At 39.2% G+C, this 72,089-nt stretch overlaps 2 protein-coding genes across 2 annotated transcripts; one reads left to right on the forward strand and one right to left on the reverse strand.

Annotated features, from left to right (window-relative positions):
• Positions 1 to 4,032: 4,032 nt before the first annotated feature.
• Positions 4,033 to 33,191, reverse strand: LOC104214013 (uncharacterized). Its single transcript, XM_009763606.2, has 23 exons — positions 32,888 to 33,191; positions 32,084 to 32,381; positions 31,912 to 31,980; positions 31,017 to 31,154; positions 30,759 to 30,876; positions 29,622 to 29,704; positions 29,083 to 29,178; positions 22,861 to 23,029; positions 22,635 to 22,777; positions 22,475 to 22,561; positions 22,140 to 22,325; positions 20,359 to 20,526; positions 19,104 to 19,224; positions 18,370 to 18,439; positions 17,329 to 17,416; positions 17,106 to 17,226; positions 15,963 to 16,156; positions 15,748 to 15,856; positions 14,590 to 14,745; positions 12,715 to 12,817; positions 11,353 to 11,526; positions 9,685 to 9,830; positions 4,033 to 4,383 (listed from the first exon to the last, which is right to left on the reverse strand). The coding sequence occupies exons 1-23, from the start codon at positions 33,070 to 33,072 to the stop codon at positions 4,190 to 4,192; spliced, it is 3,216 nt and encodes a 1,071-aa protein (XP_009761908.1). The 5' UTR covers positions 33,073 to 33,191; the 3' UTR covers positions 4,033 to 4,189.
• Positions 33,192 to 39,027: 5,836 nt separating this feature from the next.
• LOC138875536 (uncharacterized) lies at positions 39,028 to 42,440 on the forward strand. Its single transcript, XM_070154372.1, has 6 exons — positions 39,028 to 39,226; positions 39,319 to 39,595; positions 39,680 to 40,378; positions 40,465 to 40,717; positions 41,227 to 41,569; positions 42,100 to 42,440. Exons 1-6 carry the CDS (start codon positions 39,028 to 39,030, stop codon positions 42,438 to 42,440), a joined length of 2,112 nt encoding a protein of 703 aa, XP_070010473.1.
• The last annotated feature ends 29,649 nt before the right edge of the window (positions 42,441 to 72,089 follow it).

Here is a 72,089-nt window from a genome sequence, read left to right on the forward strand (position 1 = left end):
AAAAGGTATTCAAGATGTTCATAAAAAAGGGTGGGTTCATTGTGATATTAAACCAGGGGCGGCCAAGGTCAAGCCACTAAAGCAAAGGCTTTAGGCCCCAAATTTTTAAGGCCCCAAATTTTTCTTTTTGTTTTCTACTCATATTTGTATTGAGCCCCCAACTAATCTAGATTCGTATTGCATAAGGCCTAGTAAAAGAGAGAACACGTTTTAACAAGATTTATTTCAACCACATGATTCAAACCTAATATAAGGTAAGTTGGATCATATATATCTCACAACAATCTTTAGAGGTAGGGTCTAAATATATTAGGTATGTTAAAATTGAAAAAAAATAAATTATTTCATAAAAAGTAAATATAACTTTTAATTTAGTATTGATGTAACCGTTTAAGCAAAAATAGGAGAAAGAGAATCACTCCCCCAAAACTGTTGTCGCGAATATAAAACTTTTCATTATTTAAATTTGACGATTGACATCATTAGTGAGGTACCTATATTATTATTCTCCTTTTACATTTCTCATTAAAAACGTGCAATTAATAGTCCAAGTCTTATTTTTTATCTTTCTCATCAAAAAACGGGTACTACATTCTTATATTCTCTTCTTGATTTCTACAAAAAAACTTAAGTTCTCGATAAGTTATATTGTTCTCTGTAGAAAAAAAAGAGTTTTATTTTTTCTATAAAAAAACAAGAGTTGAAGAGTACCGTTGAATAAAAATATAATGCGCATTTTTTTTCCTTTTTTTCCCCTCAGGTTTCAAGCATTTCAACAAGTATATTAGAACATCCAAAATTATTTTGATATCAAGTTATAAACTTCTTGAATTTAGTTCAATTATCTAAGATCAATAATATCTTAGGAGAGATTAAATTATTTATAAAAGAAACTATTAACAACTTTACATCTTAAAAACATAGAAAAATAGACTTCCATTAAAAATATAGATGAATTTTTTGTTTCCTTCTTATAGGCCCCACATTAAAAATTGGCTTTAGGCCACCAATCTTTTTGGATACACGGGCGGCCCAAAAAGATTGGTGGCCTAAAGCCAATTTTTAATGTGGGACTGTTAGAAGGGAAAAAAATTCATCTATATTTTGGTTTTCAATGCTAATGAACACGACATGCACAAGTTGAAGTTGGCTGACTTTGGATTGTCATTGAGAGTTGGTGATGGAATGGCATATATGACTGGAGCTCCGTTGAGCAATAGGGGAACCCTACTGTATGCACCCCCAGAGTCTTTGACGTATGGTCATTAGGATGCACTGTGGCAGAGATGATGACTGGGAGTCGCGTTTGGCTTTGTCGCGACACTAAAGATTTGCAATGGCAGATTATGAATGAAGACCCTATAATTCCGAGTAATGTTTCTGAGATATTGCTAGAGATTTTCTATACAAGTGTTTCATAAAGGATCCTCGAAGAAGATGGACAACCCAACAGCTACTCCAGCATTCTTTTATTCAGCAAGCTTTATGTACTTGTTAAACTCAAGGGATGATAGCAAGGGTTAATCCTCTTTTAGTTGCAAGCTTCCAATTCCAGTAAGTGAGAAGGACTTCATCAATTCACTCTTTGAAACTAGTTTAAGGATAGAATGAAGCGACTAAGACTGCAAAATCACTTAGATGGCTAGCTGCCGATAGTGTAATATTATTTTGCAGAACCCAAATTTTGTATAATACGTACTTGCCAAAATGAGTAATCTCCATTCTATACATTAGCAGAAACTCCTGGGACATGATGTTGTATTTCTTTCTATTAATATGATATGAAATCAACGGTTATGTTCAAATATAACATGGTGTAATAGTTGCTTGTTCCTTTTGAATATATTATGTTAACTAGATTCAATTATCTTATATTTTTGTGAATAGCTACGTACATTCAGTTATGCTGGGAAAACGAGTCTATTTGAAGAGATCTTCTCAGCAAAATGAGTAAATAGATAATGGATCTTCTTATTCATATGTATAATAAGTTTGATAAATATTTTTTCTATAGATGCAACCATCCAAAAGAAAAGAAGAAACCATCCAGAGAAAATCATGTTTGATAATTTTTTTGACTAAAGTTTCTTGAGTTTTACAGATTAGGAGTATAAGGCAAATGAGGTTAGATTTATGAAGACTATTCATAGACCAATTACCAAAAATCCTTGAAACAAGGGAGAAAGAAAGTCTCCCGAGAATTAAGATGAAAATTGCCGGTCAATTTTGTTTCCTGGATATGCAAGTTCACAGCTTAATTAGCTTTATGGTCGATAGCTTTAAAAAAACACAGGCAGAAAAGCTTAACGATCTTAAAATGTAAATTTTGCCCTTTTTGGTCAATCAGCCAATCATTTTCCCAAAAAAAATGAAGGGAAAAAAGAGTACAACATGGTATATTTTACACATCACCTTCATTCCTTCATCTCCAAAAATCCTTTTCCAAGACTGAGAAAACAATGATGTAGTTGACTGATCAACAACTATGGAGAAACCTTTGAATATTTGTATTTCTGATCGATCATTTTTTTGTTATTCTCAGAAAATATAAATATCAACTACATTACTACTACATAAACGTGACTTTTAGTCACTACAAAAGTTTTCTTTCTTTTTTTCGTTTTTTATAACTGTTTTGTCAATTTACGCAGCTCGACTATTCACTACTTTCCACCAGCACAAGTATCGAATAACTCTATATATCCACCGGGACTTAGTCAGTAGAGTAGTTAAATAAGAAGACAATAAGCAAAGCAAGCATGGCGAGTCCCCATTCATTACCTTCTGCTACGGAAAGCATCACTTGAAAAGCCAAGAAGACCAAAATAAGAAACAACAATCCCCATTTCCTAAACTCATGATCTCCGTCTCTCATCCGATTGTAAGCTCGGCTCGGCTGGTAATTGTAACCTTGAAGAGAAGGTGCATAAATAATTGCCATACATAGCAATACCACCAGTAAAAGAGGACCAAGAAGGATTTTGAAGAGAGAGTAAGTTAGTAGAATAACAGCAACAGATACTATGATTGATTGAGTAGTACAGTATACAAAGAAAATGGCTAGAAGAGGGACAAATAAATAAAAAGTAAAGTTTATATCTTCTGTATCAAGGGCTAATGAGAATCTGTCAGTTATGCTTTGGCCATGGAGGAGTACTCCTAGACTGAGTACAAGAAGCAGAGGGACTAATGGAGAGGGCCCTTTAACCATATTCTCTACAAAGGAAACTGGCTGTTTTTGGCAGTGTCATATAGTATAAGTTACACTTGTTTTTGTGATAAAATATATGGAAATGGACTTGAGTGTACAATTCAAGAACTGGATTGAAGTAATGGGGTTGGAGTAGGGTGGTTATGAATGCAAAAGGGAATTAATAGGCTTTTATTAGTTGCTTAACTTTTTGGTTCAGTTCACCAACTTGACTTGTTTGGTATTGCTACTTTCACCTAGGTTATGACTTTATTAGCACACGTTGTATATACAATGAGGGAAAAATATAAATAACATATGTTATTAACAGAAGCTTTAGGAGAAAAAGACATGATCTTGGACTTTGTTAACTGCTACATTTACACCTGAATTCTGCTTATTTTTCTTTGAGACCTTGTTTCGCAACTTAATCATTTAATGTGGGAACGTTCTTCACTTCAAGCCTTGCTTCAATAGCATCAAGAGTAATTAATTTCTATTTTCCAGAAGGATAAGAGCAACAAGAAAAAAGAAGTAGAAACTAATGGTTTGGTCCCCTTTCCAGAAGTAGCATCAAGATTGGAATTTTCGCTTCATACCCTCCACGATTGAATGCAAAGTAGGAGGCTTTTAATTGTCTTTATGACATTTACGTAGCTAGTGAAATTGTCAACTGTAGCGAGAGGCTTGCATTACTGTAATTATTTGGTCCACATACCGAAACTAATGACATTCCAGGATTATATACGTCCTTTTTTGGCTCTCTCTGTCTTTTATTCCTAGGAGGTGACTAGCGTTATTTAGGAAAACTCTATTTAGTCGTGTTTAGTTGGATCATTGAGTTCGAAACCCTAAACAGACTGCCAATGAATTTTACTGTCTTTATTCCATCTACATAGCTAGTGAAAATGTCAACTGTTCTTCAAGCCCAGAAAATGCAGAACGAACACATTGAACTACTCAGTCGTGTCTGACAAGTTCTAAATGCAGGTGAGAGCTTTAGGCTATCTTTTGCACTTCGTACTCGTGAGATATTTTAAGAGGCGATTCCTTTGAGACGGGCCTCTCTTCAGACCAGAGCTCTAAATTCACTGTTCCTGTACCCCAATGCACCATACATTTGTATACTTGATCAATATTAAACCGGTTGACCAATCCCATACCAAGACATCTATCAACAAGCATCCATTCACCTGAAAAAGAATTCACAAGTATAAGACATCAACATGGACACCGAATAGATTACTGTTAGACCCCTGACAAAGCTGATCGGCAAGCGGCACGGCAGTGGCGAGGATTTTGGCATGATGGCCTTGCCATTGGCCTACGTGCGAGGGAAAATCAACATGCAAGACAATGCGGGGGTGTTGTCAATGGCAACAAACTGTTGCTCAGACAAGTGAGACGGACTACACTTGTATTTGAGGGCTAAGTGTTAACCCCCTGACAAAGGTCCTCGGCAGGTGTGGGTTGTGGCAAGGATTTTCATGATGGCCTTGGCACACAACCTGAAAAATGGGGTAACATCATGAAGGGCTGCTCGGCATGACGGACAATGCGGGGTTGGACAAACACACCTTGAACGGAAGCAAGGGGCATTTTACTTAGATGTGCGGGTTGGCAAAACAATGGCAAGGCAATGCCATGTCAAGCAGGGGCAAAGACATGGCAAGGCAAGGCAATGCCATGTCAAGCAGGGGCAAAGACAAGGCAAGGCAAGGCAAGGCAAGGCGGGACAAGCAAAGGCAAATGATACGGACAGATTTGATCAAGTCGGGGGCGACTTGACATGGGCGGGCAGCTTTGACAATGAACGTGTGCGGCTAAGTCAGTGGATGGCGAGCTGTGACAATGACATTGGCGCGGAGCAGTGTCAAAGACAAGGTTGGGCGCAATGCCAGCCTTGGCACAAAGCAGCTGGGCGAAATCGGACCAAGCTGTGCACAAGCAGCAATTGGAAAAACATGTGCCAAGCACATGGGAAGCAGTTGGCGGTTGCAACCTCTTCTAAGACATGCTGATCATGGCCTAAAAGTGTGCCCACGTTTTTGTCCAATGTCTTAACTTGTTGCCCATCAGTTGGGGCTTTGTCAACTGATTTGTTGCCTTTAAATATTTGCCTAGGCTGTCCAAAACGGGGCAGAAACTTAGTCTAAGGCATTGTTAGCCAAAAATCGTCTAAGTCATTTTCCTAAGGGTAGGAAAACTATTTTGGGCAGGGAATTGGGGAATTCTTTGTCTTGGCCATAGGGTTGGCTTTTGTGTTCTTGTATTCACTCATTAATACAAGTTGGGAAGAAATTCCTGTATATCGTGTGCCTTTATTTACATATTTTGCTGCCTATTTTCATTTCAAGTTCAAACGTCCCTAAAAATAAAGCTAAGCGTTGGAAAGGCTGAAGTCAAGGCTGGGCTTGACTGCCGCACGGAGGTGAACCTCGGACTGTTTTCGAGTGGCACAAATCACCCCTGTGACAAGTGGTATCAGAGCGTGGCTGGATCGGGGCGAAGACACAACGTTCATTGGTTGAATTTTGTGAAGAATGGCTGGTGGCAACGCAGAACTAAGGGAAAAGGTTGCTGCATTAGAGGCACTTGTCGGAACTATTGATGGGGATCAATTTCTGACTATCTTAACTCGTCTCGCCTATCTTGAGGCCGAGATGAACAGACTGAGCGAGGAGTGCACAGATCTGAAAACGGAAAATGGGTTGCTGCGTCGTGCTGTTGGCAATGAAGAAGCACAGCGTGGGGCAGATCGTACCAAGGTCAGAATTCCGGAGCCTAAAGAGTTCAATGGCACAAGGAGTGCCAAGAAACTTGAAAACTTCCTGTGGGATATGGAACAGTACTTCCATGCTGCCAAAGTGCAAGATGAAGACAAAGTCCCCATTACGACTATGTACTTGGTGGATGATGCGAAGCTATGGTGGCGTACGCGCGTGGCAGATGATGTAAGTGCTGGTAGGCCGAAGATTGACTCTTGGGAAGGGCTGAAGAAAGAATTGAAGGATCAATTCTTTCCTAGCAATGCGGGCTGGATTGCTAGAGATCGTTTGAAGAAGTTGAAACAAACTGGAACGGTCAGGGATTACGTCAAGGATTTTAGTTCTTTGATGCTGGATATTAGCAACATGTCTGAGGAGGACAAGTTGCATAATTTCCTTTACGGGTTGCAGTCGTGGGCGCAAATGGAACTCCGAAGGCAAAATGTGAAAGATCTTCCTAGTGCCATTGCTACTGCGGATGCGTTGGGTGATTTCCGGTTGGGACAAGATGGTTCTGATTTCTCTACTACTTTAAAGTCCAAAAACGGGAACAAGGACAAGGGAAAAGAGTGGAGGAAAAACGGAAATGAAAAGGGAAATGCTATTGAGGGCAATGGCAATGAGAAGGGAAAGCAATGTGCTGGACCTTCAACAAATAAGGGACAAAACAGCAAATTTGATGGCTGTTTTATTTGCAAAGGACCACACATGGCGAGGGATTGTCCGAGAATTGAAAAGCTTTCAGCGTTGTTTGAAGAAGAAAAGAGTGAAGATGAACAAAACGAAGAAGATCATGTTCAAGCAACAGCATATTTGGGACCTATGGTGGTGCTGAAAAATGCGGAAGCTACTTCGTCGAGGACGACGAATTCTTCTGGTGGGGGTGGTTTGTTAACCCCCTGACAAAGGTCCTCGGCAGGTGTGGGTTGTGGCAAGGATTTTCATGATGGCCTTGGCACACAACCTGAAAAATGGGGCAACATCATGAAGGGCTGCTCGGCATGACGGACAATGCGGGGTTGGACAAACGCACCTTGAACGGAAGCAAGGGGCATTTTACTTAGATGTGCGGGTTGGCAAAACAATGGCAAGGCAATGCCATGTCAAGCAGGGGCAAAGACATGGCAAGGCAAGGCAATGCCATGTCAAGCAGGGGCAAAGACAAGGCAAGGCAAGGCGGGACAAGCAAAGGCAAAGGCAAATGATACGGACAGATTTGATCAAGTCGGGGGCGACTTGACATGGGCGGGCAGCTTTGACAATGAACGTGTGCGGCTAAGTCAGTGGATGGCGAGCTGTGACAATGACATTGGCGCGGAGCAGTGTCAAAGACAAGGTTGGGCGCAATGCCAGCCTTGGCACAAAGCAGCTGGGCGAAATCGGACCAAGCTGTGCACAAGCAGCAATTGGAAAAACATGTGCCAAGCACATGGGAAGCAGTTGGCGGTTGCAACCTCTTCTAAGACATGCTGATCATGGCCTAAAAGTGTGCCCACGTTTTTGTCCAATGTCTTAACTTGTTGCCCATCAGTTGGGGCTTTGTCAACTGATTTGTTGCCTTTAAATATTTGCCTAGGCTGTCCAAAACGGGGCAGAAACTTAGTCTAAGGCATTGTTAGCCAAAAATCGTCTAAGTCATTTTCCTAAGGGTAGGAAAACTATTTTGGGCAGGGAATTGGGGAATTCTTTGTCTTGGCCATAGGGTTGGCTTTTGTGTTCTTGTATTCACTCATTAATACAAGTTGGGAAGAAATTCCTGTATATCGTGTGCCTTTATTTACAGATTTTGCTGCCTATTTTCATTTCAAGTTCAAACGTCCCTAAAAATAAAACTAAGTGTTGGAAAGGCTGAAGTCAAGGCTGGGCTTGACTGCCGCACGGAGGTGAACCTCGGACTGTTTTCGAGTGGCACAAATCACCCCTGTGACACTAAGGCGTGACGGACTACACCAAAGCAAGAGTGGGCTGCGTACAAGCAAGGCCAAGACCTTGACGGAACTAGGCGGGCTGAATGGGAGCTTGACAAGGCTAAACGGGAAAGACCTCGGCGCTACAGTGAGACAGCTTAGTGCCAAGGCAGTGGCATTGGCAATGTGATGTTGCCATGACTTAGGTGAGCGGGCTGGCACCTAAGTTATTTGTGGGCAAACGACTTGGCAAAGGGAAGGGCATCAAGGCTTGGTGACTTGATGCTAAAATCAGCATTGACAACGGGCAGACTTGATCAAGTAGGGGCGACTTGACAAGAACAATCAACTGTGACAGCAGGCGGCGTGCGGCAAACAAGTTCGTGGCGATGTCAAGGAAATTTATAGCACAACGCAGCTGGATATAATGGCGTTGAGCTTGGCGCAATGCAGCTGGATATAATGGCATTGGGCCGGTCCAAGACTAGACACGAAATTGGGCAGCAGCTGGCCAAGGAAATGCGCACATGTGGTGCACATGATGCAGTTGGGCGGTTACAACCCATGTCCAGGAGTTGCTGATTAAATGGCTGAGTCTTTGCACGTTTTTGGGGCATGATCTATCATGTTCCCCACGTTTTGATCATGGGGATCATTTCCTATCAGTTGGGGGATGTCAACTGAACATAGGAAACACTTTTGGGGCTGACTACATTATATATATGTGTGCTAGCAGCCTTAAAAACGGGCTAAGTACCAACTGGTTGGGAAATGTCTGAAAGATAGGCATAGGGTTGTCTATTTTATGGCTTGAGCATGGCAAAATATGTGCCATTGCCTTGCCAAACGAGTGGCAGCACGAGTAGCCTTAGGCAGGGGCTTTTATAGGGCTGATTCGTGCAAGAGTAGGCCATTTTTGTGAGTTGGTGCCTGCCAAGGGTGGCAGCACCTTGCCTAACTCGAGATTTTCCTTTGTAATTGATTTATTATAAAAGGTTGGGAAAGTGTTCCCGTAAATCTGTGTTGCTTTTGTTTATTCCTGTTGCCTTAAATTTATTCTAAGTGTTGAACCTCGAAAGCGAACGAAAATTGGGTAAGGCTGAGGTCAAGTGGGGACTTGACTGCCGCACATCGGGCAGCATTTTCGGCGGACAGAAAACGCCCCTGTGACAATTACCACCATGGCAGCACCCAAGGGTGTCTTTTCTATTCTTCCAGTCCCATCTTACTACTATTCCCCTAAGAAGCAATGCCAGCTGAATTTACTAGTCTTACTAAGAGAGGTGGATCTAGGATTTCTAATACATGCGTGCACTAATAAAAAAAGAATGAAAAATGTATTAAGTGGGAATTGATCCCTATTCCTCTTGGTAAATAACTCAACCTTCAACCAAGTGCACCATTCAACCTTCTTGGAGCGTGGGCGCCAACAATTAATATTATACCAATTTTAGAAAATATGAACATAAAATATCTAATTTTGCGGCAAGGCCATGGGTTCACGTGCCCCATAATTTTGCCTATAAATCCGCCCCTACTTTCTAAGGTATCTTACTAATACAAAACTCACTCCAGTCTCATGGAAATTTACATATACTGACATGCATAGATCACAACCTAGTTCTGGCAGTACACTATAATCTACTTTTACTTCCTGCTGTGCTTTTAAAAGATGATATGGTTTGGCGCAGAAAATGTATCCTCTAGTCGGGCAACACCAGTTCTTTTAGAGAGATATAAACACTACAAATATGTGTGTGATAAAAATAAAAAATAAAAAAAGCTGTCCAGGTGAGCAAAAGAAAAGAGTAAAACGTACCCTTTGGGCGAAGATCTCCTTCAAACACTTGTTCTCCGGCTTCTGGCCAAAGTTCATGCTTGGACCCATTGATGGAGGTAAAGGACACATATGATTCCGTTGGGTGCAACAACGAGAACATTGGATGCACACGCAAGCACACAAGCCTATCAAAGCAAAAAACAAAGTATTGAGATGCCAAAAGCCATCAGAAATAAGAGAAGAGGGAATGAATTAAACCGAGGCTCTACACCATATAAAGCAGGGAGAGAGAGAGAGAGAGTGCGAGCACCTTTCAACCAGCTATTATAAACATGACCATCCAGAAACAAGAAAATTAACCGACAAAATAATTATTTTTGGACAGAATGAATGTTAAGACCTCTTATATATACAGCTTGTAACCAGGCTTTCCTGATTAGATAAATTATACGGATGCAAAAAATGCACAACATGATAACAATGATATCTCAATACTGTATTAGTTGGCATGCCTAAAATGACTCTGTGGAGGAAGACTAGATAAAATTGGTGTATCTGCAGAAAAAAAGCTTTCGATGACTTGATATCCCAAACAAAAGGTCAAATAGCTTCACCTAAGGCACAAAAGATGTGATCTTGGTAGAATTGCATATTAGGTTTTTAAACAAGAGTATTTCGATCCAGGCACCGGCTGTGCCCCCATATGACGTAATACGTAGCACAACCTGAACTCAGCAGGTTCTTATCAAGGCTAAATGGGTAGAGATAGTTTTAACAGGCACAAAGTTAAATGAGACTGGTAATAGTACAGTTCAATCAGCTTGATAACGGAAAAACTTTAATTTGCAATTCTTTTTATACAAAAACTGAGATAAAGTAAGAATCTTTTGCAAAGGTCACGATATATAAAACACGTTTATAGAATATTATTGAGTTTAGGAAAATGATGAAGGTCTCACAACAAGTTGGAAACAATCATAGAGAAACACATTACTTCACCAGCATTCAGAACGAGAGTAGTTTCTATGCATCTATTTTGTAAATAAAGCTATGTTCTCTCTACATATTTTATGTTCTTAATGTTTAATTAAATTCCACTATTTTAAAATTCTAAGAGTAGAGATGCTATATTTATGAATATTATGTTGTTACATCTGAATTATGCTTATTCAGTCACAAATTATTTACATTAACACCAGTACAGCATGTATACCAAATATCCTATTGCATGATAGTCAAGAATGTAATTATTTAACACCTTAGTATTGAATAAGACATCAGTACACAATTTACTCTCTCTATTTCTATATTTTTAGAATAGAATGGGAAAAGGTTGTACAAAGAAGGTAAAATCAGGTTTTCGCTATAAAACTAGGCATCACTTTGGGACGTTGCACAAAGAAAAAGTAAGCTCAATTTTGGATATACCAATGCAGATTTCATTTTAGTTTGTAATAGGCAAATATTTTAAACAATCATTCGAATTTTATCTAAATGGACTGTTAACAAACTAAAACTGATATCAGGGCTCCCCATGGATTGACCCAGCCCATATTGGGTGATAAATAAGTCACCTGACAACAGTAAAAGTTGTGATCTACGATGTTTGGAACTATGCAGCAACAGTAAGAAAATCAATATTTCAACAGGTGGGTTTAAGAGATCCTACAAGTAGTTTTCAGTAATAAGATGTAGGACAGAGCAAACCTAGAAAATCCTCCAGAACCAGCACCAACTCCGCGAGCTACAATTGCAGAATCAATGCGGAAAACCTTGGAGTTGTCTTTTGGCAAAGATATGTATCGTTCCATAACTACTCCTCCACCTATATCACCTTCCAGCCTAAGAGACTCCAACTCCCCTTCCTGTTCCAGATCCCGTCTATGAAACAGGAAGAATTTGGACAGTGAATAACGGAGAAGAAAAAGTCCCCTTACGGGTAGAATAGACAATAGTGTAATCAAAATTCTAAATTTACTATTAAGCAAATCAGGAAAGAAAATCTCCATAAATGAAGAATTACCATAAAAGACCAAATTGAACTGCATTATGAGTTGGAACAGAAATGAAGAAGGTTCTAACATGCATCGGGTACAATTTTGAGAAATATATGCCCCCCTCTCTACGTGAAAAACATAATCAATTTTTCCAAGTATGTTTTCCATATTAAAAGCTAGAAACTACCACTGCTACCCAACATTACCCAATTCAAATCCATATTTTCACCTTAAGATGATTAACATATCAGAAGCCAAACACTTGACCCTTCTTGATATTTAAAACAGTACACCAATTCTCTAAAAATGAGACCAAGGAAAATCACTACCAGGATATTTAAAAAAATTGTTGTAATATCTCCTGGATTTGAGTCGAGAACAATCCAGCAAAATTTCATTACCTAATATAAGACACTCTCTGATGATTGATTCCATACATAGCCGGTTGAGAAGTTTAACGATCAAAAGAATTCGTTCACAGATTAATGTACTATGTATAAAACTATAGCTGAATTTTCTTTTCCTGTTTCCACATCAGAAATCCATTTCTACTTATATCCACATAAAATTCAATTTTCAAACCTAGTTTCACTATGAGATGAGTAAACCATTCCAGGATATACAAAAAGAAGTTGACCCTACAAGGCTGCTGGTTTTTCTCTTTTACGTTTCAAATGGGAAGTATAAGAGAAAACTTCACCTTACCCAGATTTCAGGTCAATTTATCTCATGCTTTTCGTTGCTTTCACATTTTGGAGCTGTTAATTTTGAAGTTCAGCTACACTTAATTTTCTTTCCTTCGGACCGCAGAGACATGCACAACTTTCTATCAGGCGAGGAGATAAAGTCTCCCTTATAATTGAATTGCAAAAGATTTAAGTACCATTTTCTTCAATGAAAATAGGAAAGTTGAATTCACACACGCATCATTTTCAGTTTTCCATTTTTGATCAGTGAAGAATAAAATCATCGTCAATACTAGAACTTGACTAATACTAATTTCTTTTCTCTATGTAGCAAATAGAAACTATTTGAAACATATGCTAGAGTGAGGAACTTCTTATTTACTTACTCAATAACTGAATACTCCTCAGTACATCCAGGTGATCTGTATTCACGGCCACTATATTCTTCGTACCCATTTTTTTCCACTCGGCTATGAAGCCATTGAGTTCCTGTTACAGGGAAAATAGATGAATAAGACAGTATATATATTCGACATTTCTGCTGCTATCAGTACTTTACCGAAGCCTATAGGTTTCCAAAAGATGGGCAGAACAGGGGAGCAATTTAGTTGGACAGAGATGCAAAGTACAGAGCAGAGAAACAGATAAGAGCTCAGACAGCAATGCTCCCTATAGCAACACAAAGGATAAAAAATATTTAACAGATAAAGGCTCTTTTATTAGATCAGAAGATGGAAACACCATTCATTTATCTAGACTCTTTTCAACAACTGACACTTAAGGATATGGAGAACTATAAGGAATCTGTGGCCAAACCTTGCTGTCAAACTTCAACTCAAAGTAAGAGATGGAAGGAAAACTCTCTTTTGGGAAGATAACTGGTTAGGTATTGGTTGTCTTATGAACCTTTTTCCTGACATTTATGCTCTGAATCAACAACACAGACCACAGTACACCATCTTAGAGGGACAAATGCTTGGAACCTCACCCTCAGAAGACCTTTACATGACTGGGAGCTTCCCAGAATTACAGATTTTTTCAATACTCTGGAGCTATGCAATGGATTACAGGAGGGAGATGACACACTTAGATGGTGCCAAAACAGCAGCGGAGTGTACACGTCAGCTCAGCCTACAAATACCTAAACCAAGATGGTGGACAAGTCAACCTATGGCCTTGGAAACACATCTGGAGGGTCAAAATACCATACAAAGTGGCATGTTTTGTCTGGGAGGTGTGAAATCACGTGCTTACAGCTGGTAGCTAGAGAAACAGTTTTAACAGATGATAACTTGAGGAAAAGGGGAATACAAATCTGTTCGAGATGTTACTTATGTGGTCAAGAGGTAGAACCAATCAGCCATCTGTTTCTACATTGTAGAGTGACTAGTCAGTTGTGGGACTTATTCGTCAACCTCAGAGGCATTAGATGGTCAATGCCAGGAAGAACATCTGAACTATTGTCAAGCTGGAATGAAGGGGGGAAGTGCACTGCCTCCAACAAAGACAGATGGAAAATTGTCCCTGCAACTATTTGGTGGACAATATGGAAGGAGAGGAACGCAAGATGTTTTGAGGATTCAACTAGTTCTATTCAGAAAATTAAGATGAATTGTATTCTTCGTTTTTGCTTTTTGTGTAAAGCAGAATACAGTGTTGACTTAAGAGTCAATTCTACAGGTCCTAGACTCCTTGTAAGATGAGCAAGGATTAGAATAGGGAGCTCTGTAGGCTTTTGTAAACTTTTTTTGGCTTCCAGCACAACCTTTGTGCTGAAGATTGATTAATACAAACATACCTGTTACATTGTCAAAAAAAAAAGATGGAAACACCATTTCTCTATTCAAACTTTGTCGAATGAATAACTGAAGGACCCACTGTTCAGATAAGTGAAAGATTATATGTTGATTAAACTGAACCAGTTTACAATGACAATCAAAATCCTTTAGTGTCAGTTGTTGAAAAGAGTCTAGATAAATGAATGGTTGGTAGTATCAAGAGACAATAAGTGAGCATGTTTAGCTTAGATTCTGATTAAACGGTCATTTGGGACGACTAAAAGAACCTTCCCAAGATACCTAACATCACCCATTTAAGCAGTGTCCAGCATTTGTCAGGTTACAGATCCACCGATGTTTCAAATAAAGGGACACTTACAATAAATGCACATGAATAAGCTTGACGAATACCAGCGAAAATGCAAAGAAAGTGAAAGTTTATCGAATTACTGAAGGAAAAAATAACTATGGAGCTCACAATACCTGAAGGAATATGGTCCATAGAAAGGATTCTACCACCTATCCAAGGGACCACTTGTAGCTCCCAATCACCACTCTTCAGAACAACGGGGGTCCTTGAAAGTTCTACTCCCTTGTGTCCAGAGACAGTCTCCACTTCTGGTATACGTTTAGCACTTTCTGCAATTAATTTTCAGCAAGGAACCAACACTTTCTGTAAATTTTGAAACAAAAAAAAACTACTTGCATGGGAAGAAGTTGAAGTAAAAAGGATAAGATGGCATAGAATTGGTAGACATATAAAACAGACATCAAAAGTAAGAAACCCAATTCCTCTGCAAATCTGTAAGGCATGATAATTGTAAAAACCAGCTATTTAGTTCTCGTCGATACAGAACACACTACATCCAACAGCTGATAACGAGGTCCCATGTAGTGTTTTCAAAAAAATCATCACATAATTCTAACCTCACTGCCCTGAAAAACATGAAAAATGGCAGACCTGCAAAGGATTTTCCCTTCTATCCTCCTCCGAGACTCCATGTTTTCAAGATTTACTCATTAAAGGCTGGCCCAATCACTAAATCTATTTGATTACAAACAGCGGCAGCCAGAAGAAATGTAGAATTTTCGATCAGAAATTAAAATACGTGTTTTTCAATAAGAGAGATATTAAATAACCTTTAAGTTGGTAGCTGTTTCAGGCATCTATGGGTGATACATTAAAAGAATTTGGAAAACATTTTACCAAATCATGCTTTTTAATTGAAATGGATCCTAATGATTCTCTCTAAAATTCAGAATCTTTTATCTTTATACGTAAATAAGAATTTTAATAAAAGTAGAAATACTGTAGCATTCTCTAAGCATCTGCATCCAGCACAGACGAAGCACCAAAAATGGTTGATGCCAGTGTTGTCGTTAAAGAATTAAATAGAAGTTTTAAGACATGCTGGGCTGCGTTGAACATGAACCACAGGGAGTTTCCAGCGGGTGTAGGTGTCTGACTTGAGTACTTCTTTTAAACATACCTAAGATTGGATATTGTGAAATACGTTCTGCACATATGTCATTTAATTTGATGAGATATCCACGTGTGATGCAAATCCAAGAAAGAGTTATGCAGTAAGTTAGAGAAAGAACTAAATAAGCAAAGCAGGACATGTGGAAGAGCAGGTTTACCCAGACGATTTCTGTACTTCTCTTCACTTGCAGAAACCAAATTGGATACATCAGTTTCTGATGGCATTGCTACTTGTACAATCTCTCCATCAGAACCCCAAGCTTCAAGCTGGATAAGGGGAACCATAGCAAACAATCACCAATTAAACATGTCTGTCTTAAATGGTCTCTCCTTTTCCCTAAAGCTAATATATGTGAGGCAGGAGGAAACATACCATAGCACCTTTACCAAGCAATATCCTGACATGCAACCGGCGGTTTGGCCTACTCCATTTTCCTTCTGTTTTGGAGATTCGCACAGTAACAACAGAAGACTGAAGCTCAGCAACATATGTTGTCAAAAGGTATCCACCTTCACTATATTCATATCCATCACCATCATCTTCGAATAGAAGACCTTCAGCTTTACCTGAAATTGCAAAAGTATGAGTGATGCTGAGTGCTATAGCTGCCAAAGAACTCTTTTCCCTTTCACTGCCTCTTGTCACCGTTGTTGTACAATGCGCCAATGATCCCACGATCAAGAGAAAGTACTAAATAAACTACCATTAAACTTGTAAAAGAATAGATGCATAGAGCAGCAAACAAAAACATTCAGGAGAAAGCAAAAGAGTCACTGAGAAGTCTAAAGTCTTTCTCTTTGCTTGATTACACAAATTCCAATGTCAGTGCACTCTTCCCTTTATCCCCCAAGTTCCACCAGTGTCCTAGCTCTGTCATTCTTATTCGGGATAACATATCCTAGAATGTACCACAAAAAAATTCATTCTTCCTAGCCCTACTAGCCTATCTTTATTAACCTTTACTGAATTAAGACCCGCCATCTCATGATAACTTCATGAATCCTTTCCTTTTATCAAGGACATATTGGTGCATCAGCCCAATTCACTACACTATCAATGTTGCATACCTGTTTTAACAAGATAAAGTTAATATAGGTACATGCATGTGTGCTACCCAGATGATAGCATTTTTTATTTCCTGTATCATTGGAAGCAATCTTCACTGGCACACACGGAATTCCTCATATCAGCGAATTATCTTACGATCAAGAAACAGGAAGAAAAGGGAAGAAAGAAATAAATACTCCATACCACACTATACACTATACACTCTACAGTGACCACAACTAATTCTAGAACATGTGCCAAAATCAGATTAAAGTAGGCATCTATTATGGAAAAGTTGTCCCGTTTCGCTCTTAAATTCAAATAAAATAATTTCTTATTGATCCCTGATAATTGCTAAACCAACTAAAGCTAGTTAACCATAATCCACCCCACCCCACCCCCCACCCCCCCAAAAAAAAAAAAATGGGAGTCAACTTCACTAGTATAACCAAAAAGATAGAAATTTACCATTTTCATCCAAGGCGACGAGTAATGTTAAATCATCACTCGGATTAGCTTGACCCACATGCTGATAAAGTGGACCGACAGGGATGATCGATCCACCAAGCAAATATAATGCAGGCAAATCCTAAAATTTTGGGAGGAACAAGAACAAAGATAATAAAAAGCAAATTAAAGTACTGATAATCCATAAAGTGGTACTATGTGTCCAGTTCCCAAGAATAAATACCGGATGTGAATCTTCAAAGTCAAAACTCAACCATGTGCCTTTTGGTAGCTTGTGCTGAATTGTACCCAATTCCTCACCACGCTGAGTGCTGCTCAAGTACAACATACATTAGTATATGCATGCACAGGACAGATTAAACCATCCACACTGATCCAGAAATATGAAGATTGATAAATGGACCTTGGGCCTAACTCAACCCCAAAAGCTAGCTCAAGAGGTGAGGATTTCCCAAATCCATATAAGGAGACCACACATCCCCTTCATTGTCGATGTGGGACTCAACAAAGATAAGGACGTAAACGTGGATCAGGTTAAGGCTAAATGAAGCAAATCTCTCCATCTATCTCAACTGCATCATAAAGGATCATCAGTTAGCAATATCGCGTTCACACTTCTCTGTCAGTCACCTCTATGCATGCCAATTGCCTCATGAATGTGGAGGTGCTTGAGGGAGGTCATTTGGGAAGTGAAAACGAAGATTAATCCATCAGATTATTGGATGATACGCAAATCTATGAAATCAATTTTCACAAATAGATAACAGACTATGTTGCATGAAAGAAAGAGGTTTTGCATGATAATGTTAGTATTGTCTCTAAAACCTGCTACCAAACACTTGGCAAATGGTAAAAGAAATTGCCTTTTAGGCTTACAGTTATTAGAGCAAAATTTAAACCACAATAGCCTGTATTATTTATTTACTACAGAGCCGAATATATAATATCTTAACTGTTTTCTGACCATAATATAAACTGCCCTTTTTTCTCCTTTGACTAGTAACTAAGTTTACATAGCCACCTAGTGGAACCAGCAAAACATTTTGTTTTGCCCCCTTAATCTACTTTTTTGGATTAAAATGATAAAACCAAAAGATGTGCTTAATCTTTTCTCATCTCATGAGAAAGACAGTTAGCTACAAAGTTGATTGATGGACATTAGGAATCTTAACAATGCGTATATTGTAGAATGCAAACGAAGAAACCACCTACACAGAGTTCTACAATCACCTACTAATGCATCTGTGAAGAAAAAGAATTAAACCTTGCATATATAAGAATCGGTCCCAGCAAAAACGAGTTCTCGTGTTTCCTTAACTCAGGGTCTTTTGGATCTGCAAGAGTAAGCGACTAATTACCACGAAATTGATGTTGTTCAATTTAAGCAGTGTTTAAGACATAATTAAGTAAATAAAAGTGAGTTCTCTCTAATAGCTTAAGTTTGTAGATAAGATGGTTACACACTTCAACATGGTATCAGAGCAGGCAGAGGTCCTAGGTTCGAGGCTCACCGCCACCCAATATCAAAAAAAAATTCCACGTACTTGGCTCATCAAAAAGAATCAACTCCGCACGTGAGGGGGCATATTGAAGACATAATTAAGTAAATAAAAGTGTGTTTTTTCTAATAGCTTAAGCTTTTAGATGGGATGGACACACACTTCAACAAACAGTAATAGATTAGATACTATCGATAGGGAAAGGAACTCGTAAAGAAACCAAATCCTTAATTAGAAATGTCTAAGTTGTTCTCGGATTAAGTGACTTGCACAAAGTCTGCAACCATAGACCAGATTTTCCTTTTTGGGCTTTACAGAAAGTAAACAAGAAATTTCTAAACTGATGACAACTCAACATTTGAAAATTCTGTTCAAATGATTATCCAGCCAAAACTGCATAAATCCTGTACAATTTGACTATCTTGTCCACTATCAGCCATGCTTTCATGCACATATATTGTGGACCTAAAAATATTTTGATCGGTGATGAGAAATTTACCAGCAAAAAAGATAGGTGTGGCCACTGGTGTACCCCTCGTGTGTGCCAAATAAAAGAGGGTGTAAATGTGTGGCAAAAGACGGTAGCGCCGCTCCAATGCTATGCGACAAACTTCCTCACACTGTTAGAGATGTAAGGTCCCAAGTCAAATCAGATGTCTTATACCAAAATCAAATAAGAAGTTTTACATACAGAAAAGACATGAAAAAAGTATACTATTATTCTGGTTAATTATCTTGAATACGCTTAAGAAACTAGATTAATCCAGTCTGCACAATTTAGCCATATCCAAGTGTATTCATCTTCATAAATTTCCAAGAGTAAATATGAAAAGAGGGAGATCAGCAACAAGACCGCAAGGGAATGTCAACAGAAAAGAATGCTATAGCACAACTAGGACAATCATCAACCCAGAATTCAGGAAATGAGGTAACCAGAAACTGAAGTTTATCAGAAGAAGAGGGTATGTCCGCAACTCCTCGTTCTTTTTTTGTTTAAGATACCATTCAACTAGACGAAGCAATGGAATTCTTGAACAAAGCTATCTAGAAAGCAATGGTTAACAATTCAAATGTACATGCAGTTATAAAATCCACTTTTCTCCAAGAACCAACATACTAAGCTTGCATCAAAATTGTAAGAATTAATGCAAATAAAATGGATATATTACATTGCTATAGAAAGTCAAATCCGTTAGAGTGATTGTACAGATTTGTATCTCCGGAGTTAATAACAGGGATTTGTACCTCTAGAATGATTGCAGTTTTTTGTATATTTAATTAGTTAGAGATATTCTAGAAAAGAATTTGATATAAATAGAGAAGATTTGTAATCATCCATGCAATCAAAGTGCGATATAGAATCACATTTTTGGTATCCCGATTCCTGAGCATACATGCCAACTATTATTGTATCAGTGTCATGAACCTGGTACTATAATCTACATGTTTGAAGTTTCAGAATAAGGATCAGGAGTATTTGAGACAGTTATTGCTTAGGAACTTGGTTAGCCATTGAAACTATAACAGGCATTGAGAGTGCACGCGCTTGAAGAAATGAATGAGTCTAACTTGAAAACTCAAACTCCCGTCAGGGACCAGTTCACACTCTGAAACATATGCAAAACTTTCATGCTTGACATAATCAGATGGGATCTTTCAGACCAAGCCACAGGATATGACACAGTTAAATAAGTCATTTGACAAAATAGAACTTTCAAATAGTTGACTACTCATTGCTACAGAAAAGAGCAAACCTCTTCCCCAAATGACCAAGGCTCATGATCATTTGTGTCAGCCTCCGAATGCGCACGGCAAAAGGGAAACAGGGAACTAACACCCATCCACCTTCCAAACATCCGAGGAGTTGCATTTCCAGCAAAGCCACCTATATCTGGTCCAGTAAGTGGTTGGCCACTGAGCCCCTGAACATAAAATTTCCCTCATCGGAAGAGTACAATGCGCCAAACCATTACAATGCTAAATGAAACTGCTACTGTTACTTATGAAGCATGCATACTTAATATGTATGTACAACACACACACACACACACGGCATGGAGATTAATTGTGCGAAATTTGACTATACTAAAGAGCAAAAGAGATTTTTTGTATCACGTGAAAATAAATGCCATGATCCATATAGGTGATATCTACTAGTGGGAATAGGATTTAGTCTTTCTAGAGAACTTATAATAATAATATTATTATTATTATCACTATTATTTATAAATATTTAACTTATTTTTCACTTTAATTTTATTTGATATAATGAGGACATGATTTGAGCTTAAATGAGAGAAGTAAGGATTAATATAGCCGACCCCAACTTGTTTGGAACCGAGGTGTAGTTGTTGTTCTTGTGTGATAGGGCAATATGGCATCTACCATCTTTGCATTGAAATAACCATGTCCTAAGTAGCACAGGCATGGAACCAAGACAGGAATTAAATACTAATATCTGCAACATTTTTTGTAGCCATAATCTACTATAGCATAACACATCAAGGACATGTCTCATGGATACTTTATCAACTTTAAAGTTCAGTCGACAAAAGCGAGCAGTTCATTAACTAAAAGATCATCAAAACACATTATCAATTGTCCTACTCTCTTAGCAGACTTCACCATTTTTGTAATTGATATAGGCGAGGTCAAACAAAAACTATTGAAGACTCCATTTTAGTAGATCCTTCATAATGCAACAACCACGTTTGTTCTTAAAATTTTAGTTGAAGCATACCTAAGAAGCAAGAAGCAGTGCCCTGTTGGAGTCTGCTTAATTGAAATGAAACATATTAACAAATTAAATAACAACAACAAAGAGACACGGTTGGATTAGTGTCGGACACGGGTACAAGCGGTGGCAGGCGGTGAGGGACGAACTCGTATACAACACATTTGATTGGTAGTGCTTGCCATTCCATGTCAAATAGGACGCAATCATGCTTACCATGTGTGGGTTTCTCTAATTGATAGAAAACCTGAATTTTTAAACAGATACCTGTACCCAGTGCTTGGACCTGAGAGCTGTAACAAAGCCTCAAGAACCACAACACTAGAGTATGTTTCAACATTGTGGCAGGGATGGAACTGTTGCTAATCAAAAAAATTGCCTTGTGCATCCTAAGGATTATGTTGATACTTTTTACTAGTAGTAAGCATTAACCTTGAATCATAATGATCGAACCTCTATAGATCAGACATCTTTTATTGGAACAAATTGAAGCTTTACAGATAGACATTCTATAGATTTTCTGGAAGCGAAGGTATTGGTTATCCATGAGGACTAATAAAGGAAACAGGTAACTACAACTTTTGAATTTCTAATATGGTGAATCATATGAATGCACCTCACAAGTTGCAAAGATAACCACTAAATTACTAACCTGCTAGAACAAAACCTCCAACTGTATTCCCCAGATTTTGAGTTCAAAAGTTAAGTTACCTTTCAGGAACTTCCCAAAATAAAATCAAACGTAAAAGCCTGCATCTGATATAAACTTAAAAGCATAAGTGATCATACTTAGCTACTAACCAGTTGAAGAACCATCGGGATACTCATATGCAAGTGCTCCCATGTAGAAAGGTTATCCCCTGTCCATGTAGCAGCGTACTTTTGGCTACCCACGAACCCAGCACGTGTGAGAACAAAAGGGCGTTTATTTCCATTAGCTAGCTTCATTCCTTCATAGGTTGATCTTGCCATGAGCATGCCATAAACCTTAAAATGCAGTCAAGCCAACTATAAGCATATTGCATTACAAAAGGCAAAGGAGCAGGGGTATCATCAGCAAGCACATCAAGTACAACTCTCCTCGAAGCTGTTCAAGTATAAACTTCACCTATGTATAACACGGAAAATGGGCTCACATTGTGATAGTATGAATGACTCTGGCAGCCTCCAAATTCAGGATCTCCCCTGTGAATATTGCTCTCAGGCATTGTCTTTGTTACTGTCTGCAACAGAAAAGACTCAATGAACGAAAACAGTGCAGCATAATAAGTGTTCTGAAGTTGTACAGTAGGCCACCTTAAAAATAGCTGGTTCATTCATGTCATTCCATATACCATCCACACCATTTGAGATGAAATCTTTAACTAGGTTAGCCCACCATGATCGGGCTTTCGATTGAGTGAAATCGGGAAACACACAAGGCCCAGGCCACACCTCCCCTAAAGATGAATGCAAAAAGATGACAAATCTGAAAATGTATACAAACAATAATAAAAGTTTAAACTGCAGGATAAAGACATACCAATAAAAGGGCTCCCATCTGCTGTTTGAACCCATACGTCTGCTTCAGAACCACTATCATAAACAAAAAATCCCTTTTCATACTTAATCCCTGGATCAAGCATCCAGATTGCTTTGAAACCTGATTGATGAAGTTCTTCCACAAGGGACTTTGGATCTGGAAAACTCTCCTGACAACAATGTCCAGAAAAAATTTTAGGATGTCAATTTTGACATTAGTAAACAAAGGCGATTCACCTAAGTTAACATAACTAAATGATAAAGAAAAGACAAATTTAATGCTTGTGAGAAAGCACGGGAGAAAAATATATTATAATGTTAATTGTAATACAATGAGTTCTATTTATAACTATACATAATACATATCCTACTCCTATTCAATGTGGGACTCGGACTAAATACATACTAATTACATAATTATCTCACTCTCCCCCAAGCCGGTGCATACAAATCATATGTACCGAGCTTGTTACATATGTAACTAATACGAGGACCAGTGAGGGACTTGGTGAAAATATCTGCAAGCTGATCATTCGACTTCACAAACTTTGTAGCAATATCTCCTGAGAGTATCTTTTCTCTTACGAAATGAGAGTCAATCTCAGTGTGTTTAGTTCCCATGGAACACCGAATTCGATGCAATATGAAGGGCAGCTTGATTATCACACAAAAATTCCATCTGGCTAATCTCACCAAATTTCAACTCCTTGAGCAACTGTTTGATCCAAACTAGCTCACATGTTGCCATACCCATTGCCCGATATTCTGCTTCTGCACTAGACCGAGATATGACATTCTGTTTCTTGCTTTTTCAAGACACCAAATTACCTTCTACTAAAACACAATATTCAGACGTAGAACGTCGATCAGAAGGTGATCCTGCCCAATCAGCATCCGAGTATCCAACGATCTTCTCATGGCCTCGATCCTCAAACAATAGTCCTTTGCCTAGAGCTAATTTTATATACCGAAGAATGCGGACAACCGCATCCCAATAACTATCACAAGGAGAATCCATAAATTGACTTACAATACTCACAGAAAAGGAAATGTCAGGTCTAGTCACTGTAAGATAATTTAATTTACCAACTAGCCGCCTATATCTTACGGGATCGCTAAGCGACTCCCCCCTGTCCTGGTAGAAGTTTAGAATTCGGATCCGTATGAGTGTCAACAGGTCTACATCCTGTCATTCCTGTCTCCTCAAGAATGTCTAAGACATACTTCCGTTGTGAGATCACAATACCTGAGCGACCTCAATACCCAAAAAATACTTTAATCTGCCTAGATCCTTAGTCTAAAAGTACTGAAAGAGATGTTGATCCAACTTAGTAATACCATCCTGATCATTGCCGGTAATAATAATATCGTCAACATAAACTACCAAATAAATTCATAGATTTGAAGTAGAATGCCGATAAAACAAAGAGTGATCAGCTCTACGAGTTATGCCAAACTCCTGAATAACTGTGTTGAACTTACCAAACCAGGCTCGAGGAGACTGCTTTAGACCATAGAGCGATCGACGCAACCAACATATAAGGCCACTAAACTCCCCTGAGCAACAAAATCAGGTGGTTGCTCCATATAAACTTCATCCTCAAGGTAACCGTGAAGAAAACTATTTTTAATGTCCATAATGGCGAACAACAACCATGGATAGAAAGAGTAGGACTGGTGCTATTTTAGCCACGGGAGAGAAAGTATCATTCTAATCGAGCTCAAATATCTGAGTATACCCTTTGGCAACAAGACGAGCCTTAAGTCGATCATCCTGGCCATCTGGGCCAACTTTGACTGCATACACCCAATGAAAACCAACAGTAGATTTACCTGAAGAAAGAGGAACAAGCTCCCAAGTATCACTCGTATGTAAAGCAGCCATCTCGTCAATCATAGCTTGTCGCCATCCTGGATGAAACAATGTTTCACCTATAAACTTAGGGATGGAAATAGAGGACAAAGATAATAAAAACACATAATGGGGTGATGACAGACGATGATAACTTAAACCGACATAATAGGGATTAGGATTAAGTGCGGACCGTATACCTTTTCGAAGTGCATGTGGTGGACTATGAGGAGACAAGCCCACACTAGAAGCAGGGTCAGGTGCCGGACGTGAAACAGCTGGGCCTGATGCTGGGCATGGACGATGACAATAAGTCAAGAGAGGTGTTCCTATGGCTGGAGATCTAGGAGGAGCAACAGTAGATTCCTCAATCATTTGTATGGATAAGACTTCTATGGTTGAGGATGTAGAAGGAGCTATAGGTGACGGAGCTGGAGCTAGAGTTGGAGGTGATGGAGCCGTGGAGGAAGGTGAAGGGGAAATAGTGACTGAATCTCCAAAAGATGGAACTGGTAGCACCTCAGAAATGTCTAAGTGATCACCTGGGCCTGTGAAGTACGGCTGAATTTCAAAGAAGGTAACATCAGCAGACGCACTACTGGATGTCAGGTGAGTAGCATCAATACCCCTTTTGCATTCTCGAGTAACCTAGAAATACACACTTAAGAGCACTGGGAGCTAACTTATCTCTTCCTGGAGTAAGGTTATGAACAAAACATGTGCTCCCAAAAACACGAGGTGGAAGAGAGAACAAGGGTGAGTGAGAAAACAACACAGAGAATGGAACTTGATTCTGGAGAGTTGAGGATGGCATACGATTAATAAGATAACAAGATGTGAGAACTACATCCCCAAAAACGCAACAGAACATGAGATTGTATGAGTAGGGTACGAGTAGTCTTAATGAGATGCCTATTCCTCCTTTTCGCTACCCCATTTTGTTGAGATGTGTATGGAAGAGAAGTTTGATGAAATGATCCCATGAGAGTTCATAAATTACTAAAATGGAGAAGGCAAATACTCTGGGGCATTATCACTACGAAATGTGCGAATAGAAATCCCAAATTGATTTTGGATTTCAGCGTGGAAAGTCTGAAAATAAAAAACAACTCAGATCGATTTTTCATCAAGAATATCCAAGTGCACCTAGAATAATCATCAATGAAACTAACAAAGTAGCGGAATCCCAAGGTAGAACTGACTCGACTAAAACCTCAAACATCTGAGTGGACTAAAGTGAAAGGTGACTCTGCTCGATTATCAGGACGCCGAGTAAAATGGGAGCGAGTATGCTTACCGAGCTGACACGACTTACACTCTAGAATAGAGTGGACAAGTGAGATAAACCAGGTAATATTTTCTGAAGTTTTGATAAACTGGGATGTCCCAACCGTTTATGTAATAAATCTGGTGAATCAATAACATAACAAGTTGTTGAAGGAAGACAAGATTTAAGTCCATGTGATTTAGCAAGGAGGTAATAAAGTCCATTTGACTCACGTCAGGTACCAATGATCCGGTACTGCGTTCCTGTATAAAAACAAGGTCATCAAGAAATAAAACAGACCATTTAAGTGATTTGGCTAAGCGACTAATGGATATGAGATTAAAAGTACAATCAGGAACATAAAGAACTGAATCTAAAGATAAGGAAGGAAGTGGACTTACTTGACCTATTCCAGTTGCCATGGTTTGAGACCTGTTAGCCATTGTAATTGTTGGAAGAGATTGAGAATATAAAATAGTAGTGAAACGAGATTTGTTACCAGAAATGTGATAGATGCCCCTGAATCAATGACCCAAGAATCGGATGATGAAGATTGAGAGACACAAGTCACGCTATTACCTGTTTGAACAATAGAAGCTATCTCTGAAGATGTCTGTTCGCATGCTTTGTACTTCGCATGCTTTGTACTGAAGGAACTCAATATAATCTGGTAGAGAAATCATCCAACTATTCATAGTATTAGGTCCCATTTTGCTACAACCAATTGCTCAAATTCTTGACTAAAAGTTGTATGATTAACCCTGGAATGCCAAGTCAGAACAAGTTAAGCTAGAGACCTCTTTTTCTCTTAGTTAGATGGAGTTAGAAATCAAGTTCTTCGCTTGAAATAGTGGAAATCAATAACTCGTGCGGGAAAACTGAAGAAATAGCTGGGAAAACACTGTTCGCGCCGGAAAACACTGTAGCTCGCCGAAAAATTCCAAGGTTGTCGGATTAGAAAGAAAATTGTATGGACAGGCTCGGAATCACCTCCCCAGAAAGATGTCCTGAAGAAGTTGGGCCAAAAAGTGGCCGAAACAATTTGCATGCGCCGGCGCATAGGTAGGACTTAGGAGATGTCGGTGGAAAATTCACTGTCAGCGGCGCATGAGGGCGCGTGACAGGTGTTCTGGTGGAGATCATTTTCGGGGTTGGTCGCCGGAGGGTGATGTTGGTTTTTGCACAACACCGACAAAAAAGAACTTTTAAACCGGACAGACCTGCGGTCACCGGACAATTTTCCGGTTAACTGATTTCTTTTTCCCGGAATCGCTGGTATTTTTGCACAGCGATGAATCTCTCAGGTTAGCTCTAATACAATGTGAGAAAGCACGGGAGAAAAATATATTATTGAGGTTAATCGTAATACAATGAGTCCTATTTATAACTATACATAATACATACCCTACTCCTATTCAATGTGGGACTCGGACTAATTACATACTAATTACATAACTATCTAACAATGCCAATGAAGCAGAGCCTGTCTAAGATCAGATACCAAAACCAAGCACTTCCATACATCAAACACTTTCTAAAAATCATTTGGGAAAATGCATAAGTACCCCCCTAACCTATACCCGGATTCCCAACTACACATTTTTTCTTTGCGGGAATCCTATTACCCCCTAAACTTATTTTAAATGGAGCAAATACCACCCTAAAACTAGACAACCAAACTCTTGGCAAGTGGTGAGCTACACGCGCCCCACATGTATTTTTAGTACTTTTTTTATTCTTTCTTCTTTTTCTTATACTTTTTTCTTATTTCTTATTATTCTCATTTTTTTTTGGTTATTTCATTCTCTTTCTTTTTGTTTTGGTCACTGACGGCATAAAATGGTGGTCGTCGGAATTTCATAAACACCATTTTTTTCGGCGAATTTTTTTTTTCCGGCGACAAATTTTTATCCCGATCTAAGTGTGTTTTGTTTTACATATAAATTTTTCTTGAAAGTGTAATTTATGAGTGGGAGGAAGAGCAAAAGAAATAAAAACGAATATAACCTGAGAAAACTTTTTCCAATTAAAATGTCAATACATCATTTTTTTTCCGGCGTGGGAAGGTTTTCCGATGATGAATTTTTTCCCCCAAATCTAAGTGTATTTTGCTTTGCTTATGAATAGATCTTTCTGAGAGTTTAGTTTGTGTGTGAAAAGAAAAAATGGAAGAAAAACGGTTAGACAAAGTCGCCAATGAATGAATATACGCCGGAATTAGAGAAGAAACGAAAAAAAAAGTAAAAGAAAAAAGACAAAGAAAAAGGAAAAGGAAAGGGAAAAGGAAAAAAAAGTAAGAAAAAATGGTAAAAAAGAATAAAAAATAATCTGAAAATCGTTTTTTCTTGCTTCTCACTCTCCTCACACACTCTGCCACGTCAGCGTTAAGGTTGCAAATAATTCCATTTAAAATAAGTTTAGGGGGGTAATAGGATTCCCACAAAGAAAAAGTGTGTAGTTGAGAATTCGGGTATAGGTCGGGGGTACTTATGCATTTTCCCAAATCATTTTTGATAAGAGCATTATAAAATTCATAATTAATGCCTATTTGTGAATATAGATGTTGAACAAAAGGTCAAAGAAGGAGAAGGGGAGGGAAGCATCCAACTGTAAACTTCACAACTAACTTAAATATTCAAATATGTAAAACTATCCAGATAACTGGAAAATTGGATATATGATTCAGTTTACAACTTTAAGTAGCTCGAAATGACATGAATATAAAGTTAAGTTAACAGAAGAGAACAAAATTCTCTTTACAGAGTTTCAAGGAGAAGATACAGAATTCCTTTCCCCGTTACTGCTTCATGCATTATTCCTTTTTGGATAGATAGGAATTTCATGAACAGAAACCAAATGAAATACATCAGTGGGAGACAAGAATTTCCCTATTTCATATACAAAGGAAATATTAACAAGCATTCTTCTCAGTTTCACACTTTAACTGCATATAAGTTAATGCCTGGTCATGAAAATATTAATGTATTTGGCAGGAGATAAAAAGAATTGATCATTGCCTGACATATATCATTGACTTGGACTAACTGCCTGTAGAATCAAATATATCAGGATGAGAGAGAGAGAGAGAGAGAGAGACGGAGTACCTTTGCAAATGTGAAACATCGAAAACCATCCATGTAGTCAATGTCCATCCATATGACATCACAAGGAATTTTCTTCTCCCTGAAGGTCCTTGCAATCTGCATGAAATAATCAGACGCAATGAAATATAAGATTCAAAAGCCAGATATATACCTATCAGACTTTAGTAAAATGAGGAAGACAAATACGAAAGATTAATGTAGGTGGAGGATAAGAACAGACCAATGAAACCGGAGAAGCATTGCAAAGTAAGGACAAAATTAGAGCTCGTATTGTCCCCTAGCTGAGTAGTTCTCATATCTGAGGTTCTCCCCTACCCCCAGCCCAGTAAACGGGCAGAATCAATCAAATGCACATAAATGGAGGGACAAAGAACATGATAAGAAAATGGCAACAGTTGGTGGCAGAGGAAGAGAGAAAAGAAAAATAAATAAGGTAAATTGCATTCAGGCAGCCAGAATCAAGAGACAAAGTTAAACTTGCAAAACAAACACCATGAGGAGAGTAAAAGAGACTATTTCACATAATGAAGTGACCATACCTCTCGAACACGAGCATCAGGCACATAGCTCCATCGGCATTGGTGATAACCCAAGGCCCACTTTGGAGGCATAAACACAGTTCCTGAGTTCAAATTGCTGTGACTAATACTTCAAACAAAGTAAACATAATAAATGGGAAAATGAAAGCTGGGAACAGGTTTTTTTTTTTTTTTTTGGAGGGGAGTGGGGGGGTGGGGGGGGAATAGGTTAAAGATTTATCAAATTAGAAGAGTCTATATTTTGAGCTTAATCTTCCACAAGAAATGACACACACTCAGATATGTAAGAAGGAGCAGAACGAAGGTAATCGGCTCACAGAAACATCTCTACATGAAATGCATCAAAACTCATTTAAACAAATACAGTAAGTTATTATCTAAAGAAAATGGCACACTCTGAAATATGGAAAAAGCAGCAGCAGAACGAAAAATGTAGGTTTACATAAGATGCATCAGAAACCATTTAAACAACTGTGTCAAACTGGATTCAATTGCTTTATGGGTGTACCAACACATAGCTGATGATAGAGATGTAAGGCAGAAAATAGGCATCAATCTTCATCTTTTTGTAATTTGTCTGCAAAATGTTCAAACATTCATGCCATCTATTCAATTGTGCCCAGCCCGATCACAGCCAGTAATTGCCATAGTCAACATAGAGATGACAGGCAACAGAGAGATTCAAAATTATGCTGCCCAACAGCAAAGGCAAGGTCTCATAAATTCGAAATTTCTCCACAAATCTACCTAGAACAATTGTAACTGGTAAATATGATTCGACAACGGGTTCATTCTCACAATTTTAACATTCATCCTCGATTGATGTTGCTGTAGGTTCTCAATTTCATCCACAATAATACGTGTATCAAGTTCCAAAAACTGATGCATTTAGGTGCCAAGCAGATAATCCAGACATATCTATTTATTAAAAGACAAAATAAACATATTTAGCTTGATGCCTGGGACTCTGTCAGTAGGACTTTCTATTCTTAGTTACAAGGTCCAATGAAGATCCTAAGAACCAAAGTGAAAGATTCCTTTCCTGGCCACTACTTTCTACTCAGTGATAGAAAAATCAATTTAAAGATAACCTTGTATATTCATGAGAAAATGAAGAATAACACTGCAGGAAATTACCGATTGCATGAGAGAATGATACGAGAACATCAATTGGTGAAGCAAATGGGCCAAATGTGATGACAGGATAGGATTGTTGACAGATAAACCATATACTGGATTCTTGTCGCAAGTCAATCTGCTCAAACGACAATAATCATTCAGTGATACATAATTGTAGTTTAGTATAGAATATGCGCATTGATACATACACAAACGGACATACAGAAAACACACGCTAGTGCTTGCATGGGTGTAGAAAGTAGAGTAAGATAGTACCTCACAGCGATGTGTTGTATCTGCCAGAACTCCAAGTGTCTCTCCACTGGGAAGAACAGCAAGCACCCACGGGTGCGATTGATACAAGGAGGTAGTTCCAGGACCATAACCCCATGCATCAGTATTCCATGTAAAAATCTGAAAATAACAAAATTAAATTTGCAAGTGTAATAATCTGTTAACCACCTTCATCTTGTGATTTGCTCTTGGAAAGTCAAGTTTTCTTCATAGGTCTTTTATTCCCGTCATCAAAAGGACAAAGACCTTACACTTGGTTCTTTAATTTGGAAAAGCACCAATTGGTATCAAATATATGCATTTATTCGATTTCTGTTTCATCACATGTTCCAAAATCAACAAGACAGACTAGTCATTAGCAAACTGACCACTGTTGATTGTTCACAACTAGGCTCTTTCCTGTAGTTCACTTATAATGTGTTAGAGACCACAGAACTTGAACTTCTTTTCCAATTAATCCGGGGATTGTGTAAAGTATTAAGCAAGTGAAGCTCCACCAAGATCTGCAGTATGTATGGTATGCTGTTGCATGATAGGCTTGGTCGAAATGTAATTTTCAATACCATTGTCCCTAATAAATATGCTCAGGACCGTTGCTACTCTTAGCTTTCATGGTGCAAGGCCATAGGTTCAAGAAACAGGTTTTTATTGATATGTCATGAGATCAGATTGGCAGTGTTCTATCTACACCTCTTCTTGGAAATAGCTTTTGACTGGTCTTTGTTTCTGGATAGTTTGTCCTCCATAAGAATGATTCCTTTTAAATGCGTTTTATATGTTGCCTAGAATTCGTAAAATATGGAGAAAGAGACACGGCTAAACTAGAAAAGCATTTAGAGTATCTCTTTTGTTCAACAAAATTGTATGTGAAACTCACCCTTTTCCCAGTTCTTTCAAGCTGACCACTGACCTCCCCTGTTCCATAGAATGAGGTACCTGGTGGAAGCTTAATTAAAGTCGAAACATCTCAATCAATGACATATTCAAACCTTTTTCATTAGTGAAATGGAGAGGAAATGGAATAAGCCACCAGGACCTGAAAGTGTTACCTCAATATTAACAACTTGTTGTCCCATGACACATTCAAAAGAAGGAATATGTGATGGAACTTTATGGATAGACATTATCGGTGTCTCCCTAACTTTGGGATCAACAAAGGAAAAACTCGGAAATGCTGCATTTCTATCATCTGCAGAGCAATCAAAACGAAAGACTCCTTCCTCCAAAATAGGTTCGAAAATCATGTTCCCCGTTCTGGCATCTGACATTGCAGTTCTACCGTCTATTCTAGCCATTTTCGACGCAACAAAACTTACACCAGTAGACCTCTTATTAACAGTCTTCGGTCTTCACGCCAAAGAATAGAATTAGCACTTATCAAAAAAACATGCCTTTCATGGATGAAGAAGACCAGTACATTGAAATATCCAATACTTGTGTCAGGAGAACATATATATCACACAAATTTTCAATCCAATCATAATACTCAAGAACTCAATTGGAATACTAGAGTAAAGAAATATCCATCCAATTATCAGACACACCAACTTAATTGGAACACTGAAACCAATGAAGTTCAAGAAAATTCTACCACTTTGATCATACCCAAAATTGAAGCACAGGAACTCAAAGATTGTATTATCAAATGACTGAGGACTAAAGTTCCCAACTTTCTAAGAAATGCATTCCAAAGATTTCAACTTCCAGTCAATCAAGAAAAAATTAAAACACCCAACAAAGTAAAGTGAATTAAAGATTCAATAATCATTACACAAACTCTTCTTTAACCAATCCTTAACCAAATTTAACCAAATGGGACAACAGAAAGATTAAAACTTTAGAGTAAAATGAACCTGATTAAACGATGAACACAAGTTGTGCTTCTAGAAGTAAGCAGACTAATGCAATGCAAAAAAATTGTGTTGTTCAGAGACCCATTTGAAACCCTAGGATTGGCACAACAAGGACTAGTGGAATGGCCAAAAATGTGAGACTTCGGTGATATAATAATGCTATTTGTAAGTTGTAGTTTGTCCATATATGGGTTCCTCCTGAACCGAAACCTTAACAATTCAGTAACAAAACAAAAAAAAGGTGCAGAATAAAATGAGTATAATAGTATATCCGTAGAGTGAGAAAAGTGTGAATGATCAGAAACAATGAGTGGATTATTGAGTCATATAAAAACAGAACTATTGTTTGAGAAGGTGGAAAGCTGTGAGTGTACACTTTTGGACACGTGGCGAGAGTTATTGTCCATTTGCGAAGGCACCTTAATGTCCATTCTATCTTTTCGCACATAAAGTGAAGCACTTGATTACCGAATGAAAAAAAAATAAGTGAAATTTAAGTTTTTTTCTTTTTTCTTCTAGAAAATTTTTCCAAGAACGAGTTTGTCATGAAAATTTGTAAACTGATTTTTCGAAAGTGAAATTTTCACAAACTTGACCACTCTTTTAAGTTTTTCCGAAAAAAAAATTTCCCACTCACAAAACTACAATATTTTTTTAGATGAAATACATATTTAAACATAATTTCAAATTTAAAATATCATTTTTCAACTTAACTTCAAGTACTACGTTTTTCAAAAATCATAATTTTTATGTTTAAAAACCTACTCAGTCCTTTTTTTAAATCAGAAAAAAGTATTAAAACTGACTTTTAAAGGCAAATACTTTAGTCTAGTTTTTTAAAAAGGGAAAATACATTAAAAGAATCCCTTAAACTTGTCTCGCATTTACTACTACACAATTATACTTTAGGGGGATTTTATTAACCCCCTTGAACTATTTTCAGGTGTAATTAATTCTACTTTATTAGCTGACGAAGTACTATGTGACAATTCGATAGGTCATTTTGTGTGCTAGCCCTTATTTTCATGTTCCGAGACCTCCACTAACTTTATTTGGTGAATCTTGATTTGTTGTGTGGTCCGTGTCTTTTTCCGAAAGGTTTTTACATAAAAATTTGAAGAAAATATGATTTTTGGCTTAAAAAATAACTTGAGTTGACTACGGTCAACATTTTGGGTAAACGAACCCGGATCGGTGTTTTGACGATTCCAGTAGCTTCATATTATGATTTTGGACTTGCGCATATGCCCGAAATTGAATTCAGAGGTCTCTAGGTTGATTAGTTTGTTTTGCCAAAAGGTAGCAATTTAAATGTTTGGAAAAATCCTAGGTTTGACCGTAGGTTAGCTTTATGGCTATCGGGTTCAAATTTTTATTTGGGACTTGGCATAGCTCCATTTTGCTATTTGAAACTTGTTTGCAAAATTTGGTGCAATTCGGAGTTGGTTTGATAAGATTCGGACGTTTGGTTGTGATTTTAGAGGTTCTTGAGTTTTCTATTGAATTTCATGCGTTTTGATGTCCAATTCGTGTTTCTATTATTTTGGTGTTTCGATCGCGCGAGCGAGTTTATATGAAGTTTTAAAACTTGTGTACATGTTTAGTTTGGAGCCTGAGGGGCTCAGGTGAGTTTCAGATAGGCTTCAGACCATATTGGACTTAGGAGATTGCTATTTTTAAGCTGTTTCTGGTGTCTGGTGCATTGTGCTTCACGATCGTGAAGGGGGAATTTGGGTTGGGGACTGGTTGTTCTTCGCAAACGCAAGGAGCCGGTCGCGAATGTGATGACCAAAAGGTCATCTTTTGTTTTAGAATCCGAATCCGGGTTCTGAGGCTTTGAAAACCTCATTTTCCTTCTCCTCGATATTCATGCGCAATCTGGGTGCGTTTCCAGAAAGCCTTTATGTGAAAATTTGAGAAAAATACTAAATTGTGCCTTTAAAATTGAATTAAGTTGACTTCGGTCAATATTTTGGGTAAACGGACCCGGACCCATGATTCGACGGTCCCGAAGGGTCCGTAGAAAAATGTGGGACTTAAACGTATGCCCGGAATTGAATTCCGAGGTGCCTAGCCCGAGAAATGAATTTTTGAAGAAAATTATTTAACTGAAAATATAATGGTTTTTGGAAATTTAACGATGCTTGATTTCGATGGTATCGGGTCCGTATTTTGGTTTCGAAACCCGGTACAGGTTTAATATGGTATTTAAGTTATGCCTGCAAAATTTGGTAAGAAACGGAATTCATATGACGTGATTCGGACCCTCGGTTGTGAAAATGAAAACTTTAAAAGTTCTTGAGATTTTTTATTGATTTTGATGCCAAATCCGTAGTTCTAAGTGTTATTTTGGCGATTCGATTGTACGAGCAAGTCCATATGAAATTTTTAGACTTGCGTGCATGTTTGGTTTGGAGCCCCGAAAGCTCGGGTGAGTTTTGGATAGGCTACGGGATGTTTTAGACTTGAAATTTCTGGTGTTTTGAACTTCTACTGTCATCTGGTATGTCCTTCTTCGCGTTCGCGAAGCAACTCACGCGAACGCGAAGAGTAAGTTAGTATGAGGGAAATTTCCTTCTACGCGAATGCGAGGCACAGGTCGCGAACGCGGAGTGTTTGGGGCATTACCCTTTGCGAACGCGACCTGGCTATCGCGAACGCGAAGGCCATTTTGGCAGGGACCTGAGGGAGGGGGAAACACTCTATGCGAATGCGGCGAATGGCTCGCGACCGTGAAGGTCAGGGGGGTGTACCTTCGCGAACGCATACAGTATCTCACGAACGTGAAGGCTATTCTGGCCAATACTTCGCGAACGTGACAGGCTTCTCGCGAACGTGAAGAAGACCTGTCCAGCGATCTTAAAACAGAAGCAGAAACGGGAAAAGGCCATAATTTCATATTTTCTTCCATAGAACTCAACCTTGGGCGAATTTTGAAGAGGGATTTTATCACCAAATCATAGGTTTGTTTTCTTTAACTCATTTCTTTGATTTTCCACCAACACCCATTAGATTTCTAGGCCTAAATCTTGTTCTTTAAGGGTAGAAATTAGGGATTTTAGGCGAATTGGGGATTTTACAAATTTGAGGATTTAGACCTCAATTTGGGGTCGGATTCTGAAATTAATTGCATATTTGGGCTCGTGGGTGAATGGGTGAACGGGTTTTGGTTTGAACTTTGAGTTTTGACCAAGCGGGCCCGGGGTCGATTTTTGACTTTTTGGGAAAAACATTGGGAAACCTATATTCATGCATTAAAATTGGTTTATTTAGCATTAATTGATGTTATTAAGTAAATTATGACTAGATACAAGCGGATTGGAAGTGGAACTGAGAGGTAAAGCGGTAATTGAGGCTTGACTTTTGGCCGTGGAATTGAGGTAAGTGTTTGGCCTAATATTAGTGATAATAGGCTACATTTATGTAATTTGACGATTGTTTATGCCCCAGCTTAATTATGTTCAATGTTATAATATAGTTAAATGATGAAAAATGGGCTCTAATTGTGAATGTCACACGTTGCAGGACTGAGGAGCTTGTATGAGGCCTTAAAGCTGTGATTGGAGCTACATCGAAGCAAGAAAAAAAATCCCTAGGAGCTGAGTACGCGAGAAGACGAGAAAAAGAATAGTTAAAATGAAGGCCTGGACTAGCGCGACCGCGCTAGCCCAGATGGTCGAGGCAGAATGGTAGGGCATTAGCGCTCCCACTAGCGCGGCCGCGCTAGCCCAGTTCCGGAATATTAATTTTTAGGGGTAAACTTGGAAGTCTGGGGGAAAAATTCACTTAACCTATAGAAGGTCAAGTTCGCCCAAGAGGGTATTATGCAGCTTTTGATAGCTTAGTGCAAGAAAAAGAGAGGCAAGAGGCAAAGAAGAGGATTCAATATCAAGTTCTTCCTTTCTTCCTTTTGTTTTTATGATTTGTGATGAATTTGATTATTGTTGTGATGAACACTAGTATGAGTAGCTAAATATTTAGTCTAAGGTTTGATGGAACCTATTGAAGGATGAACTTCTTGATTATGTTAATATAGTTTGTCATTTTAATCTCTATTTGTTCAACTACGTGTTTGTTGTAGTTAATTGACAAGATCATTAATTAGTTGTGCCTATTTAGTATGCATAACTCGGGAGAGAGTGCATATTTAGGTAATTGTTGAACAACACCACTCACAAAATATATGAGGGATCAATAATTGCGGGTTTAAAAGCGGAATTAGGGATAACGAAGCCTTGGGTGTAATCTAAAGTGAGTTGTAGTAAATAAGCCAGCCAGCGTAACACGGGAGAGTGCGTCTAGTAGATTATTGTGATTACTCGGGAGAGATTTACGGTAGTAAGAGTGCTCAGGATTGATAGAGATGATTTGGTGATTCTATGTGAAGCATAACCGGAAGGGAGTCCATCAATAGGGGAAATCATAGCCTTAGAACCTTCTCTTAATAGTTTACAACTTAATTATAGTTATTTTTCAGTTGCTTATTTACATTCATTCGTAGTTAGTAGAATACCCTCAATTGTTATTTACAACGTTTGAGAAGTTGATTCCGTGGAATTTAGTAAGTCTAACGAGAAGTAATTGATAGGTTAATTCCTTGTGGGTTCGACTCTAGGCTAAATACTCAGATTATATTTGCAACGTCTGCGTGTCCTTTATATAAGGCATAGTTGGGTGTGATCAAATTTTGGCGTCGTTGCCGGGGAATTTAACGGTGTTATCAATTACAATTGAAAGAAGTACAAAAAAAAATCTTAGTGTAGTTAACTTTCTCTATACCCAATCTTTACAATTGAAATTTTAATGTTTGTTGACTTGGTTGCACAGGTGCATGCCTTGAAACTCATCAAGAACTGGTGAAGTATTTGAAGCATTATCAGATCCTGAGAAAGTTTTCAAGGCCTTGAACCGGGCCAACTAGAAAACAAACAACAACAAACAACTGAACACTTCGAGACAGAAATGGGAGATCACGAAGAGAACCTAGTTGTACCAATAGTGCCATTGGCACCTCTTGTGCCAGAGGCAACTCTCTATGACTAGGCACAACCCACAACTGAAAATATGGCCACCTCGATTATAGTCCCGCAGAAATCATTCCAAATCATGAATAACATGTTGTACTTGTTGCAAAACAAGGGACTATTTTCGGGGTCACAAGTCGAAGATCCTCACCAGCACTTGAAGAATTTCCTGTCAATCTACAAAATCCAAAGGCAGCCCAACGTAACTCCGGAAGCAATCAAGCTGTTATTTTTTCCATTCTCAGTGACAGGAGCTGTCCAGACCTGGCTAAACTCACTCTCCATAAATTCCATAACAACTTGGGAGGAGTTAGTCAAGCAATTCGTGAACAAGTTCCACCCACCCAACAAAACCGCTCAACAAATTGATGAAATTTTGAGTTTTAAACAGAGACCAATGGAGACACTGCATAAAACATGGGAACGATTCAAGGGGATGTTGGCTATATGTCTGTACCATGGTATTCCAGATCTGATGTTGGGGCAACGATTTTACATGAGATTGTCAGATAGCGTGAAGAACATTGTTGATGCTTCAGCTGGCGGAGCATTTTTGAGCAAAACATGGAGAGAAGGCCAAGGTCTGCTTGATAAGATGGCACAGAATTCAGTATGGATAACCAGGAATGCACCTATCACTACAGTGGTGCACTCAATGCCCTTAGATTCATCCAACTCTATGGCTGAAAATATGGCCACCTTATTGACACAGATAAGCATACTCATCAAAAAGGTGGAAGAGTCAGGGCATAAGCAGCAGGTACACATTGTAGATACTACCAATGGGGGCTTATGCACATCGTGCATCAGTCAGCCAATTGGTAACCAGTGGAATGTAGAACATGATCATCATCACTACCCTGAAGACATGAACTATGTGTCGAATTATGGAGGCTAGAGACTGGACGGTCAGAATTGGGGCCAGCAAAATCAGTAGTACAGGCCAGCCCAGCCACAGTTCAACAATGGGAACATGGGAGGTATGAGACCCCCTAACAATATGGCACCTTACCCAAGGCCACAGGGATATAATAATTAGAATCAACAGTAGGGGTATCACCCCCTCAGCAGCAGCATGGTGGAAGGCAGGAAGATGGCTTTGCTATACTTGAAACAATGATACAGCAGGTTATTGGGTCTAATGCGAAGATTAGTGAGAGAGTAGATGCACATGATTCAGCGATCAAGAATATTGAGATGCAGATGGGCCAAATTTCGATGTCTCTGAACAATCGTCCTCATGGGACACTACCTGCAGACACCCAGATAAATCCAAAAGATCAAGGCCCGAAGCAGCTGATGGCGGTGAGTCTACGTAATGGAAGAGATTTGGATGCAGAGCAAGAGAGGGCTCGAGAAACTAGACAGGATGAGACATTCATATTAGTGCCCATTGAGTTGGATAAGTCAGTGAAACTGAAGAGGTGACAGTCCAGCCTGCCCAGGAAGAAAATAACATTCAGATTGAGACCGAGAAAGATGCTGAGACAACCCAGGAACCATTAGTTGAGGTGGCAACTGATAAAGATCAATCCCAAATGATTGGGAAGAAGAGACCGCCTGCACCTTTCCCTCATAGGCTGGATAAGTACCAAAAGGAGGAGCAATACAAGAAGTTCTTGGAGATGCTGAAACAAATCCAGGTAAATATTCTATTGATTGATGCTTTGAAAGAGATGTCTGGGTATGCAAAAATGACGAAGGACTTGATGTCCCAAAAATTTTATTTCCAAGACTTGGCCACAGTTACTCTTACTCAAACCTGTAGTGCAGTGGTGACTAGACCAATTGCAGAAAAGCTGTTTGACCCAGGGAGCTTTACAATTCCATGCACTATTGGTAATTTTGCCTTTGCTAAGGCACTGTGTGATCTAGGGGCCAGCATAAATCTTACGCCCCTGGCGATTTATAAGAGGTTGGGTATTGGAAGAGCTAGACCCACCTTTATGTTGTTGCAGCTAGCTGACAGGACTATAAAGCAACCCTCAGGTGTCTTGGATGATGTATTGATTCAGGTAGGGAAATTTGTGTTCCATGCAGATTTTATGATCTTAGACTGCAAAGTAAATGAAGAGATTCCCATAATTTTGGTAAGGTCGTTCTTGGCCACTGGGAGAGCTCTCATTGAGTGTGAGACTGGGGAGATCAAGATGAGATTGAACGACGAAGAGATAACATTCAATGTGCAGAAATTTATGAGGCGACCAAGTGAATTCGCCAATTGCTCTCTTATTGATGTCGTGGATGTAATCGTAGAGACTGGTGATGGGATGCTGACTATTGAGGACCCTCTTGCTGCATGTCTGATGAATTTAGATGAGGTAAATGGAGAAGAACTGGCAGAATGGGTGATGGCATTAGAGGGTAGAGGGTTCTGGGATAGAACTCTTGAATTTGAGCCCTTGCACTTGAAAAATAGAGAAACTCCTCCAGCCAAGCCATCCATCGAAGAACCACCAAAGCTGGAGTTAAAGACATAAAGCCATTGCCCGCCCATCTCAGGTATGAGTTCCTTGGACCTGACTCCATATTACTTGTTATTATCTCATCTAGTTTGTTAGATGTGCAGGCACAACAACTCTTGCAAGTACTTAAGGAGTGTAAGACTGCTATTGGGTGGACCATGGCAGACATAAAGGGGATCAGCCCAGCCTACTATATGCACAAAATTCTGCTGGAAGAGGGACACAAACCTTCCAGGGAACACCAAAGAAGGTTGAACCCCAACATGAAGGAAGTAGTGAAGAAAGAAGTGATAAAGTGGTTAGATGCGAGAATCATTTTCCCAATATCTGACAGCAGCTGGGTTAGTCCGGTTCAATGTGTACCTAAAAAGGGGGGCATGATGATAGTTAAAAATAATAACAATAAACTTATCTCTACGAGGACCATCACGGGCTGGAGAATTTGCATGGATTACAGAAAGTTAAATCTAGCCACCCGGAAAGACCACTTCCCACTTCCCTTCATTGATCAGATGTTAGATAGATTGGCAAGGAGGTCGCATTTCTGTTTTCTGGATGGGTACTCAGGGTACAATCAGATCTCTATTGCACCAGAGGACAGAGAGAAGACCTCCTTCACTTGCCCGTATGGCATTTATGCCTTTCGGAGGATGCCCTTTGGCCTATGCAATGTACCAGCCACATTCCAAAGGTGCATGATGGCCATATTCACTGACATGGTGGAGGACATAATGGAGGTATTCATGGATGATTTCTCAGTGGTGGGGAACTCATTTGATGATGTCTTATAAATCCGACTCGTGTGCTGAGACGATGTATTGAGACTAACCTGGTTCTTAATTGGGAGAAGTGCCATTTCATGGTACAAGAGAGCATAGTCTTGGGGCACCGAGTGTCAAGCAAAGGAATTGAGGTAGATCGTGCTAAAGTAGATGTGATAGCAAAGCTGCCCCATCCAACTTCAGTCAAGGCAATCAGGAGCTTTCTCGGGCATGCCGGTTTCTACCGGAGATTCATAAGAGACTTCTCAAAAATTGCCAACCCTCTCTGTAAGTTGTTAGAAAAAGATCACACTTTCTTGTTTACTGATGAGTGCAGGGTAGCATTCGAGGAGCTGAAGAAGAGGCTAGTCACAGCACCTATCATTGTTGCCCCCGACTGGGAGCAACCATTCGAGCTCATGTGTGATGCCAGTGACTACTAGGGGTGTCAATGGATATTCGAAACCGACCGCACCGTACCGCACCGAACCGATTTTAGGTTTCTTTTTAAGAAACCGTAGGTTTTTATATAAATATATAACCGCACCGATAATTAGGGTCAGTTTTTTATTTTATAAAAATAAACCGAAAAAATACCGAACCATACCGAATAAATTTTACATGTAGAAATTATATTTATTTAGTAAGTTTAAAAATAATAATGCATTAAATTTTCTTTGAGCCTTGGAATTATGAAAACTATTACAAGCCAACAAGTAATTAAACTCAAAATACTAATTCCTAAAACCTATTATGCTACTTCTACTTAAACTAAGTTATTTCAAGTATCTTTATTAGCAAGACACAAAGTATTCTAGCGATTATGAGTAGCAAACTACAATGTATTGAATATGTTTCCTTTCATATAATTTAGATTTATTTTTTTGAATATTTAATCTTCGATTGACTTTATTCTTGAGTCTCAGCTTAGTATATCTTTCAACTCGTGTGATTAATATTAGCTGTGGATGGGCTAGTACCAAAAGATCGCAAGTTCCAAGCTGATAAGGTAACAACGGGTAAGGAGCCGGCGGCAGCTGAGGCGGAGGATCGTAGTGGCTCTGATGACTTGGATGAAGAGGAGGACAAGCAGAAGGATGTGGAGGCTGAACCACAGGCCGATGAACATAGTGCAGCAGCTGCAGCACCACCTAGAACTTCAACATCTTCACAGCCATGTCGTAGTACCCGCATGACCGCTTTGGAGCAGGATATGGCTGGGTTGCGTACCTCTGTCACTGATTTAGGTGCCCGTGTTGATGCAGTGGATGAGCGGCAGGTGAAGTCGGAAAAGAATTCTTAGGCTGGCTGAGAGCTCTGGGTCACACATGCAATGTGAACCCAGACACCGTCTCCGATCAGGAGTGATCCTTCAGGGAAGTTCCTTTACCTCACTATTCTTTAAATTTTGATGCCATGAGGACATGTCTACATTTTAAGTGTGGGGTGGGGGATACTTCAATGTATATATGTAATTGTACAATTTGACTGTTTGATGTTCTTTGTTTTGCGTTGATTGTTTCCGGTATTTGACTAATAGTTTCATTAGATTAGTTTAAAGTAGGTAAGTGGCTTGTCCCGACGACGGATCTCTTTCGGCAGGATTCTTGAGGGACTAAGTCGATCAAAAAAAAAAGAAGAAGGTAATATGGAGACTCTTCCTGATGACGGAACCTTTAGACAATTTTCTTGAGGGAAGTAAGTCTAGAGAAAAGACCAAAAAGATTTTTTTTTAGGTAGTGTAGTACCCCCCTCCCTTGGTTTTTCTTTGGGCCATGGTTCTTTTCCAAGGGTTTAGCTTGAATCAGGTATAGGTAGTTTTTGTTCATTTTGTTTTCTTTTTAGTAGATTAGGATTAATGGGCTACGAGCTAAAATCGAAAGTTAAGCCTCTAGCATTGATACACCTGAACACAATAGACACTAGAGTGTAATGCTTAGTCTTAGTAGTTGATTCTTGCTAAAGTGCCTTAAAATTATATGTTTATTACTGACTTGAATACTCAGAAGAGAGTGTCTTGATAAGCCAATCTGGAATGAGTCATGTGCCATGTGTGTGTGAGCTTTACTGTATTCCATGATTCACATTTGATGCCTAGAACTTGCCCTGTGTGTTTGCAAAGCGAAATAGTAGTTTCATTCAGTCCTAGAAGTGATATAGACATTTCTTTGTTGAGCCAGACATATAAAGTAAACTCACCTAACTGTTTACATCTTAGTTAACCCCATTGAGCCTATAAGCTTGTTTCTTTGGTAACCACATTGCGAACCTTACCCAATTGTTTAAATAGCCTGTTGTTTAAACCCTTTTACCTCCCATAAGTACTTGAATGGTATGGAAATTATGCAAAGGCAAAAGTGTGGGGTGGTGGTTTGGTTTTTGAGTGGAACCATTGAAATAGAGAAAAGGTGCAGCGTTTGGAAAAGTAAAAAAATAAGCACCACTGAAAAAAAAAGAGTAAATGCAGTAATCGATAAGTGGTGGTTGGTTATAATTGCATCTAATGGATGAGGTTGTTGTAAATAAAAGAAAAAGTGGTGGGATGTCTGGTTGACATAAATATGGCTTTGAATGTTAATGTAATTGTACTAAAAAGTGCTTAGGGAGGTTAGTCACTATATTCAAATATATCCTACCCGTCCCTTAGCCTATATTACAACCAAGTGAAGTCCTATTGATCTTAGACTGAGTGGGCTCGATTAGTAGAGTAGTACACTACGGGCAAGCCTATGATGCATCTTTGTGGCATGTGAATGTTCTTTTTGAGAGTGAGATAGTTTTGTCTATCTAAGATCCTAATTGTTCTAAACATCATTATTTGTGGAACTACTCTTTTTTATGAATGTGAGGGCATGTGATTCATGAAGGAAGGGCAAGTCTTGACTTCTGTGTAGAGTAGCTTGAGAAAGTATGAATATTGCACGGCACGTGAGAGTCGACTTTTGAAGCTAAGATTATTCACTACTAGGCGTAACTCATGTGATTTGTTCTTGGTGTAATGCGTTAGGGAAGAATGCTTAGTGAAGGAACCTCTATAGAGTATGGTGGATTGCTCGAGGACTAGCAATGATTTAAGTGTGGGGTGTTGATAACAGGCTAGATTTATGTAATTTGGCGATTGTTTATGCCCCAACTTAATTATGTTTCAATGTTATAATATAGTTAAATGATGAAAAATGGGCTCTATTGTGAATGTCACACATTGCAGGAGTGAGAAGCTTGTATGAGGCCTTAAAGCTGTAATTAGAGCTATATTGAAGCAAGAAAAAAAACCCTATGAGCTGAGTACGCGAGAAGACGAGAAAAAGAATAGTTAAAATGAAGGCCTGGATTAGCGCAGCCATTAGCGCGACCGCGCTAGCCCAGATGGTCGAGGAAGAATGGTAGGGCATTAGCGCGCCCACTAGCGCAGCCGCGCTTCCGTAATATTAATTTTCAGGGGTAAACTTCAAAGTCTAGGGGAAAAATTCACTTAACCTATAGAAGGTCAACATCGCCCAAGAGGGGATTATGCAGTTTTTGATAGCTTAGTGCAAGAAAAGGAGAGGCAAGAGGCAAGGAGGAGGATTCAACATCAAGTTCTTCCTTTCTTCCTTTTATTTTTATGATTTGTGACGAATTTGATCATTGTTGTGATGAACACTAGTATGAGTAGCTAAATATTTAGTCTAAGGTTTGATGGAACCTATTGAAGGATGAACTTCTTGATTATGTTAATATAGTTTGCCATTTTAATCTCTATTTGTTCAACTACGTGCTTGTTGTAGTTAATTGACAGGATCCTCAATTAGGTGTGCCTATTTAGTATGCATAACTCGGGAGAGAGTGCATATTTAGGTAATTGTTGAACAACACCACTCCCAAAATATATGAGGGATCAATAATTGCGGGTTTAAAGGCGGGATTAGGGATAACGAAGCCTTGGCTGTTATCTAAAGTGAGTTGTAGTAAATAAGCCAGCTAGCGTAACTCGGGAGAGTGCGTCTAGTAGATTATTGTGATTACTCGGGAGAGATTTACGGTAGTAAGAGTGCTCAGGATTGATAGAGATAATTTGGTGATTCTATGTGAAGCATAACCGGAAGGGAGTCCATCAATAGGGGAAATCATAGTCTTAGAACCTTCTCTTAATAGTTTACAACTCAATTATAGTTATTTTTCAGTTGCTTATTTACATTCATTCGTAGTTAGTAGAAATACCCTTAATTGTTATTTACAACGTTTGAGAAGTTGATTCCGTGGAATTTAGTAAGTCTAACGAGAAGTAATTGATAGGTTAATTCCTTGTGGGTTCGACTCTAGACTAAATACTCAGATTATATTTGCAACGGCTGCATGTCCTTTATATAAGGCATAGTTGGGTGTGATCAATTAGCTTGAGAGAATAAGTGTTGTTTTAGAGGTGGAGAATGTGATGGCCCAAAGGGACATCTTTTGATTTAGAATCCGAATCTGAATTCCGAGGCCTTGAAAACCTCATTTTCCTTCTCCTCGATTTGCATGCACAGTCCGGGCATGTTTCGGGAAGACTTTATGTGAAAATTTGAGAAAAATGCTAAATTTTGCCTTTAAAATTGAATTAAGTTGACTTTGGTCAACATTTTGGGTAAATGGACCCGGACCCATGATCCGACGGTCCCGGAAGCTCCATAGAAAAATATGGGACTTGGGCGTATGCCTGAAATTGAATTCCGAGGTCCCTAGCCCGAGAAATAAATTTTTGAAGAAAATTGTTTAACTGAAAATATACTGCTTTTTGGAAATTTAACGATGCTTGATTTCGATGGTATCGGGCCCGTATTTTAGTTTCGGAGCACGGTACAGGTTTAATATGGTATTTAAGTTATGCCTGTAAAATTTGGTTAGAAACGGAATCAATATGACGTGATTCGGACCCTCGGTTGTGAAAATGGAATCTTTAAAAGTTCTTGAGATTTTTTATTGATTTTGATGCAAAATTCATAGTTCTAGTGTTATTTTGGCGATTCGATCGCACGAGCAAGTCCGTATGATATTTTTAGACTTGCGTGCATGTTTGGTTTGGAGCCCCGAGGGCTCGGGTGAGTTTGGATAGGCTACGAGATGTTTTAGACTTGAAATTTTTGGTGTTTTGAACTTCTGCTGTCATCTGGTATGTCATTCTTTGTGTTCGCAAAGGAACTCTCGCGAACACGAAGAGTAAGTTAGTCTGAGGGAAATTTCCTTCTACGCGAACGCGAGGCACAAGTCGCGAACGCGGAGTGTTGGGGGCATTACCCTTCGCGAATGTGACCTGGCTATCGCGAACACGAAGGCCATTTTGTCAAGGACCTCGGGGAGGGGGAAATGATCTACGCGAACGTGGCAAATGGCTCGCGAACGCGAAGGTCAGGGGGGTGTACCTTCGCAAACGCGTACAGTATCTCGCGAATGCGAAGTCTGTTCTGTCCAAAGCTTCGCGAACGCGACAGGCTTCTCGCAAACGCGAAGAAGACCTGTCCAGCGTTCTTAAAACAAAAGCAGAAATGGGAAAAGGCCATAATTTCCTATTTTCTTCCTTAGAAATCGACCTTGGGCAATTTTTGAAGAGGGATTTCATCACTAAATCATAGGTTTGTGTTCTTAAACTCATTTCTTTCATTTTCTATCAACACCAATTAGATTTCTAGGCCTAAATCTTGTTCTTTAAGGGCTGAAATTAGGGATTTTAGGAGAATTGGGGATTTTACAAATTTAGGGATTTAGACCTTGATTTGGGGTCGGATTCCGAAATTAATTGCATATTTGGGCTCGTGGGTGAATGGGTGAACGGGTTTTGGTTCAAACCTTGAGTTTTGACCAAGCGGGCCCGGGATTAAATTTTGACTTTTTGGGAAAAATATTGGGAAACCTATATTCATGCATTAGAATTGGTTTATTTAGCATTTATTGATATTATTAGGTAAATTATGACTAGATACAAGCGGATTGGAAAAGGAACCGAGAGGCAAAGCGGTAATTGAGGCTTGACTTTTGGCCGTGGAATTGAGGTAAGTGTTTGGCCTAACCTTAGCTTGAGGGAATAGGTGTTCAGGTCTTATTTGCTACGTGTTAGTGTTGAGTACGACGTATAGGTGTGATGACGAGTATCTACACGTTGGTGTCAAGCATGCCTGTGAGTCTTATACATGATTGTGGCGACTCTTATTATGTATTGTCCATGCTTAAATTGATGATTATCACTGTTGAACAAGACTTATGATGATTTCTTGGTAATTAACAATTGTTGAGTATTGGCTCAAGTTTAGATATTTTTTGAATTAACTGTCGGAACAAGATTGGTTATAGCTGATTCCTTTGTCGGGATGTATTTGTTTCTATTATTGATTGTCGGGATGTATTGTTTCTATTGTTTGGGTGAGAAAGAGTGTACATCACGAATGATGATGCCGTGCACGATATTGTAAGTGTTAATGCACGAAGGGTGATGCCGTGCCGATATTGTGAGAGTTAATGCACGAAAGGTGATTCTGTGCCATGATTATGAGAGTTAATGCATGAAGGGTGATGCCGTGCCATTTCTGTTGTTTCTTATGGTGAGAACGAGAGTAAGAGCACGAAGGGTGATGTCGTGCACGTGTTACTGTTTCTTTATTTCTGTTGATACAAGTATGGTGTTCATTATTGCTTCTCTATTGAATTACTATTAGAATTTGATATTCCCCACAACATGTTCCCCTTCCCATCTTTATCTGTTATTTCTTGTTATTATTGATCTGTTCGTATATGATTTAACTGCACAGGTTTATATGGTTGTTGTGTCCTAGCCTCGTCACTACTTCGCTGAGGTTAGGCTCGACACTTACCAGTACATGGGGTCGGTTGTATTGATACTGCATTCTGCACTTTTCGTGCAGATTTCGGTGCTGAACCTCGTGAGTAGATCGTGGCTTGCTACCTTCGATCCATAGGAGACCCGAGGTAGATCTGCCGGCGTTTGCAGACTCCGGAGTCCCCTTCCTTTTGTTTTAGATATACTGTCTCTTTTCATTTCGAGAACAATTGTATTTTTATTTCTAAACCAGTATTTGTAGAAATTAGTAAATGTTCGTAAAATTGTGACACCAGATCATTGGGGTAGACTTGTATTGGAGTATTTGAACCGTAATATCACTTCCACATTTTATATCTGCTTAACTTTATTTATTAGTTATTTCTGTTTGGGTTACTTGATAATGTGTTAAAAATCTTAGTGGTTAGCTTGCCTAGCTTTCATGAGTAGGCGCCATCACGATCCCGGCGGTAGAAAATTCGGGTCGTGACAGCGAACGCGAAGCAATGGGGGGCTTACCCTTCGCGAATGAGAAGCTTTATGGGATCTAGGGAAAGGTTGGGTGGTCCCTCTTTGCAAATGCGGACCTTGGTTTGCAAACACGAAGGCAGGCAATTAAGCCTTCGCGAGCCCGAAGAGGACCTTTCAAACGCGAAGACAAATTGGCTAGTGCATCGTGAATGCGTCAGGTGCTTTGCGAACGCGAGGAACACCTGACGCCAAATATATAAAGTGTTAAAAATTGGGATTTGGTCATTTTTCACTATTTTGAAGGCTAGAGCTCAGGCTAGAGGCAATTTTGAGGAGTAATTTCATCCCCACTTTATTGGTTAGTGATTTTTGACTAGTTTTGTTATATTTCTATAATCACCCATCGATGTTAAACTTTAATTAATGAATTAAATGGTAGAAATTAGGGATTTAAATAGAATTAGGTATTTTGCAAAATTGAGATTCAAACCTCAAATTGATGTCGGATTTCGAAATAAATCACATAACCGGGCTCAAAGTGAATGGGTAATCTGACTTTGGTCCGAATCTCGGGGTTTTGACCAAGCAGAGCCAGATTGACTTTTGTTGACTTTTTTCAAATTCATTAAAAATTGAATCTTTTTCACTCGTGGATAGTATCTAAAGCTTATTTTGAATTATTTGAACTATATTTAGCTAGATTTGATTGGTTTGGAGGTTGGTTTTAAAGGAAAGGTCATGGTTGAGTATTGATTTGATTGTGAAAAGAGGTAAGTGTTGTGTCTAACCTTGACTTGAGGGAATTAGGACTTTGTTGAACTATTTGTTATAAGAAATATGTGGGGAAATAGCGTATATGCAAGGTGGTGAGTGTATATATGCCGTCATGGGATTTAGCATGCAGGATTGGGCTGTTTATTTCCATGTTATTTCTTGTTATATGCTTTAATTGTTACATGTTCTTACTTGACAACTATGCATATACTTGTTAATTGTTATTTAATTATTGCTTGCTTTAATTTATTCATTTCTCACATGATTTCTGCTTATTTGCTACTTGTTTCTACTTGCCTTAATAGTATATTCTCATTGTGACATGCTTTACATGTTTTTATTGTCCTTATATTACTTGATGCACTATAGTATGTTATTTCGCTTATGTGAGCCGTTTAGCTATCTGGGGGCCTTTGGTAGTTGACTTTCGGGTCCGTTTATATGAGTTTAGTACTTTGTTTTTATACCCCGTTTTCTATTATTATTATTATTATTATTATTATTATTATTATTTCATACAGATTATTTGTGAGAGACTTGCCATAACCTCGTCACTACTTTGTCGGGGTTAGACTCGACACTTACAGAGTATATGGGATTGGTTGTACTCATGCTACATTTCTGCAGATACTGTGTTGGTCCCAACGACGCGTACAAGAGATCTTTCTTGGACCAGCTTTCAGCATGAGACTTGAGGTAGAGCTGCTGACGTTCGCGGTGCCTGAACTCCACTTCCATTCAGTCTTTACTGTTTACCTCATTTCAAATAGTTGTATTATTTGTGTTCAAATTTTGTTTGTAGTACATGGGATTGGTTGTACTCATGCTACACTTCTGCAGATACTATGTTGGTCCCAACGACGCGTACAAGAGATCTTGCCTGGACCAGCTTTCAACATGAGACTTGAGGTAAAGCTGTTGATGTTCGCGGTACCTGAACTCCACTTCCATTTAGTCTTTACTGTTTACCTCATTTCAAATAGTTGTATTATTTGTGTTCAGATTTTGTTTGTAGTAATCTAGATGCTCATGTATTCGTGACTCCAGATTTCTGGGATATGTTTAGACTGCGCCATGTTGTACTCATCACCACTATTTCTAATTTCATTAGTTTTGTATTATTAATAATCTTCTTTAAAATTGCTAAAATGTTTAACTGACTCTTTAAAGTTGGCTTACCGAGCGCACCATTTAGATCTTGGAGGACATGCTACGTGCTTATTTTATGGATTTCGAAGGTTCATGGGACCAATTCTTAAATCTAGCAGAGTTCGCCTACAACAACATTTACTAGTCGAGTATTCAGATGGCACCATATGAGGCCTTATATGGGAGGCGATATCGTTTGCCAATTGGTTGGTTCGAGCCCGGAGAGGCTAGGTTGTTGGGCATCGATTTGGTCCGTGATGCTATGGAGAAAGTTAAGGTAATTCAGGAGCGACTTTGTACAGCTCAGTCCATGTAGAAGAGTTATGTAGATCGGAAGGTTCGAGATGTAACTTATATGGTGGGTAAGAAGGTTCTTCTCCGAGTGTCGCCTATGAAGGGCATGCTGCGGTTTGGAAAGAATTTCAAGTTGATCCCGAGGTTTATTGGGCCATTTTGAGTTCTTAGAGAGAGTTGGGGAGGTTGCTTACATGCTTGTATTGCCTCATAGCCTATCAAATGTACATCTAGTGTTCCATGTTTCCATGCTTCGGAAGTGCCATGAGGACAGCTCGCATGTTTTGGAATCATCACGGTTTAGCTTGATGAGAATTTGGCCTATGAGGAGGAGCCGGTGGTTATTCTAGCCCGACAGGTTCGATAGTTGAGGTCTAAGAGTTTCTCTTCTATAAAAGTGCAATGGAGAGGTCAGCCGATCGAGACAGCTATGTGGGTGTCTATTCGACGACGAACGTGTCTTTTAGAGGTGGAGGATGTGACGACCCGATAGGTCATTTTGAGTGCTAGCCCTTATTTTCATGTTTTGAGACCTCCACTAGTTTTATTTGGTGAATATTGATTTGCGTGCATGGTCTGTATCATTTTCCAAATGTTTTTACATAAATATTTTTGAAGAAAATATGATTTTTGGCTTAAAAAAACAACTTAAGATGACTATAGTCAGCATTTTTGGTAAACGATCCTGGATCGGTGTTTTGACGATTTTGGTAGCTTCGTATTGTGATTTTGAACTTGGGAATATGTCCGGAATTGAATTCGGAGGTCCTAAGGTTGATTTGACTTGTTTTACCGAAAGTTAGCAATTTGAATGTTTTGAAACTTCCTAAGTTTGACCGTAGGTTGACTTTATGGGTATCAGAGTTGCTATTTGAAACTTGTCTACAAAATTCGATGCATTTCGGAGTTGGTTTGATAGGAGTCAGACGCTTTGGTTGTGATTCTAGAGGTTCTTGAGTTTTTTATTGAATTTCATGTGTTTTGATGTCCGATTCATGTTTGTAGATATTATTTTAGTGTTTTCATCATGCGGGCGAGTTCGTATAATGTTTTAGACTTGTGTACATATTTGGTTTGGAGCCCGAGGGGCTCGGGTGAGTTTCAGATAGGCTTCAGACCATTTTGGACTTAAGAGATTGCTGATTTTCAGCTGTTTCTGGTGTCTGGTGCATTGTGATTAGCAATTGTGAATGGGAAATTTGGGCTGGGGCTGGTTGTTCTTGGCGAACGCAAGGAGCCAGTTGCGAACGCAAAGCAATGGAGGTCTTATCCTTCGTGAACGCAAAGCTTTGTGGGATTTGGGAAAGGTCGGGTGGTCCCTCTCCGCGAACGCGTACCTTGGTTCGCAAACATGCAGGCAGGGAGGGAGTTAAGCCTTCGTGAACGCGGGAAGGACCTCACGAATGCGAAGGCCAATTGGCCAGTGCATCGCGAACGCGTTAGATGCTTCGCGAACGCGAAGAACACCTGATACCCAGATATTTAAAGTGTTAAAAATCGGGATTTCGTCAGTTTTCACCATTTTGAAGGCTAGAATCGACTTAGAGGCGATTTTGAGGAGTAATTTCATCCCCACTTAATTTGTTAGTGATTTTTGACTAGTTTTGATATATTTCCATAAGCACTCATTGATTTTAACCTTTAATCCATGAATTTAATGGTAGAAATTAGGAATTTTGGTAGAAATTAGTGATTTTGCAATATTGAGATTTAGACCTCAAATTGAGGTCGGATTTCAAACAAATCATATAACCGAACTCGGGGGTGAATGGGTATCGGGTTTTGGTCCGAATATCGAATTTGACCAAGCGGGCCCAGGGTAGACTTTTATGACTTTTTCCAAATTGTTAAAGATTGAATCTTTTTCTCTCGTGAGTAGTTCCTAAAGCTTATTTTAAATTATTTGAACTATATTTGGCTAAATATGACCGGTTTGAAGGATAGTTCTAAAGGAAAGGTCGTGGTTAAGTATTGATTTAATTGCGGAAAGAGTTAAGTGTTGTGTCAAACCTTGACTTAAGGGAATTAAGACTTGTTGAACTATTCTTTTATGTGAATTATGTGGGGAAACAATGTCTATACGAGGTGACGAGTGTATATGTGCCGTTATGGGATTTAACATGCGGGATTGGGCTATTTATTTCCACGTCTTCATTTATTCCATGTTATTTCTTGTTACATGCTTTAACTGTTACATGTTCTTACTTGACAACTATGCTAATACTTGTTAATTGTTATTTAATTATTACTTGCTTTAATTTATTCATTTCTCACATGATTTCTGCTTATTTGCTACTTGTTTCTACTTGTCTTAATTGTAAATTCTCATTGTCACATGTTTTACATGTTTTTATTGTCCTTATATTACTCGATGCACTATGTTATGTTATTTCGCTTATGTGAGCCATTTAGCTATTCTTGTATTGATGAATCGGAAAGGTTTGGGATTTCGAGGTGTTAGATATTCTCTGTTATATTGGTAGTTCTTAAATGTTCAATACGTTTCATCTTCTTTTGTGTTTATATTTTGTAAATATTGTTGTTGAGTTATTTATGTTGATAAATTTGAAACTGTTGGGATCAGATTTCACGCCGTAACGATATTAAAAGGATATGAAATGATATGTAGGAATAAGGACGGAATATGATATGAACAGATGATGATATATTGGGATCGGGTTGCGCGCCACAATGGATTTGATGTGTTGTAAGTTGTTTGTGGCTGTAAAGATTGTTCTTGGTATTTTAATATGAGATTTGAGTTTATTTTAATTCCGGGTCCCTCTGATTGTTGACTTTAGGATATGTTTATATGAGTTTACTACTTTATTTCTATACCCGTTTTTCTGCTATTATTATTTCGTACAGGCTATTTGTGAGTGACTTGCCATAGCCTCGTCACTATTTTGTCGAGGTTAGGCTCGGCAATTATAGAGTACATGAGATTAGTTATATCATAATACACTTCTGTACTTCTTATGCATATATCGATATTGATCCCAGCGGCACGTAGAAGAGATCTTTCCTGGACCGGCTTTCAGCAAGTGTCTTGAGGTAGATCTTTTGACGTTCGTAGTCCCTGAAGTCTCCTTCCATTCAGTCTTTACTGTTTACCTCATTTCAAACAGTTGTATTATTTTTGTTTAGACTTTGTTTGTAGTACTCTAGATGCTCATGTATTCGTGTCTCCAGATTTTTTGGATATGTTTAGACTGCGGCATGTCGTACGTATTGTTAATGATATACTTTAAAACTACTAAAATGGTTAACTGTGATGACCTGATAGGTCATTTTGAGATTTAGCCTCTATTTCCGTGTTTCGAGACCTTGATTAACTCTGTTTAGTGTTTCTAAATTTATGTGTGCAATACGTGTCTCATTTCGGAAAGTCTTTATGTGAAAAATTGAAGAGATTGTGAATTTTTGCCTTAAAAATAGTTTGAGTTGACTACGGTCAGTATTTTATGTAAACGGACCTGTATTGGTATTTTGACTATACCAATGGGTTCGTATCGTGATTTGGGACTTGGCGTGTGCCCGAATTTGAATTCGGAAGTCCCTAACTTGTTTTCGACTCATTTTGCCAAAAAACTAGCATTTTTTTGAAAGTTGGAAATTACTAAGTTTGACCGTAAGTTGACTTCTTAGCTAACAGGTTTAGATTTTGATATTAAAACTTGGAATAGTTCTGTATTGCTATTTGAAATTTGTCTGCAAAATTTTGTTCGATTCGGAATTGATTTGACATGATTCAGACGCTTAAATGTGATTCTGGTGTTCTTGCGTTTCACTTTGAAAGTTCATTTGTTTTGAAGATTGATTCGTAGATTAAGATATTATTTTGGTTATTTGATTGCACGAGCAAGTTCGTATGATGTTATTACACTTGTGTGCATGCTTGGTTTGGAGCCAGAGGGGCTCGGTTGAGTTTCAGACGTGTTTCGGATGAGTTTGGCTAATGCTAGGATTGTGGTGCAATACCAGTTCTGGTGCTCCATTGTAGATCTCGCAATTGCGAGGTCTGGCTTGCAATTGCGAGCCTCAATTTTGCGAATAATGGTTCACATTTACGAGCATGGGCTGGGTTGGGTGAACTCGCATTTGCAAGAATTTGTTTGCATTTGCGAACTGTGGACCTTCGCATTTACGGAGGAAGTGGTCACAATTGCGATCACTGACCACTGGAGCACTTCTTCGCTTTTGCAAAGTTTTTGGTCGCATATGCGATGGTTCTGAGTTTGCATTTGTGAATTTTTCTCTTCTGTGACAGGGTTCGTATTTGCGACCCTTGTCTCGCATTTGCGGTGTTTGCAATTGCATACAAGACATCGCAATTACGTCATCCACAGCTGGGTAAAAGAGGGGGAAACGAGACTTAGCTCTTTTCTCATAATTTTTCAACCCTAAACACCCTAGAGGCGATTTTCCAAGAGATTTTTCTTCTTAAATTCATTGGTTAGTGACTTTATTCCACTTATTTCAATTACGCATTACATTTCATGAGCTTTCAGCATCAAAATTAGGATTTTCATAGTAGAAATTAGGGGTTTGGGTAGAATTGGGGATGTTTTTGTAAAATTGAGATTTAGACCTCGAATTAGGGGCGGATTTCGAAACAAATCACATAATCGGACTCAGCTGTGAATGGGTAATCGGGTTTTGGTCCGAATATTGATTTTGACCAAGCGGGCCCGAGGTTGACTTTTGTTAATTTTTTCAAAAATGATCTAAATTGATCCTCTTCCCTTTGTGGGTAGTTTCTAAAGCCTATTTAGAATCATTTGTTCAATAATTTGCTAGATTTGGTTGGTTTGGAGGCTTGTTCAAAAGGCAAGGTCGTGGTTGATTGATTGTTTGAGTTGTAGAGTGAGGTAAGTGTTGGGTCTAACCTTGATATAAGGGAATTAAGAACCTTTGAAGTACATGTTATGTGAATTATGTGTGAAACGACATATATGCGAGGTGACGAATGTATATTTGTCGTTGTGTTACTTGCTTCCATGTTTTCATTACTGCTTAGTATATCATGTTACATGCCTTAATTGCTATATGCTTATTTGACTTCAAAGCCATAATTGTTACTTGTCATTTAGTTATACATGTATTGACTTGTCCATCTCTTCCATAATTCCATGTTTATTTGCTACTTGTCTGTATTTGCTTTTCTTGCATATCTAAATTGTCCTATTTCTTGCTTGTCTTATAGTTTTGTAACATTTGTTGCCTTCTATAATGTAGATTCACGTGTATGAATTGTTAGTCGGTATATAACGATGAGTTGGTAAAGAGTTGAGACATCCAAGTTAATTGAGATTCCTTGAGTATTATGTGATCCTTCATTGTCTCGTACATTATGTTGATACCCAATTTTTCTCTATATATTTTAAACATGCATAAATACCTTCAAAATAACATATATATGCATATATAAGCATGCACAAGGTTTTTATAAATTTTCTCATAATTTTAATGATTTAAATTGATTTATTTTCTCCCCTTTTATTCATAAAATCCCCAATAATTATTTTCAAAATTATTGTTATGATGATTTATTTATTTTATTTCTATACTTATGCCAAAATATGGCTAATATAATTTTTATGCATTTTTACAATTACATTTAGTATTTTTAAGCTAAATTACATAATTGCAATGTTAGCCCATCTTAATGTATAATTATACTTTATAGGCGTGAAATTGGTCCCTATATTTTTAAAAATGATAATTATATATTTTTAAATTATTTTGGCACATTAAATTATTTTTCAGAAATTACTTACTATTTGTTATAAATTAAAATAGGAAAAATTGACTATTTAATTTATGGCCAGTTTTGGCTTTCAATTTTAGCCAAATTAAACCCAACCCCAGCCCTATTTCCTACCCAATTAACCTGACCTAGATCCTATGAACTCCTACCCAAACCCGGAACCCATTTACCCGATTAAATCTTGGCCGTTGATCTCCCAAATCAACCCCATATCACTCCTTACTTTTTTTAATTCATACCACCCCCTAACCCTAGGTCATTTCCCAAATCTGATGCCTTCAGATCCTATCGTCTCTCTCTTCTCTCTCAACCTAACCCTAATCTTTCTTCGACTACTGCCTCCTTCCCCGGTCATCTCCGACGACCACCTTTCAAACCCCAAGCCTCTAATGGTCCCTCCATCGCCTTGCTCATCATCTCTGAGGCCTTCAAGGGCCCTGGGCCATCCCGACTTGTATCTAGGATTTCTGTTTTGGTTATTCATGGTTTCTCCGGTGTGATTTTGGGCAAAATCACACCATATTTGTTACGATCTATGAAGTTCTAAGCAGGTTCTTCTATCTCTACCTGTGTTTCCTTTGAAATCCTATTTTTCGTTTGTATTTCGTAGATTTGGGCCATTTTCAAACACTTTAAGTCTGTTTCTTCCTATGTTTTGCACTATTCTCAAACTTATTTTGAAAAATCATCAAGTCGTTTTTACTTTCTTTAAAGTTAGGGTTTCTCAGAGTTTCTTCTACGCTTGTTTAAACTGATTTTTCTTTATGTTTTAACCTCTTTCCTTGCATATCTTGACTAATTCTATGTTCTTACTGCTTTTTAACTCGCCTATGTTAAAAGCCCTAATTTTTAGATCTTCTTTGTTTTGGTTCTGTGTGTTAGCATGACTATTATTCCCGTTAAGTTCTGTGGTTACCATGCTTTAAATGAGTTTTACTGAGTCCTTAGCCTGCTTATATCACTTCTGTATGATTGTATTTATCTTGATTGTTCATCTCTTGCTTCTTTCTGTCAATATGGCTGACCTCGCCTGTTTGCTACGTTTGTTTATTCCTCTCTATTTATATGTTGAAGTATAGAATCATGACTTCCTCTTGATTTGATTCTGATTTCCTTATTTGATGGTTTGATTGAAAGGTTTTCTTTTAAAACCCTAAAACTCTGTCTCGTCTGTTTGAATTGACTAATCCCCTACCTTATTTGCTGTGGTACTTTGTTCTTACTGAATCATTCCTTAATTGGAGTTTTCTGAACCTAGTCCTAATTGACTACTCTATGCTTACTGAACCTTGATTCTTTCCATATTTAGTCATGTACTAATTTTTTCTTGCCTTATATGATACTGAATCTTACCGTTTGATTTGATTCCCTTAACTTAAGGAGTACTTTCCTTGATTGCTGACTGACTGATTCAGAGTTCCTTAATTACCCTGCTACTATGATTCTTACCTTATTTTACTACCTGTTTTCAACTATAAATACTCCAATATTTCATTAACACAGACACGAACACTTGGTTTCAAAAACTATCTCTCTTACTAAAAAAATCTCTACTCTCTCTTGTGCTATTTGCTACTGTTAGCCGGCTGCAAGCCAAGGCTAACCATTTGTGCCTTCTTGTTCTTTCATTCTGCTTACTCTCCTCTTCACTGGTATGTCCTAGTTTCAATTTAAAGTTCCAACAACAACATGCTTCTCCTATTGTTTCACTTTCTCTTGTTTCTGGTTTGCTTCTATTTATGGTTATGCTGTGAAATTTGTTGTTAAGAATACATTATCAGCATGTTATTATGCCTTCCCCTTCTTTTAGATTAGTATATCCCCCTTATGTGTGTTTCTGAGCATGCCTTACCAATTGTCTCTTACTTATTGTATACTTACCATCCTATATCCCATGGATCCCCAAATCCCGATCACCCCTCTATGTGTTTGTGTTCTTCATGACTGGTTTTGTGACTATCCAGTGTTAGCTATTTCTGAGCATGTCTAAACCAGTCCTAAGACCATTGCTGGGATAAGTGTTTGCAGCCCAAATGTTCTATGTATCCCAAGCCCCTTAACCCCTGTGTGTGTGACTACTGAATTCACTTGGTTCTGTGAACTAGCTATGTGTAAACCTGTCTTAAAGTGTTTTGACTTCTGTTCATCTCTCCAAACAAGTCTTTGTTGTTTTTACTGAATTATTTTCAAAAGAAAAGACTTTTGTTACGTATAGTTTTACTAAAAAAAAAAATTCAACTTGTGTCCTTCACTTTCACTTTACTCTTAGTTAATAAATTCTGTCCCCTCTAGTATGTGTACTGCCTTGGGATCCTTTTGAGAACCCTCTGAACTCTGGCATACTGAGGCTGGCCTTTCCACACTGCACTTGTTCAATTGTTTGGTTACTAGGTCTAGATGTAAGCATTGCCCGGGATCCTTGAGATCCTTAGGGAACTTTGATGCACCTAGACTTTGATTTTGTCTATGAAACCGAGGCTTATAAGACCATTGGAGACTTTGGGAAACCTGGGCCTAATTGAAGGCTCCCTATAAAATAGTTTCTTGATTTTCTATTTTACTTGTGTAATTCATTCGTTGGCCTGTAATAATTTGTAAACAGATATTTGAGGTATTTAGTAAAAAAGATGGGTAGATGCATACTTTCTGGGGTAATACAGGAAGAAATCCTACTCTTAGGACATTATTTTTAAAAGTCTGATTGCTTGCCTAAATAGAAAACTTGTTCATAGGTTTGATCTTTAATTTGATTGCTTTGCCTAATAGAAATCATGTCCATAGGATTTCACTTTTAAGTTTGTTTGCTCATCAAGTAGAAACCATGTCTATAAGGTTTGCATTCTAGCATGTTAGAAACCATGTTTATAGGTTCCAAACAATCATGTCTTAAATCAGTTTACTAATAGATGCCATGCCTATAGGACTCAATTTTGATTCAGTTATAATGAGTATTTCTGTATGTTGCTGCAAATCGATTAAAATCAGTAATCTACCTAGATATCATGCCTATAGGAATCTCTACTCGCAATTCTATCTGATAATTTAATTTAGTCTAATAAATCAACTTCATTCTGCCTAGTTCATTTTTAAACTGGTCTTATTAAGTATTAAGCGTTTTCTGAAACAAGTTTTTTCAAACTGCCTCAACCTCATTAGATATCATGCCTATAGGTATTAAAGTGGTCTATTTCAAAATCTGTTTGTTGCTGCATTAACATAGACACCAGTATTCTGCATATAGGCTAGCCTTAGGGCGTTTTAAAAAAAAATTGCATTTCTCTGAAACTGTCTCTGTCGCATTACGTTTCTGATTCTAACATGCTTTTAAAAGAGTCCCTAGGCAACTACTAGTGTATAAATTCTGAGTATAAAAGTTTTGTCTATTTCTGCATATTCACTTAGATAGCCTGCTTTAGGACATTGACTAATAAAAGACCTTAACTGTGTTTGAGTCGTGTTGCTTGTGTGTTTGTTTGAGGAGGAAACTCTGAGCCTCTTAATTGCTCCCATTATGTGTAAAAGTCCTAAATGTTTTGACTGTCACCTTAGAATTTTCGCCTTTCTAAACCTTATGGGTGTGTCTAGAACAACCTATAGGTAGAGGTCCTAACTCCCTCCAGAACCATTAAGAAGGGACGGGTAGCAGCACGAAATATGAATCATTGACCAGACACTCACTTTGCATGACCAATAAGGGGATGGGAAGGGTAAACATGGGATATGATGACTACATGTTAATATCACGTGTAGCCCCTCATTGAGGAGTGTTTACCAGACATTGCTTGGGGTGATCCTATAGGATAACCAACCTAGGACCCCTCTTTACTCAAATCCTCTCTTTATTTAAACCTTTATTTTTTAACTTGTTTAAACCTTTATCTTGCTACTTGAGTTATCTAACGTGCTTTACTTGCAACTTGTTTGATTCAACTATTTATATGGACTAATTTGTGAATACAAGTTCGGCCGAGACCCACAGTTGTAGACCAAGAGGGATGCCTAACACCTTCCCCTCGCGGTTACTTCGAGCTCTTACCCTAATCTCTGGTAATACAAACCAATGAATTAATCGCTCTAGATGCCCTAACATACCATAATCCGTTAGGTGGCGACTCTTCAAATACCCAATTCCCAAACGGAACTGAGTCATTACACCCCGTGAATGTCGAAACCCGGACCTCTTCGCCCGTCAAAAAGGGGGGGGAAAGGGGGCGCGATAGCATGGCGACTCTGCTGGGGATATTATTAGGTTATTACCATAACAAACTTATATTTTTATGAATTAGTCCAAGCATGCTTTATCCCATACCCTTCTCCCTTATTTGAATTTAACTGTCCGTTTTCTTTTATGCATTTATGTTTCTTTTATTCATGAAACTAACTTGTCTCTTTGTTTTCCTTTTTCTGTAACTGTTTTTTCAATTATTTAAATATTTTATTAATTTTTCCTACGTGAAAATACTTGACTACATGCTATTAATTGCTGCATAAATCATGCTCCACATCATATTCCACTTGTGCGTATCAAATCCTATAGCAACGCTTTAATGAGTGGTTGCGCTCTTCCTATTTACTACCCTTAAATTCGGAAAGGCTTATTTGCAGTAAAACTAGTCGATCAGCGGTGCAGTCGACGGTTCTGTGCCTTCCCCCTCAAGTTGTCCGCTTAAGGGTACCATCTAAAATCCCATATAAACCTTACTCTGTTTAAATTGTGCATGCATCATGGTCAAACCTAGTCAGATCAGTTATGTTGCCCACATAATGATCCTTTAAGATAAGCCTTATCTAAAGTCCATCGGATTTTCCATAATCCCAACAGACACAACCATGTTCTGTGCATTAATTTGGAGAACTAAATGCCAATATGTTGATCATAAATGTATAAATAGTCGAGTCCGGTGGGGGGGTAAGGCCTAACCCTTTTGTTTTGCAGAAAATAAGGCATGAGGTCCCCAGATTCGGTATGATTAGCAACATCCCCCATTGTTGCTAGATTGGTGGGAGGATCTTTCCTCAAGTGACAAGAAGCATGTGAAAAAGTACCTGGGTAACTTGCCTTCCCTACTAGATATTGAACCAAACAACAAATTGATCGAGGCTGCTACCCTATTTTGGGATAGTGAAAGAGCTGTGTTCTGTTTCAGTGACATAGAGATGACACCGCTTCTAGAGGAAATAGGAGGACTTGCAGGGTTGGCTTGGTACAGTCCTGGGCTTTTGGTTCCAGAAAACCATACGGGCAGGGGATTTTTGAAGATGATGGGGTTGAAAAAGAATGTCGACCTACTGCGCTTGAAGGACTCCTACATACCTTTTGAATATCTGTATGAGAGGTATGGCTATAACAAGTCTTTCCGTACTTACCATGATGAGATCACCCTCACTTCACTGGGTCACATCCACCGCAGAGTGTTTGTGTTCATTATGTGCTTTCTAGGGCTGATAGTGTTCCTAACGAAAAAGGGAAGAATCCTCACTAGGTTGGCCATGATCACCAAAACTCTGATGGAAGGGATTAATGGACAGACGTATACCATAGTCCCCATGATCATAGCCGACATCTACAGGGCTCTGGAGCACTGTCAAAGAGGGGTCAAGCATTTCGAGGGTTGTAATTTATTGCTGCAGTTATGGTTGTTAAAGCATCTCCAAAAGGGTCGCTATCATCAAGAATTTCCGCAAAGGGCTTGGAACGACCACATTTCCTTCCATCACCCTAAGTAGATGACCTACATTCTAGATAGATTTGCTCAGCCGGAAAGTGCCAGTGAATGGGTAGAGTTCTTCAACAATCTGACCGAGGGACAGGTGCAGTGGATGGTTGAATGGTTTCCGACAAACGAGTTTATTATTAGATCCAGGGATGCTCCGCACTTTGTGTTGATCGGGTTAAGAGGGATATATCCATATGTCTCCATGTGAGTTATGAGTCAAGCAAGTAGAAAACAGGTTGTACCAAGGGTCGTCAAGATGAGTCATTTCAGGGCGGATTTCCAAGATGATGACATACCTTACAAGTGCCAAGCTCAGCATATGTGGCACTGCAAAATCATTGTGGAGAAAAGCACTGTTGAGCCAGACAGATATCACGCAGGGTGAGAGCCTCTCTACCTGGCATGGTTGGAGGACAATCTGAAAGGAATAGTGACGCCAGGGACTGGTCGAGGGAACAGAATCATAGACGAGGAAGCTGAAGCCCAAGTCAAATACAATAGGTTGTGAAAAAGGGTCCACGACTCTAAAAATGAGCATCGAGAAATACATGAGAGGAACGTGAAGTTGATTGAGGAATGGAAAGAGATGGCAGTCACTTCCAACAGGAAACTGGAATATCTGGAGCGAGGAATAGTAGAGCTGGAGGGCAAAGTCATAAAGAGGATTGAAAACTGCCAGAATGCTGAGGGAGGACATCTGGCCCTATCCTACTTACTGCTGGGACTGTGCAAGCTAGGAGATCTATTTGATGGAGTCCGGAAGATCGAATCTGCGGAAGGCCCTTCTGGGACCAATAGATTAGATTTACTTGCTTTTCTTAAAATGTAATAAGGCCAAGTGCCAGTAACAACTTGTTTTATTATTATGTTAGTGTTGTTTTTGGATTCGTCTACTTTTATATTATGAAATGAAGCATTTATTGGCATTTGAAGTTCTCCAAATATATTTGTCGCTAGGCCTACCTCGGGCACAATGAGGCTCCCAAATTAGGATACAAGTTTGTATTTCGCAATATGTGTTTAGATACTGCAAACATTTCAGAATCTTCACTAACTTGTTACCTTTTTTTTGCTTTTGTTTATTTTTATTATTATTCTCATCCCCTTAGGTTGGTTCATCTATACTGGCCTCATCAGCATATCATACCAGATCTAGAGGCCCTCCACCTCCTCTTCCTCCAAGAAACACAAAAAGCAGAGGGAAAGCAAAGATGAATGACTTAAGTGGAATACGAAAGGAAAACGGTGAGAACGCGAAGACTTCCGATGGTCGTAGTACTCCGACCCCGAATGACCTGGTTCTGAGACTGGAACAAAATATACTAGAACTGCAAGGAGAACTTGAGCAGGTCCGCAATTTGGAAAACTTATCACTCACCCTCAATGTTCCTGATATCCACCAACAGAACACAAAGCACCCAACACCTCCTCAGAATACACAAAACCCACAGCCACAAAATCCTACCGCACCAAATCAATACGCAACTCCACCACAAAATATCAATCCATTGCCAATACCAACTCCACCACAACATCATCATCAACCAATCCCGTACCCACCAACCACCACTTACCACACTCCCTAAAATACACCGCCACTCATTCCCGATCCACAAAACTCCACCAATGACCATCACTATACCCAAGTCCCTGGCACCCATCAGAGCAACCCCATATACGTGGAAACTATACCACATTCTACCCAGCCAATCTCCTGTGCACTAGAACCCTCCGAAAATGACCTGCTCATTAAGAACATAGCCGAAGAACTCAAGAAGTTAACAAGCCGAGTTCAAGGTGTTAAAGGTGATAGAGGAATAGACGGTTTGAACTATGATGATATGTGCATACAGCCCGATATGGAATTGCCAGAGGGGTACAAACCTCCCAAGTTCGAAATGTTCGATGGTACAGGTGATCCCAGGGTTCACTTAAGGACCTACTGTGACAAGCTTGTCGGGGTTGGAAAGGATGAAAAGATTCGAATGAAGCTCTTTATGATGAGCCTTACTGGGGACGCTTTGTCTTGGTATATCAGCCAAAATCCCAAAAAATGGGCTAATTAGGTAAGCATGGCGTTGGATTTCATGGACCGATTCAGGTTCAACACAGAAAATGCACCTGAAGTCTTCTACATTCAGAATCTCAAGAAGAAACCTACTGAGACTTTCTGCGAATATGCTACTCGTTGGAGGTTGGAAGCCGCTAAGGTCAGACCCACTTTGGACGAAGAACAGATGACTAAATTCTTCGTCAGAGCACAGGATCCACAATATTATGAGAGATTGATGGTCATCGAAAATCACAAATTTTCTGATATCATCAAGCTCGGAGAAAGGATCGAGGAAGGAATCAAGAGTGGGATAGTAATGAATTTTGAGGCACTGCAAGCCACGAATAAGGCACTACAATCAGGTGGCATATTGAAAAAGAGAGATGTTGGGGCACTAATGGTGGCCTAGGGCCCAAAAACTCCACTCACCTACCAAACACCTCCACCCACATATCAAATACCTCTACCCACCTATCAAACACCTCCACCCATATATCAAGCATCACCACCTACATATCAACCTCCATCTACCAGATATTCCCAACCAGCCATTGTCCATCATACTTATAATTCCCAACCAGCTCACTTCTAATCACCACCAACTCGCCAAAATTATCCAAGATCAAGACCCAACTTCGACCGCAAGCCACCTAGACAATACACCGCTATTGCTGAGCCCATCGACCAATTGTATGAAAGGTTAAAGGCTGCAGGTTATGTCACTCATATTCCCACTGTGGAGCAAGAAAATCCATCCCAATAGGTCAATCCGAACAAAACCTGTGCATACCACTCCGGTATGAAAGGGCACACCACTGCTGGGTGCCGAACATTGAAGGATAAGATCCAGACACTCATTGACAACAAGGTCATACAAGCAAAGGAAGCCTCACCTAATGTCTGCAACAATCCCCTCCCTGATCATATAGGTGACAGTGTACATGTTATAGAAACAAATGAGGAATGGGACCTTGAAGGGTCAATCGGGCTTATCCGAGAAGGCGATGACTTTAAGGTTGTAGTTACACTTACTCATATCGTGGTTTAGACTCAGGCACCTATTGACATTGAGGTAACTGCATCATTTCCATTCGAGGTGGAAGTAGCTCCGCCCGTAGCCACCTCCGCTCCATTTGAAGTAGAAGTGGTCATACCTTTTACTGTGACGGTATCAACCATACCCTCATTCAACTTAAAAGCGATACCCTGGGATTATATCATCGAAGCTCAACGAAAAGGGAAGACTAAGATAGAGGAATCTGATGCCGCACAAGGGATGACTAGAACTGGAAAAGTCTACACACCTGAACACCTCTGAGGTTCAAGTAAGGATGCCACTGCTAGGCAGCCTGTCATTGAGACCGGGCCAGATGACCTAGGGAGGAAAGTACAGGAAAAATATTATTCTATTGTTGACCATCTGAACAAAGTCCCTGCTTAGATATCTATTCTGTCACTATTACAAAATTCAAAGGCACACAAAAATGCCTTGATGAAAGTACTGAGCGAGGCTTATGTACCCAATAATATCACTATTGGAGAAATGTCCAACATGGTTGGTCAAGTGCTGGAGAGCCATAAGATTATCTTTCATGAAGATGAGCTGCTGCCCAAAGGTCTGAATCACAATCGAGCATTGCATATTACAGTACAATTTGAAGACAAGTTCATTGCCAGGGTCCTGGTTGATGGAGGTTCTAGTCTGAATATTTGTCCACTGGATACCCTGAAAAGGTTGGAAAAAGGTTTCCATAAAATACGGAACGGAAGCATGAATGTAAAAGCTTTCGATTGGTCCTAGAGGGCCACGATCGGGGAAATCAACCTTTGCTTGCAGATGGGGCCAACTTGGTTCGACGTTGAATTCCAAGTGCTTAACATACCAGCCTCATATAATCTTTTGTTGGGCCGCCCATGGATCCATGATGCTGGAGCCATGCCCTCCACACTACATCAAGTCATAAAATTCGAATGGAACCGTCAGGAGGTAATCATTCATGGAGATGGGAGTAACCCCATCTATACTAGTCAAACCATTCTGGCTATTGGACATAGAAGGAAGCTAGAAGGGGAAACATATCATCACATTGAACAGGCCAACGCTGTCGAGAAGGATAAGTGGTGGAGTAACAAAATAGAAAGCATACTAGCATGGTCCGGATATGGACCCGGCAAAGGGTTGGGAAAGAACCTCCAGGGTATCACCAAGCCAATACGGCTAAAAAATCATGGTACCACCTTTGGACTCAGATACCAGTATACATGGCAAGAGTTCAGGGAGTGGTCGCCTCCATGGCATGGACCGTATTACCCTCTTGAGCAACCAGTACCATGTTTGGAACACGCTTTTCATCAGGCAGACACAATATGGGGAACTGCAGAAGAAAAAGCACTAGCTGGACTAAAGGATTTGTTCTTGGAAGATGAGGATATGGACTGCAGTGCCACAATTGAGGAGGAGGAAGAAGAAGGCCTCACCATTCAGACCGTGGCAAAGGGAGTTGTTCTAAGAAATTGGACCGCCACACCATCCCGAGCCCGCCGAGTCCCTGATAGCTTGGCAGAATCTATAGCCGTTCTAGGCATTTTAAATTTCTAGCAATTATGTTTTAAGATTTCTTGTTTCAAAATAAATGCTCGATCTACCGAGCTAAGCTTTGTTTGAACAATTTTCAAAGTTTTAATCAAATGCATTTATCCTTTATCATTATTCATTACTATTTTTATATTTTTCCCTTCTACAGTGTTATTATTACTTTTTCTGATGAACCAGAGACTGTGACACAACGCAACATGAGAATAGTGACTCAGAGGAGGAAGACGAGATACCCGAGGAAATTATCAGAGAAGTTGAGAATTTTGAAAACAAGCCTAAATCCAATTTGGATGAAACAGAAGCAGTAAATTTGGGAGACGCCGACACCGTCAAAGAGACCCGCATCATCATTCACTTGTCGCCAACAGAGAAGGAAGAATACATCCGTTTTCTAAAGGAATATGAGGATATCTTCGCATGGTCGTATGACGATATTACCGGTTTGAGCACTTCTATAGTAGCTCACAAGTTGCCTACCAATCCCATGTGTCCGCCAGTCAAGCAGAAACGTAGAAAATTCAAACCAGACATGAGTTTGAAAATCAAGGAAGAAGTTACCAAGCATATCAAAGCCAAGGTTCTCAGGGTGGTTGAGTACCCAACATAGTAAGCTAACATTGCGCCAGTTTCGAAGAAAGACGGGAAGGTCCGAGTATGTGTTGATTATCAGGATTTAAACAAATCAAGTCCTAAAGACGACTTCCCACTACCAAATATACATATCCTGATCGATAACTGTGCCAAGCATGAACTCCAATCCTTTGTAGATTGATTCGCAGGTTATCACCAGATTTGGATGGATGAAGAAGATGCCGAAAAAGTAGCTTTTATTATGCCTTGGGGGTGTATACTATAACAATATGATGTCATTCGGTCTGAAGAATGCTGGGGTCACTAACATGAGGGCCATGACAACCATCTTCCATGATATGATACACAAGGAAATAGAGGTATATGTGGACGATGTCATTATCAAATCCAAGAGGGACACATATCACACAATAGACTTGAGAAAATTCTTCGACAGGCTCAGGAGATTTCCCTGTACCAACAACATGTTGGAATATGAAGCCTGCATACTAGGGCTCAACATGGCAGTCGACATGAACATTTAGGCGTTGTTGGTGATCGGTGACTTAGATTTGCTTGTGCACCAAGTACAAGGAGACTAGGCCACCAAGAATTCTAAGATACTGCCATATTTACACCATGTGTAGGAATTGAAATGGAGGTTCACAAAGATAGAATTCTGACATGTGCCTCGTATTTAGAACGAGTTTGCTGACGCATTAGCCACTTTGTCATCAATGATACAACATCTAGATAAGAACTATATTGATCTCATTCCGGTGAGGATCCATAATCAGCCGGCATATTATGCTCATGTCGAGGAAGAAGCAGATGGAAAGCCTTGGTTCTATGACATCAAGGAGTACTTATCAAAAGTAGAATACTCGGAGTATGCAAATCACACTCAGAAACGCACGCTCCGGAGATTGTCAAATCACTTCTTCCACATCGGAGAGAACTTGTACAGAAGAACTTCGAATTTGGGTTTACTAAGGTATGTCGATGCAAAGGAAGCTTCTAAGCTACTTGAGGATGTGCATGCTAGGACCTGCGGTCTGCACATGAATGGCTTCGTTCTGGCCAAGAAAATACTCATGGCAGGTTACTTCTGGATGACCATGGAGACGGATTATATTCAATATGTCCGCATATATTTTCAATGTCAAGTGCATGCCAGTATGATAAAAGTGCCACCAAACAAGCTCAATGTAACAAGCTCACCTTGGCCATTCGCCGCCTGAGATATGGTTGTTATTGGTCCGATTGAGCCCACCGCTTTGAACGGACACCGGTTTATTCTAGTAGCCATTGATTACTTCGCAAAATGGGTAGAAGTTGCATCTTACAAAGCTGTAACCAAGAAAGTCGTCGAAGATTTTGTCAAGGATCGTATTGTCTGCCGATTTGGAGTTCCTGAGTCCATTATTATTGACATTGATGCCAACCTCAACAGTGATATGATGAAAGCTATATGTGAAACTTTCAAAATCAAGCACAAGAATTCCACCGCCTACAGACCTTAGATGAATGGAGCCGTAGAAGCCGCCAACAAAAACATTAAGAAGATACTAAGGAAAATGGTAGAGAATCACAAGCAGTGGCATGAGAAGTTACACTTTTCTCTGTTAGGGTACCACACCACAGTTCGCACTCAACCGGGGCAACCCCCTAAATGCTGTTTTATGGTATCGAGGTTGTCATCCCAACCGAGGTTGGGATTCCTTTATTAAGAGTCATACAGGAAGCTGAACTTAGCGATATATAATGGATAAGAAGTTGCTACGAACAGTTGGCCCTTATCGAAGGAAAGAGAATGAACGCAGTGTGTCACGACCAACTTTATCAGAACGGAATGTCCAGAGCTTTCAACAAAAGGGTCAAACCAAGACAGTTCGAACCAGGGCAGCTGGTATTGAAGAAAATCTTCCCGCATCAAGATGAATCCAAAGGGAAATTCTTTCCCAATTGGCAAGGTCCATACATGGTTCACAGGGTCCTGACAGGAGGAGCACTCACACTTGCAGAAATGGATGGAGAAATTTGGCCAAAACCAATCAATTCAGACGCAGTCAAGATATACTATGCCTAGATTATTTCACATTTCTTTTCTGATGTAATTGAACTACACTTGACCTGATTTCCGTTTAAGAGGGGATACGTAGGCAGCCTTATGGCTTCAGTCATATCATAATAAAATTTTTATTTTCCCCAAAATCAGAAACTGGGGCAGAATTTGAGAAGGATCCTCAAAATTTTGGTGCAAGTCCAGCCAGCGCCATCACATGCCAGGAAGTCAGTCATCAATCAAGAACTAGGGCAGAATAATTAGAAGGATTCTCAAAATTCCGAAGAAGATTCAGTAGGGTCCGCCATCAGCAAACAGTTAAAAAATCATCTACCAAACTGGGACAGAATTTTGAGGAGGACCCTCAAAATTCCAACATAAGAGAGCTGCAATGCCTTCGAAATGTGTCACAGTCGCTAGTTCATCAAAACTACTTGATATATCAATACGCTTCCAAAATGATTCTATTTTATGAATGAAGGCATATTTTTTGAAAATTTTTCTTATAACGGTCAAGTGTTACCTAGGGGGACTCGAAGGGGGCTTCCAGAGCGGAGCAGAGCAAGGCCGACAGACGAAGCAAGAACCAACCTCCCCTCATAAAACTTATGATTTTTCTTTGAATGCAGGCACATTTGACGTAACGGTAGAATTCGCGAAACATATATACACAAAGCAAATTCCCCATACATTCGGCTATCAGACACTGAACATATCCTAGCTAAGACATACTCTACCCTTATCTGCTATTCTCTCTTTGCATGAGTCTAATCTCTGGCTCCACATTTGCATGAGTCTAATCCTTAACTCCATATATGCATGAGTCTAATATCTGACTCCACATTTGCATGAGTCTATACCTTGATTCCATATTTGCATGAGTCTAATCTCTGACTCTATATTTGCATGAGACTAAGCTCTGTCTCCAATCTTGCATGAGTCTAATCTCTGACTCCATATCTGCATAAGGATAAGCATTGCCTTCCATTTGCATGAGACTAAGCTATGTCTCCAATCTTGCATGAGTCTAATCCCGTACTCCATATTTGCATAAGGCTAAGCACTGTCTTCTCTTTGTATGAGGTTAAGCTCTACCTCCATATTTGCATAAGGCTAAGCATTGCCTTCTCTCTGCATAAGACTAAGCCCTGTCTCCAATCTTGCATGAGTCTAATACCTGACTCCATATCTGCATAAGGCTAAGCATTACCTTCTATTTGCATGAGACTAAGCCTTGTCCCGAATCTTGCATGAGGTTAAGCTCTACCTCCATATTTGCATAAGGCTAAGCACTACCTTGTCTTTGCATGAGGTTAAGCTCTACCTCCATATTTGCATAAGGCTAAGCGCTGCCTTCTCTCTGCATGAGACTAAGCCCTGTCTCCAATCTTGCATGAGTCTAATCCCTGACTCTATATCTACATAAGGCTAAGCATTGCCTTCTATTTGCATGGGACTAAGCCCTATCCTGAATCTTGTATGAGGTTAAGCCTTATCTCCATATTTGCATAAGGCTAAGCATTGCCTTATCTTTGCATGAGGTTAAGCTCTACCTCCATAATTGCATAAGGCTAAGCGCTGCCTTCTCTGTGCATGAGACTAAGCTCTGTCTCCAATCTTGCATGAGTCTAATCCCTGACTCCATATCTGCATAAGGCTAAGCATTGCCTTCTATTTGCATGGGACTAAGCCCTATCCCGAATCTTGTATGAGGTTAAGCCTTACCTCCATATTTGCATAAGGCTAACTCCTGCCTCCATACCTGCGTGAGTCTAAGCCCTGACTCCATATTTGCATGAGGCTAATCCTTTCCTCCCCGTTTACATAAGGCTAATCCTTGCCTCCCCACTTGCACGAGACTAAGCATTGTCCCTCTTTGCACCAATATTTTTCTATTTTCTACTACTATCTACTTGCTTTTCAATCGGGCTAAGCTCTGCCCTCCACTTCGCAAGACTAAACCTTGTCTTGTTACATCATATTATTGCATCTCATGGGCTGAAATATCGCCAATTAGTCCAAAGGTGTCATAGTCTAAAGGCACCATCCTCATAGCCGGAAGACACCATACCATGGCCTGAGGATCTCTCAAATTTGCATATCATTATTCAAAGGCGTCATGGTCCGGAGGCACCATTTTCATGGCCCGAGAACACCATTTCGTGGCATGTGAATCCCTCACTAAACAATTCATGGCCCAGGACATCATCTTTAACTGTCCAAAGACAACCTTCATGGTCCAAAGGGAATTTGCATCATGTTTAAATTTCCGCAAATACGTTTGTAGCATTTTTTATCTACAGGTAACCAGCAAGCAAACGCTATCCTAGCAGGAGCGATCTCGCTCCAGTTCCCTCCAACCGTCCCGAACCTTAACCGCTCAACATAGCCGCTTCCACATCTCGTGTTCGTTCTTGCAATAGTTTCATCGGCATACTCCGCAGGTGAATCCAGAACTACACATGGTCTGATTCCTATAAAACCAGGGATATGTAGGCAACTCGAAAACCGGAGCTCGACCTCTATCTTTCAAAATATCCCCATCCGTTCAAAATTGGCCATCATTTCTTTACCCGAAAACTCTTTCATCCTTCCCGGGTAAAGAGGGGCAGCTGTTGATATCCAATTTTTCCCTATAAATTTTAAACATGCATAAATACCTTCAAAATAGCATGCATATATATATATATATATATATATATA

This window comes from Nicotiana sylvestris, chromosome 8 (genome assembly GCF_000393655.2).
Source record: "Nicotiana sylvestris chromosome 8, ASM39365v2, whole genome shotgun sequence".
Taxonomy (NCBI): domain Eukaryota; kingdom Viridiplantae; phylum Streptophyta; class Magnoliopsida; order Solanales; family Solanaceae; genus Nicotiana; species Nicotiana sylvestris.

Coding starts and splice junctions, on each gene's coding strand:
- LOC104214013 (XM_009763606.2), bottom strand. CDS start 33,072: ATGGACAAACTACAACTTACAAATAGCATTATTATATCACCGAAGTCT. Junction 14,746..15,747: donor GAAGTACAGAAATCGTCTGG/GTAAACCTGCTC, acceptor AATTAATTGCAG/AAAGTGCTAAACGTATACCA. Junction 9,831..11,352: donor GGTTCTGGAGGATTTTCTAG/GTTTGCTCTGTC, acceptor TTGCTTTGATAG/GCTTGTGTGCTTGCGTGTGC.
- LOC138875536 (XM_070154372.1), top strand. CDS start 39,028: ATGATACAGCAGGTTATTGGGTCTAATGCGAAGATTAGTGAGAGAGTA. Junction 40,379..40,464: donor GAAGAACCACCAAAGCTGGA/GTTAAAGACATA, acceptor TATCTCATCTAG/TTTGTTAGATGTGCAGGCAC. Junction 40,718..41,226: donor CAATATCTGACAGCAGCTGG/GTTAGTCCGGTT, acceptor AATTGGGAGAAG/TGCCATTTCATGGTACAAGA.